Raw genomic sequence first — 59,349 nt, 5'->3', positions numbered from 1 at the left:
TGGGGGGGGGGGGGGGGGAGAGAGAGAGAGAGAAGGGGGCAGTCAGGGCCACAGCAGGGGCGCTGCCTCCTGCCGTGAGGGCTCCGCTCTGGTCGGCAGGGAGGGAAGGAAGAGGACTGCCCTGCAGGGTGCTCTAGTTCTCTGCGCCACCGCCCCTTACAGGGCGGCCAGAGCGGAACAACAAGAACGCGGCCGTGCCGCCCTAGGATTGGGCAGAATACCGCCTCGAACAATCTGCCGCCCCAAGCACCAGCTTGCTCAGCTAGTGCCTGGAGCCGGCCCTGTCTAGGAGTTGTGCTCAGAGGCAGCTTCTGGGTGAGGCCCCACCCACGATTTAGGTGTCTGAACGCCCATCTTTCTCCAGTTCATGAATTGTTCTGGGGCTTAGGTGGGAGACAGGTATCCAGGCACCTAGAGGGAAACAGAAGTGCCCAGGCCTAAAAAACTTAGGCACCTAGAGAACTTTTGCCATAAAAAGTTACATGCAAAGTGAGTTTAGCCTCCTACAGGGTTAGGTGGCAGCCAAGCAGAAGTTTCATGGATCGCAATGGAACTGCTCACAGAGACTTAAGACTAACTCTGGAGTTTAGGCACCTACGTTGCTTTGTTGATCACACCCGAAGTCCTCCTCCCTTCCACTTACCACACACACTTTGAAATGAGTCATTTCAGTGTAGAGTATGTCCCCAGTAATCACTGCACAACCCTCTGAAAAACCTTTAGGATACCTCTGGATATTTGGACTGGAGCAGGTTAGCTTGTGGGAGAGTGTTGCAAAGCAACTGTATGGCTGTGATAGCACAGCCTAGCCACCCCGTGTACACACCCAAAGAGTCTGGGCAGGTTCGTATCCGGGTGGCTTGACAGTGCCACTGCCTATGCTACTACAGCTACACTACTGTTAATAGTATGCAAGCTGAAATGAGAGTGAATGTAAGTCTACCTACTCAAGATGGGAATCACTCACCTAGCTCTAGTTGTAGACATAGCCTGAGTGTAACTGTGGAGGTGTTACCCACAGCAATAACTAGTTAGTTTCTGGACCTGGATTTTGCTACCAGAGGAAACCTTAGGGAACATCACTAATTCCTTTCTCCAGCTGTTGAGCAAAGAAGGATATTCCCTAACGCTCAGGCAACATAACAGTCTCACTTACAAGATCTGAAAGATGGAAGATGGAACAGAGGACAGCCTTCACCATTGTGCTGGGGAGAAATCCTCCCCACTTTTCTTCCAAAAGGAAACCAAACACGTCTGTAACCTTTCTGCCAATCTAAGTTGGCAGCAACAAGGGCCGGGTTCTGTATCTAGGGGTTCCGTTTCAATAACGCAATGCAAAACCGGCTCGAGCCCCAACCCAGTGACCTGGGACAATTACATACCACCCCCGGGCGCCTCGAAGAGGCAATACTTCCCCTCTCGCAAGCACGGAGTCTGAGTGTAACAGAAAATGTTTAATAACATGAGGTAAACGACATCAGCATTAAATTGGAAAAACACCACAAACAGGATTCATAACACAAACCATGAGCAAAAAACCCACCCCAGCAAACTGGGTTGTGTCCTTTCCCGTTGGTTCTTGAAACCAGCAACCCAAGGATCACCAAAGTCCCAAAAGTCCAACAACCCCCCAAAGTCTCTGTCCCTGGTCCGTGCAGCCCCAGAGTTCAAGGGGGGGAGGCCACACAGGGTGTTAAGGGGCACCTTACGTGATCCGAGGCCGACCGGCTGCCTCTCCGTGGGGTTCCACCGCAGCCTTCACCACGAGCCGCTCCACTCCACCAGCTGTCCCGTGAGCCGCTCCCACCGTCCCACGAACTGCTCTGGCAGCTGCTCCGCTCTGTTCTGCTCACCGACCTGTGAGCCGCTCAGCTCCGCTCCAACCATCCCCGCGAGGCTCCACTCTGCTAGCTGCTCTGCCAGCTGCTTAGCAATATAGCTTCAGGCTCCCCCACTAGTTAAACACAGCCTCAGTGATCTCAGCTCTTAATAACTTTAGCTCTTTTGTGATTTCAGCTCTTAACAATTTCAGCTCATAGTAGGAGAACCCCAGTTCACCATTGGCACAAAGTGAATTCAGCTCAGCAGCCTGTAACTAGATTCCTAATGGAATCAAAGTTAGCTCTGACATTCAACAGTGGAGAGAGGAGGTAGTGCAATTGGTGTTTCAAACCCTCAGAGAGGGCCCATACCATCAGGTACAAATTCCTGTCCCCATCCTCTCTCTATTCACTGGGTTTTGTAACCCATGCCCCTTGTTAAGCAAGTGCTACTTAGGTAATGGTGAAGGACTCACTCAGTCCTTCTGTCATACAACAGTTCCACTGACCTTGATTCACAGAATCAGGGTAACAAAACTTTATTCTTCCTGCCCCAATAACAGAGAAAACTGGGGATCCCAGACCAGCCAAAGTAACCACTTTGAGTTGCTGTTGTTTCATGCCAGGTGAGTGGGTGTGCCTATGCAAACAAGATCAGCCCCTGAAGTTCTTTTCCACACTCGCCATAATTCACCACCAAATGTCAGGGTAAAGCTCATCCTGACTCTGCTTACACGTCCAAAAAGAAACCATATACATATTTGCTTAACAGCAACATTTCTATTATTACATTTAATTACTACACTGAAGAGTTCCAAATTCAACAAGCTTTTATGAAATTTACTCTGCAAATCCCCCCCCAAGGAGAGCTGCCTTGATCTGTTGCTGCTGTTCTGCCAGTAGACAAAAAATAAATTTCCTCCATCTTTTTCCTTCATAATAATAAATAATAATAATAAAAAACAAACAAACAAACAAAAACAGTGGGATCAGTGGTGGGGCACTACACAAACCCCCACCAGCTATCACATATGCCACTGTCTTTTCTGTAGCTGCTTCAATATTCCCCTAGTTCCAGGGTCCAATTACCTGCCTACATTCTCCACCACATACAGTTTGCTGGTCTGTTTGTTTCTCCAGCCCAGGAAAGATTAAAGGCCACACCCTGATTTCTCAGTCTCTTCCTTCAGGGAACTGTTTATTCTTCAGAACAAAAAACCTCACTAAATTACACCCAAACAAAGCTACTCCCCTGACCAAGGTAGAGTGCAGGGAGCTCAAAGGCATCTCCCAAACCCTAGTACCCCTCCCTTCAACTAATCCCTTTCAGCCCTTTATTATAATCACCTGGCCCCTTCTCAGATGCGTCTGATAATCTCCTCTACCAGGCCCAAACACTTGTTCTTAAAGGGGTCTTCCTTTGAATAGGGTTGGTTGCTCCTGACACGAAGGGCCAGATCACCCTATTACAGTGAGTAACTAAAGAAAACTCAAAACATTAAAAAGCTGCCATACGAAGGACAGTAAGTCAACTTTAGCCTCAACTAAATGGCTTCTTTCTTAAATTTGCAGACCTAATTTCAATTTTTTGATATAACTTTTAACTCTAGAATATTTCAAAGTTTTCTCCTTTTGGATGTTTGGCCAAGCAATTCCAGAACACATCTAATACATTTGACACCTGGTGGGCTATTATTTTAAACACAGTTTCAATAAACCTCAAAAGTTGATAGTGTAAAGACTTAAAAATATGTGATTTCATTAAAAACTGCTAGAACTTAGAAAGATTACTAGTGGCCGCTCACAACTAGGGGTTGATGTAACTTATAACTTGGGTCCACACAACTAAGCCATTCAATCTAATAATAAACATCATAGATTTATATTGATTGCAACATTTTGCAGTCTAAGTGGAAAACATTGTTCTTGAGAACAAATTAGGCATCCCAAAGTAACTCTTGCAAGTACATATTAACTGTAATATTCAGTGTTAGAATTCAATTGGATCAGTTTTATTTTTATATAAAGTGCTATTGAAGCTAGAAAAAATTGTAATTACAAAAAAATTCACAGAAAAATTCATGCAGCGTAATGGCATCTGGTCACTATGAGATCTGCTTCTCTAGCAGCTTAATGACAATATGTACTTTCATTTGTGTCTCCTATAGTTGTTGTCAGAAAGTTAGTGTCCAAATATCCTTTGTGTTGGTCCATAACTCACCATTAAAATGATGCAAGATCCTATTATGTTGACATGCAGACTCTCTCATTGGGACTAATCCACATTCTGCTACTCAACAATGGGAAAAACGTAGTGGTCAGACATAATACACTGCTGGAAAGGCTAATTGCCAGAAATAATGCCATTAAATCGGATGGACCCCATTAATATGGAATGATGCCCACTCTACTATTAATATAGATACTCTTAATAGCTTGCTGGGTTTGGAAAAAGTAACTGGAATAATGATTTTCCCCTTCTGTAAATCAAGTATCATCAGTATTCAATTTCAGATTTTGCACTCAATGGAAAAAAGGTATTATTTCAAAGTACATTTTCTTGTGGTTTTCTTGAAACTATTTTTTTCCCCAAGGTACAAAAGTATATGGTATAAGATGAGTTATTTTAGAGTATTTATAAAAACAAATTTAAAAAAACCAAAACACAAACACACTATTTAAAGTCCTACAATTTAACATCCACAAGGATGGAACAGTGGTTCAGCAACGGAAGAAATGAATGAGCAGATTCAGCAATTTGTTGGGCACATTTGCCCTGGAAACCTACAAAAACAGGTTACATTTCTGCTGTAGTGGTGTGTGAGGGAAGATGACATTTATGATTCACTACCCAGCAATGCGTGTGTTAGAGATTAATGGCTCTTTCCAGGGGGTCTTTGTTTTTACTGACCACTTCTCTTAAAAAGGAAAAAAAATGGGGTCTGAAACATTTGTCTTCAGGCAAGTTCCAAGACAGGACCCAAGTGAGACACTGACTTATGCCAGATTTTACTAACTAGCAGTCACATGAGAGTTTGAGAACTTTGATCAAGAGGCAGATTATGCAACCATGTTCTTCCATCAGGTTTCGGAGTGGAGTTCTAGGTCTGTTCCTGAATCAACTAAAGTCAATGGGAGTCTTTCAGTGGACTTCAATGGGCTTTGTATCAGGTATTTAGAGCTCACTCTGGACAGACTTTTGGATACTGAATGAGGTATGGAAGAGGCAGAGTGGCCCTCCACATTGAAAACAATGTTGGCATCCCTGTAGTTCCAGCAAGCTATGTATGAAGTAGTAAGATTGGGTTTCAAAGTACTAACAGAAAGAATGTTGGGTCATAACCCCCAACTCAGGACAAGAAAAAAAATTCAGATAGACAATAATTGAACCACTATCAAAAATAAAGAATATTTTTATTAGCCATAAGTGGTAGGGATCAAGCCAATAGAAATGCATTGCTAAGGATTTGGGGAATGTGTTCTGAAGTCAAATTACAGTCCACCAGCATATATTGATTTTCTTTAATTACCTCTACAGGGCATACTTTACTCTAAAGAGAATATCTTATATGAAAAATGTATTACCTTTGAGTCAGGCATGTAAAATTTATGAAGGCACTTTCATTCAGACCTTATAGCCTTGAAACTCTATGCACTCATTTTGGTTACTGATGATAAATATCTTAGCTGATCTACTCAAGGTGAAACTAAAAAATTTTCCCAGTAAACTGCCAATTTCGTAGGTAAGGCAGTTTTAATATAGATTCACTCAACTTTGTAAATGTTGCATTACTTTAAATCCAAACAATTGCTATCTTGGGATGGAAAAACACAAATAGTTAGCTCATATTAAAGCAATGGATAAAAGCTTTAAAGCTTCTTTTGCCACTGGAAAGAAAGCACATTCTTTGCTAGACAAGACATCAAGTCAATTTGGTTAATTTTGAGTCCATTTAGTAACTTTATTAGGCATTAGTCAGGTGATGAATTTCAAAAGGATATTCACTGTAGCAACATTATTTGCTTCCAAAAATACTAATTAAGTTAACATCATGAATAAATTCTTCATTATCTTCAGCCCAAATAAGGTGACAGTGGGAAAAAATAGGAGAAAATAGGGCCATTAGACAAAACTCTCTCACACAAAAAGTAAATAATAATTTGCACATATATAGCACCCTTCATCTGAGAACCTCAAAGCAACTTACAAACATGAGCACTATGTATGGTACTCTATATTCTCATAATTATCAGTATCCCCATTTTGAAGATGAGTAAATTGAAGCAAGAAGTAGTTAAGGCTAACATTTCTTTACACTGTTCACTAATTTTGGTTGCCCAATTTGAGATACCTAGCACTGATTTTTCAGGGGTGCTTTTGAGCACCTATAACTCCCAAGCATATCAACTACAATAGTAGGTGCTCAGCATCTCAATAAATCAAGCCCCAGATGTCTCAAGATGGGCATACAAAACCTGAGGAACTTGCAATTAAATGGCCATTTTGGAAAACTTTGGTTTAAGTGACTTGTCCAAGGTGACACAGTGATTCATCAGCAGTGTCAAGAATAGAACCTACCAGTAGGACCCCTGCTTCTCAACCCATTGCACTAAACAGTAAGCCATATCAATTTCCATAAATCTGTATATTAAGTTTATGGAATAACTTCCTAGGAGAGATGCCTGGGCTGCAGAAGGAAGAGATGAGGAGAATGGAGAGAAGAAAAATAGAAAGGTGGAAACAATTACATTAATGCAGTTTGTCTTAGAGGGGATCAAGTTAAGAAAACACTTATTTCTGATCTGTCAGCTCCTGTTTTTCTCATGTTTGTTGATATCTTTCCACCACTGTGACCTCCTCGTGCCACTGCTGGTTCTCACCACCACATTAGAAATGTCTTATGGCATCCAGCAGCCTCTTGGTCCTTGGCATCACCATTCATTTCCACGTGCTCCTGTGTGCAGTCAAGCTCAAATGTCTGTGATACATTAATACAGAGGCCCACAGTCTAGCACAGTCAGCTGAACGCTTCCACGCACTTTTAATGGAGCCCTACTTGGGGTGGGAGGAGAGAAGATACAGAAGATTAGGAGGAAAAGGAAGGCTAGCATATGGGCAGACAGCCAAAAGGAGGTGGGTGGAAAATGGATTGGAGTCTACAGGTTAAATGAGCATCCAGAGATGAGTGGGAAGGGAGAGGTGTAGTCCCATTTTTGGCAAAATTTTCATCACTTTCCTAATGGCTGGAGCCAACTTGAGTTGAGCATGCATCACTAAGTTCAGGAACAACTAACTTCAAAAGTGTCACCACCCAAAACTTGGAGCAGAAAATAAAGAAAAAGGCAGACAAACCAAACCAACAAAGCAAAGACCAGGCACAAATTAAAACTCTTAAAATCCTAAGGAAATTCCCAGACTAAATACTTTGTTAAGGTAAGGTTAAGGTTGAGAGTATCTCTCAGTATTCTACCAGTAAAATTCCTTACATGAATGCTGTGATAGGGAAAAACACAATTACTAAAAAGCCATGACATTCAGAAGTAAGGAATTAAACTTGCAAGAATTAAACATTTGAAAGTAGCAAATTCACAGCTTTGATACCCTGAGTACCCTACCTCTGTCCTTGGAAACTCAGATTCCTTTATTCATCCGTTCACCCTATAAGTTATCACAAAAACTAGAATGCATCTGAGAGGTACAGAAGTAGCACTTCACATGGGTAACTGAATTGATCAATACATGAGGCTTATTTGGGGACTTTACAGCCATAAGAGGCTTGTTCATCCTATAGCTCCAGCTGACTTACTGTCACACAAGATATACAGGGGGTAGGGGAGGGAGAAGCTACTTTTCAAATCCTTAATGGACAAATAGCACAATAAAATGAATTATTCTCTTTCACTCATTAAGGAGGTCCAAGGGTGAAATCTTTACCTCATTGAAGTCACTGGGACTTTTGCCATTAGATTCAATGGGGCCAAGATTTCATCCAAGTCCTTAGATGGGACTAAGGGTGTTCAGTACCTTGAAGGAGGTACTCAGTTTCTATGGTGCTATGTGTCAACAGAAGACTCACTCAGAACCAACTTGCTCTCCAGTGGAGACATGAAACCAGTTACAAACTAGTGCTCAGTTATTGACATTTTCCATGCTTTGCTTGCAAAGTATATTGGTTAATCAAAATGTAATTGGTAAGATGTGGATTTCTTTAAAACTATAAAGAAAAGGATTGTACACTTTGTAGCTTGTATAAGAGGAGCTTATTGTACCTTCCATTTCCCCAGCACACACTCCCTATGTAACGCACCCCTATCCTATTCACCTGCATTTCAGAGACTCCCTGCAACTCCTCTGAATCTTTCCATTGATGGGGGTTCTTTGTGCCTCATTCCTCTAATGCCAGGGGCTCTGTGCCCCCACCCCCATTACCAGGGTCTCCTACCCCAGTCTCCCCCTTCTGCCAGGAGTTCTATGCAGCCCATTCTGTCTGGGTGAAAAGTCATTCATGGTATTGTTGCCGGCACAGAGTGCCCGAGGACAGCAACAGCGGGGTTCATTGCCCGGTGTGCTTCGCGCCAATAAACACACCAGGGGTGGAGAAACAAAAAGTTTATTTGGGATCCCAAAGCGGTGCAAGGAGACTGGCAAGTCTCAAATCAAGCACACTAACAGGAACAGACAAACACAGAAATGTGGTTGAGTTGAATACAAGGCCTTCGCACGTTGGCCAAAAAGCCCTTGAAACAAAAGCATATGTTACAAAATAGGGAAGTTGGAATTACTAAGAGGGTAGAGTTAGGAGAGAGAAGATTCCTTAATTATGAATCCTGAACACTCAAATGTTTGGGTTTCTTGAAAGTTTAACCTTAACTTCAAATATCCTGGTTTTTAATAGTTGTGGGGTTTGTTGTTGGTGGTGTTTTGTTTGCCAACTATAATATTCTTGGAATATTTACCCATACGTTACTAATATGGTGTCTCAATCTTAACTACTTTAAATGAAGGTTTTTGCCTGACAATTAGCTTTATGATGAGCTAGCCTATTTATGATATGCTATAACACTTGAAATCCTTTGACAACTTTAGGATATATGGCTCACAGACAAGAAAAGATCACCTCTATTGTTCATTTTGAATACTGTGAACTCCCTTAAAAATACATTTACAGTGGGTGGGAGGAAAGCAGTTAACTTTTGACCACATTTTCAAGAGGGTTCTTTCAATGAAAGAGTATATATCCATACTAACAATGAGATTTTTTTTTCTGTAGTCACCTTTAAAATAATGTGACTAACACACTGACCTATGTCAGAACTTATTGGCATAAAAATAAATCAAAGTATAAACTTTGTATTTAAATTAAGCTCTACAATCCTAGGTCTTTTCTTCATATTTCACTCTGCCTCTCAAATATATCATTTCTGACAGGTTTCACAGATCATGACATCAAAATCTATTCTTGCTTATAAAGACTGGAAATATGCTCTTTTTCAGCCCTCCTTTACTGATAATATAAATTTCTATTGGCGCTACACTGAAAGTGAAAATTTACAGTTAATCTCAAACTAAAGGGCAAAAACACTGTTCAGTTTAAGTAGCAGAAAGTTTAATAAATTATAGCCTTGATAAACTCTAAATTTAAAGACAACTTTGAAAAGACCTTTCACATCTTCTGTATTTCTCTGTTAATGCATCTATGCCCATAGGATGGATTCATCTAAATTTACATTATTGTGGAAGACTATACTGTCTCTTCACAGCTGTAAAGAAATAGGTGACATCTTTATGCAATATACTCTAACAAACGGTACCCACAGCACTTATGTACACCAGTTCGTTTGAATGAACACATGTTCAATATTTGATTAGTAATACTCTCATCAGTTCATATAGTGACATTTCTGCTTACCCCAAAAATAAACAACTCAGGGGTTTTCAGATAAACAAGAATCCCTTACCAAACTGATAATTTCATTTAGGAAAAGGTGTGGGAAGATTGTAGAGGCTAATCTGATAAATTATAAGTGCCCTCAACAGCCACTGACTTCCAGTCCTGCCCACTGACTTCACCGGTGTGGGCCCTTAATTGTTATATTGTCATCATTCAACAATTTGGACTCAGTTCTACTAGCAGCAGAAAGAAGTTAAGAAACACAGCCAGGTAGTCAATGCCTCCTGATGTATACAAAGTACAGTGTTATTGCTAGCCTACACCCCTACTCTTACATATGATCCAGTAAGGAGAAGTAATTAAGCTCCATGCTCAGCTGCCCTGCTGATGGCTAAATGTTAGTCTCACTAATGTTGTCTGCAGGATCAAATCTTTTAAGTGAAAGTAAAGACTTCCGCTATGAAGCAACACTATTAACAAAACTGACAGTGAAACAGAAAGCCATAGGAAACACTGCTATTCATGCTAAAAGAGATCAAACCATTCTCAGGAGTTTTGGTATCATATTCATTGTCCCTTAGCTGGGTTATTTTAGTGAAGTAGAATAAGACTGTAAATAGTAAACGAGAAGTTAGAAAATATTTTATATGCAACATGATTAATAGCAAGTATTGTATTTTACATACATCTTCATGCTTTATTGAAGCAAGTCAGATGGCTCCAGAAACAATTACAGCTAACAGTCAGGCCTGTGTCCTGGGCCTGGAAATTAGTCAGAACAGATTTAAATTTTCACATCACTAAAATACTAATTGACTAAACAAGCTCAGAAGCAGCTAGAAGAAGTTTGGTTGGTTTATTGTCCCTCCCTTATTTTCTTTGCATCAGAAGAATTAAAAACCAACAGCTATTGAATATTATTGGTGCTAATACTGAAACTTCAGGACCCCACTTCTGATAACATGTAAAAAAATTACACTGTTTAAGTCTTCATCCATTGCAGCAACTGCAGCTTTAGAAAATGTAACTATTGTTGTAGATTCCAGTATGAATTCTGTCATTAATGCAGAAAAACTATTTTCTGTGTATTAATGGGCCATCAGTGACATCCAGTGGCTGGTCAGTCATAGAACAGATAGGTATACAATAGAATAACCTGCCCCTCTGAGATCTTCTGTTATAATTAAATCTGCTAGTCTCGAAACAGATTCTGTCTCAACTGCCTTATGAAATGGGCAAACTCCATCTGTTATATCATATGTTTAATTACTGGTCTGTTTGTATTTTATGTTAGGGATAGTAGCAAGGGAATTCTTGTATCATTCAAAATTATGTCTCAGTGGATGGAATATTGGAAGTGATCAGAGGAAAGTGTTGGTCTGAAAAAATGAAAGTTGAGGATGCAAACGCATTTTGTCACTTAGATTAAAGACAAGTAAATTGATTTCCAATACCCTCTTCATTATGCTGCCATCTCCTTATTATGGTATTTAAGTGGAACAAAGTAACAATGCCAGTCTTAAAGCAAATATTGGAACATCTTTATTGGCAAGTTATTATTTTGGTATATAAAAATTATCAACCAAAGACACATTTATATTATTACATATGGTTGTACCTATTAGGCACTAACTACTTTCTAGCCATTCAAGAGAGAACAGTCCCTACCTTGAGGATTTACAGTCTAAGGACAGTCAAACAGGGAGAGAGAAGTTAGGGGAAAGAGGAGCAACAAAGAGGGACTTATTATTTAAGTCAGCTACATTTGCTGTAGGCAGATGGCAGAAGTGATTCATTAAGAGGGATTTGAATATATTCAGGTAGGGGCTTTGCAGATGAGCTCACGGAGGTCAATATGATGCATAGAGTAGCGCTCAGAGGAGACTGGGTGAGAAGCTGACAAATAGGCAAAAGAGGGCACGAATAGAACATTAGCAGAATGGAAGGCATACAGGGGCAACGTGAAGCTCACTAAGGAAGTAGAAGTAGGAAGGGGAAGAGTTGTATAGAATTTTGTAGGTGGTGACAAGAAACTTAAATTTGATACTATAGCAGATGAGGATCTAGTAGAGGGCTTCAAAGAGGGGAGCAGCATGAGCACATGAATGGGAAAGGAAGATGCCTTGGTGGCTATAATCTGAACAGAGTGGAAGGGGACAATGTTTGTCTGGGACATCAGGGAGGAGGATTATTATTGTTTGTATGGTGGTAGCACTTATCAGTCCAGTCCTGGAGAGGGACTCCATTGTGCTAGTAGCTGTACAAACACAAAACTAAAATGTTGCCATTGTGACAATAGCAGCTTACACGGTTTTGATAATGGCTATGCCCCAAAATGATTGTGTTCATTGTGTAGACGCAGAGCTTAGACAACAGAATAAGTAGGATTTTTAATGACAGAGCAAAATCTAAGAAGCAACAAACTTTTCTGATTAAGGTTCCTACTCAACATTTGATAAACGGATTGTATGGCTCAGCTAGCAATGACAAGAAAATGGATCTGAAGCTGTTTTGCCAATATGTCTGAAAATCCATACGCACTGAAATCATATAAAATGGTTACACAAAACTTTCAAGTGAATATGCTAAATTTAGCATAGCTCAAATACAAATACTTGCAGAGTTTAAATGTGTCCCTTTGCTGAGCCCTGTAGAGTGCCAGGCCCTCTATGCAACATTCAGCCCCCCAAAGCCAACACCCCAGACTTACAGAATTAGTGTATATCACATATAGTGTCCATTGTGCACATTAGCAACAAGCCATACCATTCATGCATTGAAACACCACTACCACTGCAAGGAAAAGGATAATTTTGGCCTTGCGGATTAGTACTGGAAACTGAATGAGCTTTAGCCTAAACTTTTGAGGAGCTAAAAGGTAATATGTCGTTTCTATCATCTCTCTGCATTGGCTCAATTTCAAATAATGAGGATTGTAAGCATGTCTCCTGGATCATTGGAATTTTTGCTATTTTATGATATTCCACTGCTAATGCTAAATTGGGTATAAAACAAAAGTTTTCCTAATTTTCCTAATTAATCTTGAATATTTTCAAAGATTGACTAAGAGGAAACAGGAAAATAGGAATAAGTCTCTTTCCTTCCTTTTGGTATAAGAACAATTCTATCCTAACATGTTTCTGAACCATGATGAAACCCTATCCGTCCCTGAGCTCTTTGGACCTATTTCTTCATCAGTAACCACTTCCACCTGTGGCTATCAAATCAGCTTTGTTTTCTTTCTATGTCAAGCTGTTATGATTAGGCTGAAAATTTGCCTCCTATTTAAAATAAACTACTTATAATACAAAACCAAACAAATCAGAAATTGCAAGCAGCACTCTATGCAAAAAATCTATGCTTCCCCTGTAACAGTTCCATTGTAATGTATTGCAGCAGGGCACCATCACCAGATATCACCACCACCTGGGTGCACTCCAGTCCCAAGTATACCTTCAGCATAGTTAGCTGCATAAAGAATTCCCATCTCTACAGAAAGAAAAGGACTCCTCTTGCCCTCAGAAGAGTTTTGTGACTAGCACTGTAGCTGACTATACTAAATGGACTCTAAGAAGCAGAGGTGCTTGTAAGTAAATCCTCAACTCATGCACAAGGTCAAAGCTGAAGACCCTTTCTTCAGTGTTTGCTTGTTGTTTCAATGTCTAGATTTGTTGCAAGTTTTATTTAATTGTCTTGACCTAGTAGTGTCTGCATGTGTCTTGCAAGCTTATTTTGCAGCAGTTGCTGCTTACTTTGAATCCAACTAATAAAGAGAATATGTAGCATTTCCATAGCGTCTTACGTCTTCTGGGAACTTTACAAACAGTAATTAAGACTCTGAAGCCGTTCTGATATGGCGAGAGGCAAGGGTAGCAATTGTGACTATGTGCACTTGTTTCTATTTCTGGCAGGGGAAGGACATGGTTTTAAAGCAGCAGCAAAGCAGTAAGTGGTGACTGAGGCTGCATCCCGCCATGAATATGCTGAACAAAACAGTGAATGATACATCGGAAGCAGACATATGCCCCCTAGAAGAGAGCTATAAGCACATCTTACTCCCCCTTGCATACAGCATTGTGTTTGTGCTGGGGCTGCTCCTAAACGGTGCCATGCTGTGGCTGTGCTGCTGCCACACCAAGGAATGGACATGCACCACTATCTACCTGGTGAACCTGGCTGTGGCGGATCTGCTCTACATCTTCTCTCTGCCCTTGCTCATCATTAATTATGCCATGCAGGACATCTGGCTCTTTGGAGAGCTGCTCTGCAAAATGGTACGTTTCTTATTTTACAACAATCTGTATGGCAGCATCTTGCTGCTGACTTGCATAAGTGTCCATCGCTTTCTGGGGATTTGCTACCCCATCTGGTCACTGGCTTATAAAACCAGAAGACTAGCTGTCATTGGCACTGCTGTGTCCTGGATACTGGTATTCATTCAAGTCTTGCCCAGCTTGATCTATGCTCACACTGGCTTCATCAATAACCGTACAGTCTGCTATGACCTGACTAGCCCTGATAACTTCAGCAACTATTACCTTTATGGTATGGTTCTAACCGTGTCTGGTTTCCTCTGTCCTTTTCTTATCATTTTAATCTGCTACTGTTTGATGATCAGAAGCTTGATTCAAACCACTGGCAAGACCAACCGCACGAGCAGCGCTGCCCGGGCTAAATCAATCCGGACCATCCTGCTAGTGTGTGGGCTTTTTGCAGTTTGCTTAGCTCCTTTCCATGTCACTCGTGCCATCTACCTTTACGTCAGAGTCCATCAGAAAGATGACTGCCATCTCTTACAAGGAGCTACCTTATTTTATAAGATTTGGAGGCCGCTGGTGGGCCTTAACAGTTGCTTTTCCCCACTCTTGTATTTTCTTTCTGGCCAAACCAACACAGTCAGACTCATTCTGGAACTGAGGCTGCATAAAGTGGATCCCCTTCCTAAGCCTACAGTGAAGGGTAAAGTATCAGAGGGGTAGCTGTGTTAGTCTGGATCTGTAAAAGCAGCAAAGAGTCCTGGGGCACCTTAGAGGCTAACAGACATATTGGAGCATGAGCTTTCGTGGGTGAATACCCACTTTGTCGGATGCATGGTTATTTACCCACAAAAGCTCATGCTCCAATACGTCTGTTAGTCTATAAGGTGCCACAGGACTCCTTGCTGCTTTTACAGTGAAGGGTAAGGAGACTGTGGCACCCAGGAGGGCTCCTACCCTTGCTGTAGAATGAAGCCTGAGGAAAGTGATCTCTGAGACTTTCCCTTCATGGCAGATTTACTGCAAAGAGACTGTAGCAGCTTAAATTATTGCATACACGCCTTTGAGAGGAGCTGTAAAACACTCACCTGCACCGATAAAATAGATCCTGTATAATGGCAATTCCCCTAATGCGGAGACAAGCTTTGGTAAAGAGTGGCTAGGAGTGAAGACTAAATATTTTACAAAGGGCTAGAAGGCAAGTTGTTAGCATTTCATGTCAAGCAACAGCAGCAGCAGCAGAGAAATAAAACTCAACTGCACCACCTCCAAAAACAAACAAACCCCAAATCCCCACTACTCACTATTCTTTTCCCAATGGAAAGGGAAGCCATATACACATATGGAGAGGAATAAGTATAGCCGAGAGACTCACATTGAAATAGAGAGGAGGTAGAGCTTCCAGTCATTTGTCATGTACCAGTTCATACAATTTTACACACTACATTTCCGAAGCCATTTTCAGGAATCCCTGTTTCTGTTTCAGTGACTGGACCTACTACTACAGAGTGAGAATGGCCATCTTTTCAGAGACGATTCTGGCTAATCTAGTAGATTTTCATTATTTAACATTTTAATTTTTTCAATGTTCTTTCATTAGAATCTTGATACACAAGTGTTTTGAGATGAAAAGCACTATAGGATAGTTAAGCACCAGAACAGGTTATGTAGGGAGGCTTTGAAATCTCTGTCACGGGAATTTTTAAGGACAGCTCAAACAAACACCGGTCAGGGATGATCTAGTTATACTTGGATCCTGCTTCAGAACATGGGGTAGGGGAAGAAGAGTAGGTGACCCCTTGAGGTCCCTTCCAGCCCTACATTACTATAGTTCTGTAAGAACTATTGTTAGCCTTTAAAAAAAATTCCAGCTACCACTGGAATGCTACTGACTTAAAAAAGGTCACATAGTTGGATGAAAAGGCAGAAAGCACAAGAGCTCTACAGCAGTGGTTCTCAACAAAGGTATGTGTGCCCCCTGGAGGTTTTCCAAGGGGTACATCAAGTCATTTAGACATTTGCCTAGTTTTACAACAGGCTACATAAAAAGCCTAGCGCAGTCAGTACAAACTAAACTTTAACGGACAAAATGAGAAAGCAAGCAATTTTTCAGTAATAGCGAGCGTACTGTGATACTTTTGAATTTTTATGTCTGATTTTGTTAACAAGTAGTTTAAGTGAGGTGAAACTTGGTGTACACAGGACAAATCAAATCAAACTCCTGAAAGGGCTACAGTAGTCTGGAAATGTTGACTCACTGCTATATAGAGCACCATGGGGCTGATTATATTAGACCAAAAATCTGGCCAATCTCTTGGCCAGAGATTGTTGATCTATTTCCAGTTGAATGTTGTCTCTGAAAAGCAGTTGCCCTAAAAAGAGGAAATGAACACATTTTATATATTGAAGTTTCATATAATTGCAAGTTAGTGATATACACTGTAAAGCACATGCAGTAATTAAAGTCTTGTTTCCAAACTCTTCAATGCCCCATTGCAAAGACAGCTCTTTGCAATAACCAAGTCACCAAAAAAAGCTTGAAGCGTGGCTAAAAGTTAGATTGTGAGCTCTCTGGGATCGTACAAATGAATAAAACAAAGTTTGTCCCTGTGCATGGTATGAGACTACTCTTATAGGGATCCTTAGTGGGAAATAAAACAGTGATAAGCTTGTCCAGTGCCCTCAGCCCAACATCCTGTTTGTCCATCACAGATGGAAGAGAAACTGTATAGGCATATTGCAGAAAGAATTCATTAGCCAGTAGCACCCATATCATATGACATTCCATATCTCATAACAGACTTTTCATCCCACAACAGACAATTGGGAGTTGTATGTTTGACTCTAAACAGCACATCCGTTATGGAACTGAAAGGGTCCCACCAAACAGAGAACAACAGTTACGCAGGGCTATCAGTTTGAATTTTAACATTATTAGTAGTTTCCCCTCTTGTTTAGATTTAAGTAATTTTAAAAAAATAAGACACCTATTCACCTGACAATGTTAAAACAGAATAATACGGCCAGAATTGAAACAAACATTTAATTTGAGCAAGTTACTCAACCGGTGAGCGAGTCAGCTACTAAAAAAGCACCTTTCCATATCCCCATCCTCTATCAACACACCCCCAACATTTACCAAAACACTTACCTAATAAACAGCTTTTGAAATGTGCCTACTTGGAAAAGAACTCTCTGGGGGAATTGCATGTATTCTTACATTACTCATGGAATTGGAAATGAAGATCAAGGGGTTTCCCGTAATTAGGAGACCAACTAGGTTAGACTGTTAGTGTCTGGATTGAGCTATTGAATAAGGAAACACTTAATTTCTTTTTCTCCAGTGTTTAGAAATTGAATGACTCAGGATAAGTAACGGGATATGGAGCCTTTAAACTCCAATATGCTTGTTCAAATTGAGCCCAGGTTGGAAGCAACCTGGAGTTACCACTAGCTGACAGCCATTTAGTGATTTAAGTGAGTTGGTCTCAGTCCAGCTCCTGGTAGATGGTGTCTCTATCAAACAAAACCACCACTCTTGGCATTTTCCATAGAGGCCAAAGATTGAAGGGGCCTGGCGGTTGAAATAGCTTCTTACTGCTAGAGGCACACTTCAAGGCTAAAGTACAAGGTTAAGTGTAAAGAAGTCTTCACTGTTATTCCTATTGTGAATAAAGGCTTCTAATTCTCAGCCGATGGCAAGCATTTTCACTAGCACTCTCTTTCCAGCAAAACCCCTCACACAGCATTATGCGTACTGACCAATGCTTCTAGATAACTGCTGGCAGACTCTTCTACTTGGAGAGCAACACAAAGTCTGAAACACTCGAGAAAAATACAAGATACGGGCAGATTAGCCTGCCAGGCTGAAGTTTGATTTCCCAACAAACCAACGACTCAATATTATTTGAATGTTTGAAATAGTATACTTCTAAAATATGAAAATGTGTTTAAATATTGACAGAATGTTTGTCTAATCGTGTCAAACATTGATTTTTAAAATGTTTACATGGTACACTATATAAAATATTCAGTAAAGTCTGGGATTGGCCTTTGTCATGCATTGACACTGTTATACTACCCAATGGAGTGCAGCTTATAGTCTAAATGGGATTTTGGTTAGTAATATTACCAATTAGGGAGAAGTTTAGAGATGAGCACACACAGAACTGGAACTCAGCAAATCTGAAAATTCCTCCCAACTTGGCACATAAATTTGCTTTCAAATTTGTAAAATAAGGGGTAGTATTTTAGACACTTAATTTGTAAATATTTGTAAACTACTTAGAAATCAGATAAGAGGCTATGGCAATATTCTAACCCGTATCTAATGATAAAAGCAACTGAAGAAGAAAGGACAACAGAACATCCCCCACTGGAAAGTAGGGCCCTTTTTATCAAAAAGGAAGGAAGAGTTGCACCTAGAAAAACCAGGTTGGACAGCAGGAGTAAGATCTGTACACTCTTACCTGTCCTAAGAAAAAAAGTAGGAGTGGAGACTTATAACATTTCTATTAGAAATTGTAGCTCACCAATTTTTTTGTTTGAATTAAACTTGCATTATGCAATAGCAACAAAGACTGTTTGGGGAAATAGTAAAGAACATTGTGAAACACGCATTTAGTAAGTTATTTCTTTACCATGTTAGCTCTTCTATACAGCCTTGCACAGGCATTGTAAACAAGTGTGCTTCTTCACTGATAACTGTTCAGAGTGCAGCACTGCAGCTATGAGGGAAGTCCATGTACTAAAAAGGCCTTAGTACACTAAAAGAATTTCTATGAACAGTTACATGCCACCAGCATAGCCTTTGCTCTTAAGAGAAAAAAAAAATCTAAAGCAAATATGTATGCAGAGGTACAACTGTTTTAATTTATACAGAACCTTTAAGCTCTATAGCTCAAACAGGAAGTAATTCCAGAAAGTCCTATGGCCAGTTTATACAGGAGGTTAGATTAGATGATCACAACAGTCCTCCCCACTCCCACCCAAAAAAACCCCAAACCAAACCCCAAATCATTCCAAGGAATTTTAAACTATATAGATACAAATACTGCCAAAGTACACCCCAACAGCACTTGCTGACTGTAATGACTCTTCTCAGTGGCAAAGGGCTGAAGCCCATTCATTTGTTGCAGCTGCTGGACTATGCCCACCTTGAGAGAGGGAAGATGAAAGCCCCTTGCCTTTGCTGACAAAGGCATCAAATTGTAGCTGGAACAAGCACATACGAACAGTTGAAGCACTCATGCTTCAGCCAGCATGTGAGGTATGTTGTGATAATTGAGCCTACAAAGTTAGCCTAATTGTGAACGCAGCTGTAAAAAGTGAGTGAATGTGAATGAGAAGTCACAATAACCTATAACATGTTCATGGGACAAGATGCAAAAAAGATGGAAAGACTGAATTAGTCCAAATGAAAAGGTCTACTGATATAATTTCTACTGTGTTAAGATCATGCCTGGTAAACAAGGAAGGCCTAATTGTTGGACAAAAAATGCAAGTAGTTAGTGATGTCCTGCATAGCTTGTCTTTTTGCAGTCCTCAAAGAGACTTTGGAGGGAGAAAGCAGGGTACTGCTACACTGGCTAACTGGAAAAAAAAAAAAAGGGGGGGGGGGGGAGAAGGAGTAAGCTTTGCCATCATGGCTGTCACCCCTACCCCTAAGTCTCCAGGACCTTTCTCCATCCTGATCCTGAGAGAGATCCTGCCCAGACCAGAGGGACCCAGGTGACATCACCACCTCCGCCAGCTCAATCCTGAACACCAATGGGGAGGTCAGACTGGCACACACCACCCATTGTCCTCTTCCTTCACTAGTTTATTTCTTCTTTCCAATCCCTCTTATGAGTTTGGGTTAGCCATCCTAGTCTGCTCTCCACAAAAAGGATAGTTACTACCATTTAAGAGACTGTCAAACAAGGAGTTTTTTTTTGTTTTGTTTTTTAAAGAAAAAACCCACACCTTTCCAGCTGAAGGGAACAAGAGATGTTAAAATGAAACACTTAAATGGCTTTTCCTTTTTCTCCCTGTAGCTTAATAAAAGGTTAAAAGAATGTTTAATGCTGTGCTTGACATGGTACTAAGCAGGCGGAGATCTCTATACTAAGCCCCGAACAGTGTTTACCACTGTTGAATGAGGGGGATACAGAAGCCATATGCACTAATGCTCCATAATAAAGTGATATAGGAAAGCCATTGAACTAAGAACAGAAATAGGAAAGCTGGAGTTTTGAGTTGAGGCAACATTACATAGTGCATGAGAGCACTCTATTGGCATGTCCACACTGCAGTTGAAGGCGTGACTGCATCTAAAGCTAGCACAGGTATGCTGACCTAAATCTAGCTAGCATAACAGTTAAGACCCTGGGCTTTAAGCCTGGGCTTCAGCACAAGTTAGCAATGTGATGAAGTGTCCAGGGGGCTGGTGCAGCCCCGTCTGAAGCCTGCCATTTCTTCACTATTTGTAGTCTAGATAATAGCTAGCATGGGTGTGCTTACCCTAGCTGCAATCACACTTGACTGCACTGTAGACATACCCCATGAGGATTAAGGCCTCTGCATACTGATCAGTTCACCCACCGTTTAAATACAGCAAATGTTTAAGACCAGAGGGAATTTGGACAGGATGCCAATATTAACATACACATTTGTACTGATTACCATGTCATTTGTGAAATTATTTCTTGGCCCATGCTCCACCAGTACAGTACTGCCATGGATAGAGAGCCATGAGATCTGGGGGTTGGGGGAGGAGGGGAGAAGAAGAGGGCAAAAACAAGAATATCTTGTTTCTTTCTTTAGAGGAAGAACACATCTCTACCCTCCTCGACTAGCAACTGCATAAGTTTCCTCAAGTTAGTTATCCTTCCCTGAAGCCCTCCCTCCACAGTCATGTGCACTGACCACTGTACAACACTGCTTAAAAAGCAATTAAGCATTAAACACAGAGAGCCAAGTGGCCCTATCCATTTAGTTTTATTTACTAAATAAAGATCAGCATCTATAAGTATAAGCGCAAATCAACTGTACATAATCCATCCATGGATAGTTCATGCTGCTTTCTTCCTGAAGATAGCATAGTAAAAAACCAAACAAAAAGGTTTAGCACCACCATGTGTAAATGCAGTCTTCAACAGCAACATATAAAAGCACCAAGTTTTATACTATCTTCCTGGATAGAGTTCATGAGGCCAGACTATGGCAGTTCTACACAATTCATAATATTATCTTTGATAAAGTTTGTAGAATACTGAAGAAATCATAGAAAAGTAACTCACTTCAAAAAAAAGAGTATATTTGCATATACAAAATTCTTAATAGAACTACAAGTTCCAGATATAAATGTCAACATTCCTCAAGTTACTTCTGATTTATTAAATTAATACAATTGTTAGGGTAACAAGCTATTAGAAAAAAATACTGGCTTCCCTGTGCAGTTAAGACAAATTTTAAGCAATAAAGGTCAGAGTATAATAATTTAGTTCAGATTAAGACCACACTTTAAAAGACTGAAAATTCAGTCAAGTTAGTCTACTTTTTTAGTTTTCTACTATCCACTTAGCAAGAAATATACATGTTGTATGAGATTTTAGGGTCCAGTTCTGCTTACATTGCAAGCATGGGAGCCCACACATCTTTGGGATAAAATTGGTCCTAAAGCCATTTTTCTCATTGCAGATAATATTAAAACTAGTAGATACTCCACACTACATTTGTATAAATATGAGGCTGATTGAAAGTTACACATTACAGTTAACAGTTTGATAGTTATAAAAACTGTATCAAGTGTCATTTCCACAGGAAATTAGCTCAGCTTTCATTAACACCATTACCATGTACTAGTGCAACTTCCAAGTCTGGCTTTAATGAATATACTGTGTTTTGGTTTTTTTTTGTAAAAAAAAGTTTTTGTAAAAATCTCAATTTGACAGAACTTAAAAAGGCAGTCCTATTTCTACTGTTTTTTTCCACTATGGAAAATGTAAGTAAAAACTGAATTATTGCAGGAAGTTAACAAGGATGTTCAGCATAAAATGTAGTATGACCGGACTAATACCTACATCAAGAATATGTAGAATGGCTAACAGGCTATTGTTTCCCAAGGCTTTAAAGTTTCAGATTTGGTTTTGTATGGCACACAGAAGTCAAACCTCCCCTAATACTTCAAACCATTTTTTAAGGTAAGGTGGTTGCTGATGACAGCATGTGGATTCAAATATAGAACATGGTGCATTATTCTGCTTTTGTTCTATGTGTAGTTCTTGACTAGTAAGAGCAAGTTTGTCTGCATAAACTTCAGAGCACTTCCATCTCTTGACAAACTTGTGCAGAGTGATGCTATTTCAGCACACTTCTGTGTGCCAATGCAGGTAAGTCGGAAGCGTAATTATCGGGCAGCTGCAAAAAAAGTTTGAAAGAATGATGAATCTTATTGATAACTATTCTTCAGCTTATCTGTCTTTCAAATTAAAACTATTGATTTATTCTACCCCTTCAGTTTGGTTTTTATTTTTTTAAATTGTAAGCAAGATTCTAATAGCAATGGGATAAATTTAGCTCTTTCATAAAAACCAATATACTGCTTATGTGAAAAACTGCTTTGCTACTAATACCTGAGCTCCTAGTTTGGAGAGATACCTATTCCTTAAACTAAAGTCATTCTTTGGCTGTAATTTGGCCAAGTTATCTTCGTTTTCACATCTGAGTTTCTCTCGTTTTTCTGCTCTGTAAAACAAAATGGATTAAATTAAGTGATGAGCAAACCAGAATCTCTGTTAATTTTACTTCTAGTAACTATCAGATTAACAAACAGTTTATAACATTTACAGGTGTAAAACTGCAAGTTAACAAAAAGCTAAGAGAAACATTTGGCAAGCCACACTAATTAGATATTCAAGAAAAACAGACTATTTTCTGCAATTTTTTTATTTAGCATTTAGAACTTTATTGGAAAGTTACAACATGCTGACTCATTTTTTAAACAAAATTCAGACTATGCCTTTATCAGTTAAACAAGATTTGATCCCTTAAAATATATTAAGATTATAGCACAAAAAAAAAAAAGAGAAGTGACAAACAACCTTACTAAAGAGACTGCTCAGCAGTCTTACAGAGTTAATAGCAATCAGGATTTGGTTTTATCACAGATTAAAGAACCAGTATTTGACCATACAGTACTTGTTAGAGACAGCTCCCCACTCCCACTTATTTTCAACTTCAGCCCTTTCCGTAAAGAGTAAAAAAGTCTTGGAAGACTGAACTGTGTTTTACTGCTACATGTGATAGTGTTTTGCATGAAGAATGTGACAAAAGCCACATTAACAGAGACCTGTTAACAAGTTTTGGAAGGCAATGATCTTTTCAGTACACAAAATACAAAAGTCAAATAATTGCTTAAAACCATTATTAGGCAAAAACTCTTGACACCAACCAAAGAGACACTATTTAAGTGCTGCTCCTGTAAGTGAGATATTTGATCTAGTTTATATTGCAAGAATGTTTGCTTCAGGTTGAAAAGGAAACATTTTGCAATTACATGAAACTTCAGTTCAGTTTAAAATGCTATGACCCAACACAGTGTAACTGCTCTGAGAAAGATGAATGTTTGGTAGCTATTAAAAATTGTTACAAAGCATAAGTGTCATCATAAAATAGTTTACTGTAAAATCCTCGGCATGTTAGTATGTTTTCCAATCAACTGTATTGTCCAGTGCTAAGCATCGAGCTCTAAATACACTATAAATTCTTCAAGCTGATAAATTGCTGATCAAATGCTCCCCACTTCTGGATGATATTTGCTATTCAAATTTCTTTTCTGCAAAAAACATTGTAGTGAGAATTATTGAAAACATGCTACAAGGAACCCTGACATTCAGGGCGTTTTATCAAACACAAAATGTTATCTTTTGAATTATATATTGGAAACACTGCACACATCTTGATTGACAAGAAAAATTGGCAAGTCAAGTAAAAATATATATCTGCTTCTGGTGACTGAATGTGCTCCACGTACTGACAAGAGCCTTATGTAGACCCTTCTTCTGCTCCTTTACCACCCAAAGCAGCTTCACATCTTGGTCACCATCTGTTAGCTCATGTACTATATCTTTTGGAACCAAATTTTCATCAGGTTTCAACACGTTACGTTGCTGAAGTGGGATCTTAGATGCCCTCTTCCCATCTCTGTAGTGCCACCCCACAGGCTGGGAACAGAAACCCAAGCCAAATTTGCCACATGCCAGTATGAAACCACTACCACCAGCTACTGTGGGAGAGATGGTTTTGGTTGAGAGATTTCATTCTGAAGTCACGGGTGTGTAAGATGTTGTAAAATTGTTTTTATATACAGACAATACATACAGAAATCTTCTATCTTTCACTTTACAGAAAAAGTGAATTTAGTTCTGTAGCCACTGCAGTAAGTGTCTATTTGCAATTCACTACAGACAGGTTACATATGCAAGTTTACTGCCTCACATTTTAGCACTGACAAATTGTCTTCTGCCTAAACTACAATGCTTTTGTTCGTGTAAATTAATTCTGTAACATACAACTATACACCTAAGCAGCAGCACTGAGAGGGTAAAGGTGTTTCACTGTTCACAACAAGAAGTGTATCAAAAAAATATTCATCTGGTTCACTTGTAAGTTATCTGAATGAAATATTCATAATACCTAGCTAGAACACATAATTAAACATTGTGAAATATATTTAAAGATAAATCATCTTTGTGTAAAAAAAAAAAAAAAAAACACACCACACACACACACAAATGGAAAGAATGGACCTTATAGCTTTATAACTGTACCATCCTTTAAAGTGTCTGCTTCAAAAATGTGCCTGACCCTAAAGCCAGCTATATCTACTTCTATAGTCATCTCCATATTATCGGATTACTAGATTTTATCCTCGCAACACCCCTGAGACAAGGAAGTATTAACCACCCCATTTTATAGCTGAGGAATTGAGTAACTTGTTCAAGATTACATAGGAAATCTGTGGTTGAGCCAGAAATTGAACTCAAGGAGATTTTAGTCTTATGTCATTCTAAACAGGATACTAGATTAAGTTTTTAGGAAAAACCTATCTAAAAGCAGGCAGCTTTTTGTTGGGTTTTTTTGGAGTTTACAAGTGGGTTGTATTTTCCAGCCATGCTGGATTTCTACATTTGTAGAATTAAACCCTAAACAAGTTTGTTATATATCAAAGTTCAACTTCACCTTCACTGTAGCGTTGTTAATGCCCTTTTGGTCACACACTACTAAGGGCTTGGCTACACTGGCGTTTTACAGCGCTGCAACTTTCTCACTCAGGGGTGTTAAAAAAAAAAAAAAACAAAAAAAACACACACACATCCCCCTGAGCACAGCAGTTACAGCGCTGTAAAGCGCCAGTGTAAACAGTGCCCCAGCGCTGGTAGCCAGCACTGTAAGCTAATCCCCTCATGCAGCGCTTTGAAGTTTCGAGTGTAGCCACGGTCTAAGTCCTAGTCTACACCAGGATATTAGGTCAGTATAACTACATTGCTCAAGCGTGTGAAAAATCTACACCCGAGAGACACAGTTAAGCCTGTGGTGTAGACAGTGCTAGGTCGATGGGAGACTTCTCTCGTCGACCTAGCTACTGCTTTTTGGGGAGCTGAAGTACCTACATAGACAGGAGAGACTCTCCCATCGGCATCAATAGTGTCTCCACGGCACTGCTGCTGCGGTACAGCCGTAGCTGTGTGTGTGTTGACATACCTTCAGTCGAAATCCTTAAGTTAGGGAAGTTCCCTTCCATGAAACTCAGATGTCAGTGACAGTAAAAATAAACTTGAAATAAATCCGGTGTCTTGACAGGAAGCAATTTTTCTTTTAATAACTAGGAGACTTTTCAATGTCCATTGCACTAGATAAGAATGGATACGAATTACAGTAGCGTTTTGATAGCTTCCCATTCACAACTAAAAGCCAAGATTTTCAGAAATAGGACCCTTAAATTCAACTCTTCAGTAACCTGAAGCGCTGTGCAAGCTGTGAGCGCTCAGCACTCTTAAAATTATTAGGCTTCTAAAGCCATATTTATGCACCTGTTTCTATATATGGCTTTAGAAGCCTAACTTTAGGATCCTATTTTGAAAAAATAAAAAAAAAAATCAGTCTTCATTTGTCTTGCTTCTGATATTAAACCCAGATAATCTGACTTGACTCATAATTGGCCCCAGATATACTCTGCTCTATATTTTACTTTTGCAGTGGCAATTAAAAAGTATGCCATTACCCAAAAGCAAAAGACTATGACAACACGCTACTTGTCTTTTCTTAACTAGTCACACCTACATAAAAAGGTCACCAATAAGCAGTTTTAGTTCAGAAGTGTGAAGTGCTAGTAGTATTTTTTTTTTTTTTTTTTAAATATACTTGTGCTTGTCTACACTCATTTCAGTGGAAACACGACCTATGACAATGGTAAGGAGTCTCCTGTTAGCATAGGTGCTCTAGCTCCCCAATAGGCAGTAGCTAGGTTGACAGGAGTATTCTCTGGGGGTTAAGCGTCACACAGGGGGTGTTTTCTCTCTCCTCCCTGAATGATGTACTTATACAAAAGATAATTTCCTAGTGCAGGCCAGGCCAGGCCTTAGAACTTTCATTCAGCTGGAAGGAACTCTATTTTCTTCTTTAAATATAAAGGTATGTTTTCAAGAGTTAGGACCAGCAAGATATGATGCCTGGGCAGTAGACATAAGCCAGCTTTTGCTTTACTCAATAACAGGAGGCAGGAGCATATAATTCAGAGACGGAGAAAGCCACGAGCCACACAGCAGACTAAATTTTGACAGGAGTTGGTCCAATAAAAGGTATCCCCACCCAGTCTCTCCAATAGACAATTGCAAATAGTTGTGTATTTTAAAAAGGATAACGCCAACACTCACTACAGTGCAAATTTTGGGCACCCAACTTCAGATACTGAGATGGCCTCTTTTTCATAGGTGCTGAGCATCTTCAACTCCAGTTGGCTTCAACTTTTCGCAGAATGAGGTTGTGAAGAGTATTTCTACTGTAGTAAAGTTATTCTTGCCTCATTCATTCCTGATAATGTATTTTGCAAAATACATTGACTACAAAGGTGTGGTTAAGGGGAGACTGTGCCAAAAGTCTAGAATCAGATATGACATTGAACTATGTGTATGTTTAAAAAAAAAAAAAAAAAAAAAAAAAAAAGATTTCTAAGTTAATAAAGCTTTTAAAAAGGACACCAATTCTCAGCTTTATATACTTACTCAGCTGCAGCTAGCTTTTGCAGTTTTTCCCTTTTCTTTGCAGACCAGTTAAGATCACCTCCTAAAACAGAAGTTATGGTGATTTAGGAACTTCTGAAATATTTGTCTTTGTATGGTATACTCCACTAGAAACACCTCTATAACTTGAGAAAATGAAAGTCAACATACATATGGAAAATCAGTAATATTGAGAGACCTTGGGATAAGACAAGACTACAATTCGATATGGCAGCTAAAAGTCAATGCACTTCTAGGCTGCATAAACAAATAGACATGTCATAGAGCAAAGACATAATAGCTATGGGTCTAGAATCTATTAGAGTGAATTCAGTCCTAAGTAACAAGTTGAGTTCAGAGAAGTAGTAATTTCTTCTAGCACTTAAAGATTTTTAGAAAGTTAACTATTTAGCTATCCCCTCACCTAAGCTATAATGTGGTAGGAACAAAAATGTGAAGGGATAATCACCCAAAAAGGAGAGGAATTTAGGATGATAGGGCTCGGATTAACAGCATGTAGTAAAGAAAAAAGTTTCAGGCTGAACATCAGGAACAGCTTTCTTGAGTGAAAAATGTTTTAAACCAAGGAAAGTGGTGGAAGCCCCACACAGCTTGGGGCATTTACACGTATACAGGATAAAATGCTAGCATGCCTTGATAGAAACAACCCAATATTAGCAGCAAAATGGACTGAATGTAGCAGCTTTTCTCCAGCTCTATTATTATCCAACCCCAATGTTGGAAATACAATTAGATGTGCAACAACAGTCAAGGGGGAACGAAGATAATTTGCTTTCTGAAGAGTCAATGCAACTTTTACATATGCAAACACATAGCCCTTCAACAGTTACTATGAGGTCTACAAAAGCAATCTGAAATTTTTCCAAAGAGGGATAGGGAAATGGTCAGTGTCTTACTCAAAGCCCAGTATAAATGACCAAATCAGATATCCATGTGCAGCTGTACTGTACCCCTTTAATATTAGTTAGTTCAACCTTATTAAGTACCAGGTATGTTAAAACTAGTGCTCAAGTTAGTTCAAAGGATAGGTTCGGAATCCCCTGCTTACCCTACCTATTGGGAGCATTCATATTGATAAGGTTGAGGGAATTTTGATGGTAATCGGCAAAGGAAACTTATATTGAGGTGATTTAAAAATGTCTCCATTATCCTCCATTAAGAGGGTAAAATTTTTAATCGACAAAGAGTCGAGCCAGAACAGCTTCTGTTACCCTGTGTAATACTAGTTACAGAGGAAAAGTTTAGATCATTGTTGTAACTAAAATTACTGACTCAAACAGAACAGAGAAAATATGTAAAGAGACAATATAAACATGCACCTACCAGTGAGGTGATTCACAAAATACAGCATGACTACAGCTATTAGTGACACTAGAAAAACAGAAGAGAGTTATAGTCAGCAAGGTTACTGTGAGGGGAGGAAAACCAAACTCTTACCCTAAAGTGCAATTAAGTAACAGTCAAATCTTTTAGGTAGCAGTATTGACAGACGTTGAGATTTAAAAATGAGCTAAGTTAGTTAGGAGCATGTCCTAGTGACTTATGCTCCTAACTCACTTAGCCACTTTGAAAATACCACCTAGAGCGTTTAAAGCAAGATCAGAAAAATGGTCACTTAACATGGGGGGGAAGGGGGAGGAAATCTCTTTACCTGAAGATCCCCTTTTAGCATAAGTAGTGTGTTTCAGTGTTACCTAAAAAAGTTCTGACTATACTTAATATCCATCTGACCTCATTTTCCCCTTCAAAAATTTCTTCAGTACCCAGTATAAAGTCCATTGAGGGTAAATGATCAATACTCCAGTAAGAATTAATTACTTTCAACATCAGTTTATAAAACAAGCACCCAACTATCAATCTACACAACAGAAAGTATTCATTGACGTGGCTACAAACACACTGAGCATTAAGGAAAAAGTGTCATGTGAGCTCCCCAATATTCAGGGGCCATCAGTTCCCACAGTAATGTACTTACAGCAAATACAAGCACTGAAGAAGACTTCTAGAAACAGATATCCTCGAGAATCCAGTATCGTACCAGCTGCTATGGCAATAATTGCCAGACCCAGATTTTGGATAGACTGCATACTAAACACAGGGTAAACAATCTTGTTATCCACATTACATGGGGAATTTTTTTTTATTATTATTTTTAAAGAAGCCAACATGCTTAAGGTATGAAGAGAACCTAGAATTTCCTTATTTGCATTTTATAAATACAACTACAAGAAAGACACTGTACACTGGCACAAGTTGCATCATGGCATACAGAGGCAGATATGCAACAAGTACATTCTCTAATTGTACAAACTGCATCCACAAATCTGAGGGCAGAATCAAGTTCTACATCTGTGACCTGTTAATTTTCCCAGTAATCCTTTAAATGTGAAAAGCAAAAGCTATTTTGGAGACAGTAATTTCAGAAGCATGAAAACGTATTAGACTTGTTTGATATCAAAACAAGCATATCTTGAAGAATTTGAGGACTGTTCCTAGCTTGAGTAATTTTATAAGATATGTTCATTGCAATGAAACTATTAGCAGCCACTCTGGAATAAGCTACTCAAAATTTAAATAGTGGTTCTGTATTTGGAAGTACCAGCTGTAGACCTCCCCGGGAGACAAATATATGAATACTTACAAGCCATAAGCAGTTCCCAGCTGATGTTCCGGAACAACAAATGCTACCATTGGCCACAAAGCACAGGCAAGCAGTGAATAGGCTACTCCTAACATACACTGTTGAAAACAAGATTAGAATATACATGTTACATTATATATATGCTGGTGTTAAAGTACTAAAATGTAGTACTTGGTATAGAATTTTAATAAAAAGGATGACATTTCTGTCAACCGTTTCCTATGAGCACAAGCCAAGAAGAAGTGTTTTGACAACAAGTTTCTGGGTGAGCTTTGCAGAAGCAGAACCAGCCAGTTAGGGGGAAAAAAAAATTATGTATATATACACACACAGAAAAGCCAATTTATTAAAAAACCCACCCAGACGCACAGTGGTTAAATTGTACCAGGTATGATTAGGGATAACCTGGTACCAATGTAGGGATCTTCAACAACTCATGGTGGAAGCTCTGAATTGGAGAATTAATATTAAAAAAAAAACCCATGGGTTTCTGAACAGTACAATCAAGCACCAACGAAACCTTTACACCAATCACCACATATGCCATGTTTTACAGGAAGCTTTTAGACTATCTTCATACCAATAAGAAAAGAATTACCAACTCTTCTCTCCTACCACCTGGAAAGCCAGGTGCCTTAGTAAAAGTCCACTGTACAGGCCTTCAGAGGAGTGAACATGTTTTAATGATATCCAAGTTGGATGAAATAGCTTTTTAGCACATTGCATTACTATTTTAAGGCCTGACAGGTATCAAAACAAGTACTGTGTCACACTGGAAAGCAGGAAAACACGCTGCTAGCCCTGATGGGTTGTTAGGTATTGATCTTCAGTCCGTCACTGCTTTAGGATGGAATTTTTTGAGCCTCAAGCAGTAAGTCTTGGGAAGGTGGTATGGACAGAAGCTGGGGCTTTTCTGGTTGTCTCTTCACCCACACAGGCCCAAGTCAATAAAACGGGTGCGTGAAGCTATTTAGGGGTTTCAGGTATTTGTACACAACTGCCGGAACAGAAAACAGCCGATCATAGAATTGCAGAACTAGAAGGGACCTCAAGAGGTCATCTAGTCCAGTCCCCTGCACTTGTGGCAGGACTAATATCTAGACCATTCCTGACAGGTGTTTCTCTAACCTGCTCTTAAGTCTCCAATGATGGAGATTCCACAACCTCCCTATGCAATTTATTCCAGTGCTTAACAACCCTGACAGTTAGAAAGATTTTCCTAATGTCTAACCTAAATCTCCCTTGCTGCAATTTAAGCCCATTGCTTCTTGTCCTATCCTCAGAGGTTAAGAAAAACAATTTTTCTTCCTTCTTGTAACAACTTGTTACATACTTGAAAACTTTTGTCCCCTCTCAGTCTTCTCTTTTCCAGACTAAAAAAAACCCAATTTTTTTTCCCCCAATCTTCCCTCACAGGTCATGTTCTCTAGACCTTTAATCATTTTTGTTGCTCTTCTCTGGACTCTCTCCAATTTGTCCACATCCTTCCTGAAATGTGGCACCCAGAACTGGACACAATACTCCAGTTGAGGCCTAATCAGCACGGAGTAGAGTGGAAGAATTACTTCTCGTGTCTTGCCTTCAACACTCCTGCCAATACATCCCAGAACGATGTTCACTTTTTTTGCAATAGCATTACATCTAGCCTAGTATCTCATTTACCAATAGCCAATACCAGAGGAAAATGCAAGTATATTCCCGGGGCAGACTGGGGAAAGCCTCAAACCCTGGGAGCTTTTTCCTATAGCCACCAGCTCAATGCAAGTAGTAGGAGGCTGCTGCAGAACTGCAGTCTTACAACCCACCCTCTGCCCCCTACCAGATTCCAAAGGAGCATAGGAATTACCCTAATGGATCAGACCTGAGATAACAGTTCTAGAATGACCTACCTATAGGGGAAGTGTCCTGCTAACCTCCCACACCCCCAGTGGTTGGCTTGTATCCTGAAGCATAAAGGCTTATAATCTTTATAAAAGTTTGCTTAGCTAATGTAACTGGAGTGCTCATTAGCCAGAAGTGTCTAATCTGGTGTCTAATCCTACTAAGCTGTCTAGGTCTACACTACCGCAGGATCAACGCTATTACGATTGATGCACCGGGGGTCAATTTAGTGGGTCTAGTTAAGACCCGCTAAATCGACAGCAGATCGCTCTCCAGTCAACTCCAGTTCTCCACCGGAATGAGATGAGTAAGGTAAGTCAACGGAAGAGCGTCTCCTGTCAACCCAGTGTGATGTAGACACTGCAATAAGTGGACCTAAACTATGTCAACTCCAGCTACGTTATTCATGTAGCTAAAGTAGCATAACTTTGGTCGACTTACCGTGGTAGTGTAGACATAGCCATAACTTCAAGCAGATAATCACATTGTGCAAAATATTCCCAACTTCACTTTTAATTTCTGTTTCATGTAGCGTTCCCTTGTTCTTGTATTCAAAGAGAGTAAACAGGAGTGCCTGATTAACTTTCTCTATACCATTCATTATTCTCTCTCTCCATGGTGGTGGACTAGTGGGCACAGTGCCAGCAATATGGTCAAAAGAGCATGATAAATACAATTTATCACATGGCTATCAGATAAGATCACATATGTACACAATTAAAGTCATTACTACTAGTAAGAATTACCATAGCAATCCAAGGGTTCCAGAAAGTAAAGGCCAACATAATGTGAGAAGCAAGGGTTGCCACTACAGCAAACATAACCCAGATAATATTTCTTCCAAGTTTATCCACCAGGAATCCAAAGACAGGGGACATGGGTGCTGATATGATATATACAATGCTACAAAGAAGTGATAAAGAATATTTGAAAACACATTTATTCTACATTTTAAACCACAAGGCAACTTCTGTCTTTCCATCATGAAGCATCACTATCTATACCACACCAAATTCCCTCTTCACTGTGGAGCCCCCATGCTTGAATTGTTCTGGGACGCTTGAGTGCATAACAAATACATTCCCTCTCCAAAAATAAATATCAAAGCAGCATAATTAGTGTCTGGTAGTTGAGGGACAGGGGCAAATTTAGTGTTCACCACCTTGATAATTCAGGGATCAGCCTCAAGAGAAGAAATCTAGCCCACTTGTATTGCAGAAAGGTGATTAGCCATTTGTAGAAGTCAGAAGGGCATCATCCCAGAGACCAAGATGTCTAGGTAGCCAACAGTGTGGTCTACTGGTTAGAACACAGGAATGATTTGGGAGCAATGGATTCTGTTTTTGGCACTAACAGTCACTTGTATGATGTTGAGCAACTCATTCACCCTACCTCACAGATTTGTTATACTTTAGTTCGTTGATTGCCAAGTACTATATAGCTACAAAGCATAATTAGCCTGCTTTAATAAGCTCTGCTTGGGAAAGGAGTGCTTCTCAGTCCATGACTCCTTTAACAGTTGTCACAAGGCAGATCTTTCCTTGTCTAAACAAAGCCCCAGGATTCATTTTTATAGTCTGGACTTTCCACAAAGGAAGGACTGATGCTCCTTGATAAAATAGTCTACCCATGCCCCCGGGAATGCATTAGTCATACAGCACAACACAAATATGTCTGAAGACAAGATTTTTGGGAAAGACTCTCTACTGTCTCCCTAGACTAACATGTGACTGACATGCTCTTACATAAAAGCCTTTAATCAAATAAATTGGCAAGAATACCTGTTAATTGCACTTGCTTCTTGAGAAGAAAATTTGAATTTCTCAATGAAGAAAACCCTAAAGTAAAATCCACAGAGGAGTTTTAGAATTTTTTTACCCATTTAAAATGTTACCATTTTAGCTTAAATTTGAAAGTGAAAATAGGAAAAAAATTCAAATTTACTAAGTTTTTTTTAAAAACAAACAGTTTGACGTAAACAAAGAATGCATGTTACAGAAAATGAAATCTTCCAGAGAACATAGATACTGCATATAGAATTTCACAAGGTATTTAGGAGATAGATTTCTATAGTAGAAGGTTCTAAAAATGTTTTTTTCTACATCAGAAGAAGTCATCAAAAGCACAACTCACTGGTGGCTAACCTAGTGATGGCACAGCAAGGACCAAGCCTCTGTATTAGACTGACCAAAGCAGGACCTTTTGGAGATGATGCATAAGCAAAATGGAAAAGCCGGACAACTATCTTAGCTTGGAGAAGTCTGATGGTTAGTGATGCTTAGTCAAATCTCCACTTAACCCAATTCCAAGTTTTGGGTAACAAATGTAACATGCATTACACCAGCTCAACCAATGCTAAAACCTAAAGTGTATTTTTAAGAAAGTGCAACAGATAAGAAAATCCATCACAACTCTCAAATGGTAAGAGATGGCACAAGCAATGTCACTGAAGAAACATCAAAAGCAGACTAATGGCAGAACTGCTACAAAAACATTTCCTAATGATTTCTTGAAAAATAAAACAGCAATAATTTTTTTTATTTTAAATACATCTTTAAAAATGTACATTGTCTCTACAAAGAGTTCTGTCCATTAACTTTGTGCCAAACTGGTATGGTATGTTAGGAAGCGATGTTTCTGATGCAGCTATTTATATTTCATTTAAAAAGGAGGGGTGGGGGAAAAAAGAGAGAGACACTTACTTCCCAAGTCCAATGAAAGGAAACACAGCCGCATAATAACAAACACAGATTATAAATATGAGCCACAAGGACAACGAGAAGTCTTTCACATCAGTTAATTTAATCACTTCACCTTCAGAAAGAAAGACAGATATTGGGATCAATGCAAGTTATCTATAGATCTTTAAAAAAAATTAAACTTAATAAAACTAAATGCATTGTAGAACTGAGCACTCATGTAGTTAGATTTTGTATGATAAATATAATCTCACTATATAATAAATTATGCAAGAGGGAGCTAATGACAAGTTTCAACTAGCATTTTCATTGATCCTGTTTTAACGCTATAGAACTGCCAAAACTGAAGACCAAAGTCCAATGTATTCCATGGCAAGCTGGACTTAAATTCTGCAGCACGGTCCCCAGAGTCAGAGACAGTCTGGTTTAGCAGAGTGGAGCATCTGCAACGACTTCTATTTAGATAAAGAAGTTGTCAATTGAAAAGTGAAATTTTGCTGCAACCCCTAACTATGGAGAAGTGATTAAATGTGGGGAGAGAGCAAAACAAATTATTTCCAGTATGCCTCAGATTTTTGTATAAACAACACATCACTACAGATTGTTGGGGGAAGATTTATACTCAGGGCGGCCCTGTGTATACTGGGTGTAACCTGTGTAAAAGAAAGTTGGACTCTTTACACCTAGAGAGCACAGGAGGTTTTTGAGGTTGCAGGACACATATTAGCTGGATATTTCTATTAATAATAAGCAGTTATTAAATAGCTACGGCTTACATTTATATGTTCTTCATTTCAGCATTAGCCCTGACAGAGTAAAACATAGGACAGTTCATGCCCCTTTTGTAGGCTCTAGAAGAGGACATTGCATCCAGTTTTCACTCATGTTTTCGATCATGACAGCTAGAAGCAGGGTTTATTGTGCAGCAAGGAGAGGATGAGAGGTGGTAAAAATCAAAGCACCGGGAGCCTGATATGACTAATGGACAGATAACTGGAATTTAAGTGTAAAGGGTATTTTGTTCTAGAGTGAAAGATATGAATCCAGGTTACATACACACTTCTAAGTAACTGATCTAGTACTATAGATGAACATACTATGCAAATTGAGCATTTTAACGATTTTTATCACTCACCCGTTTTTCCTTGCTCTTTACAAAGGATTTTTTCTGCTCTCTTGTCCAGATAAGCAAGAATTAGTGCACAGATTAGTGAAAAGATACATGTTACACCACCTGGAAGAAGAGAAGGAGTTCACTGTATAGTAGTAACTCCAGAAAGGACTTAGTTCATGTATGTTTTATCATACACCTCTAAACAGAACAGACCAGTCTAACAATTGCAGTGTTTACTATGACCAAACACCAGTTGCTAGCATTATAAAACTAAGTGGACTAATTCAAAGTCTGAAGAATGTAAAGATATTTTGGCTTACTAAACACTACCTTATACAGACACCACCTCAAAATCTTTTACCTTTTATTTTCAAAAACAAGTGTCGCAAGTACAATTGTGCCTGTATTTGATTACAGATAACTGCACTTTATCTAGAAATATAGTTACGTGACTACACACACAAAACAGCAGTTACAGGATAATGAGTGCAATGCATGAGCAATTCTGCACCAAAAGCTAGTTGTACTTGAAATATCAGAAGCAAAGCTCAAGCCCAAATGTAAGCAGGAGCAATGTCTTAATGCCCATGGTTTGGTTTTGTGGGGGGGAAGGGGACAAAAACCTCACCCAAGTGGAAATTTTCTCTCTTCAGAGTACAGCTGAATAAACATGTACAAGAACTTTGACATGCTGCCTTTCTGAGGGACAAGGGATGCACATAGTTCAATGGAAGATTAAAAAAAAAAAAAAAATCCACCCATGATTTCCAAGCATATGCAAGACATGAAAGCCACAATGCATCCCCATAATGAAGACTAACTTTGGTTTCAGTTGCTGGCTATACACACCATAATACACCACTAACTGTCAATCAAATGTGGTAACTACCCAGATGTTGACTTTGCTTAAAGTCTTACCTTGCCAGTTATACTGCTACTCTCAGACTGATCTATAGTTTATTTTCAACACTATCAAGCAAATTTTCAGCTGAAGAAAATATAACAACTCGCTCATTTAGCTTTTTCTAGTTCATGCATATTCTTTAAAATGTTCAGTGTACGTTGCTTATGTCATGTAGCATTCAGGATTTTTAGACATGTGTTACTGATGACTTTTTAAAAAAAAAAAATATTTACTAACCTATCAGGAGTGTAAATCCAAGTGTACTGTGACCTGTAGAGCCCAGCAGATCTTGAACTCTGGAGTATATCCATCCCATGATATTCATATTCACAGTGCTCCCCTAGACAGAAAGGACAGTCATGAAGAATATTGCAGTTTACAATTCTATTATAGTTTTAAAAGGATCAGCTCAGGTGAACAGTTTAAGTCTCACCAATTTCCCAATAAATATAAAAGCCATCTAAAAAAGAATAGATCTACAAAATAAGCTTAATTTATGTATCCCAAGGTTATAAAATTAAAATTGCAACTAGTACAAGAATTGAATAGGTTCAAGATTACAAAGATAAGAACCCAGTCACATACAAAGTTTCAGAAGAAACCCATATTTGATGTTTCTGCACTAGCAGCAATACCACCATGAAGTCTGTATTATACACTGTAACGACTTATGTGTTCTACGTATGATTTGTTTAACCCATATTTTAAGTAGACTTCAGGAGGACATGTCTAACCAGAGCAGAAGATAGTCCTCCCAGAACAAGGGATATTCCAATGCACTGTTAAGGGAAGGCTGGAAAAGGAAAAAGAAAAAAGGAATTTTTTTGCCAGAAGCTGGGAATGGGCAACAGGGGATTGATCACTTGAGGATTACCTGTTCTGTTCATTCCCTCTGGGGCACCTGGCATTGGCCACTATCGGAAGACAAGATACTGGGCTAGATGGACCTTTGGTCCGACCCAGTATGGCTGTTCTCAATCCTTATTTCCTAGCCCAAACAGGATGAACAGCAGGCCCATCGTTGGATGGCAGGTCAGATATATTTATATAAAGTCCATAAAACACTATTTTAATATTTCTATACTGAACAGTTATGTTGTAGAGTAAGCACAATTAGAAGCTTAGGTCCCAAATCAATTGATGTATACTGCAAATTAAAATTAAAAAAAAGCGCAAGCAAAACTCAGCCAAGTTGGAGTACGCTGCATGAGTAAAGTCTGTTGTACATTTTAAAAATTCACCCTTGAAGGCGGCAGACATTACTGCCATTCCTGTCCTGCCTTTGTAGGCAGTATTAGTTTTCACCAGGGCCTCTTCAGAAGTTTGACAGTTAACACCTCAAGGAACTGCTGTGTCCTGGTGGTTACATCATGCAAACTGTAATGCACAACATCCACGTTGGAGTTTAAAATGCTCTCTTATCAGATTCTTCGTAAATGGAGTTTTGGCAATTTTCCACCAGTGCATCCTGACTTCACCACACAGTTCCCACTTCCACGGAGTACAAAGTCAAATTTTAAACATATGATTATTAAAAAATAAATAAATAAATAAAAATTTTTAAAAATCGCGTTTATAGGTCTTCATACTTACAATTCTGGCCATGCTAAGTTGTAATCCAAACACAAGATTTAATTCCTTGCCTTTAAACCAACTGACAGCATAGGCATTTTGTGCTACTGCTAAGGATTCCCCACCAATTCTAAATGAGGGAAAGAGAAATATATATAAAAATGTAATCTGAACACCTGTTGTGATATAACAATTCAGTACACTGGATTGACTTCAGTTTGTGTAGTGCTGTGTAGGTTCACTTGAATTTTACATGCACACATCTAAAATAACATGAATCATAACTAACAAATGTGTAGGAAAGGCAATGGTTTTGCATTTTGAAGACTATAGCAAAAAGTGGAAAAGAATAAGCTAAAGTCTATGAAAATGGATTTGGTTGTGCAAAGAGAGCAATGTGAAGACAGCAGAGGCAAAAGTGAAATAAGTGAGATTGCAGCACCTTCTTAGCTGAGATGGAATAGTGTAAGAGCCAAGGGGTGATGACTAAAGTTAACAGAGCCAGGATTTCACAAAACTAAAGTATGTGTTTATTGTTGCTCATCTACAGTATGTCATGGATTGTCAAATTTTCATACTGTCGATCACACCTTAATAAAGGTATCTTATAGCCCACCTCTTTTCATTTTTGAACCTGCAACACCCCAATTATTTACATGTTAAATTGTATTAAATGCTAAAACACATTACTTTTACAACTGGAGACAAGGAGCACCAGCACCACAGCGCTATTCAGATCTTTACAGATGACTGCTTCGCCTGCTGGTTACGTATGGTTTCGTTATTGTTTAAATTAAGTAAAGACATTAAATACAGCACTGAAACATTAGAAAGTCCTTTCTAATTCTTTAATAAATTTAGGAATGCAATTGCAACCCTTTGCAGACCTCACTGAAGATATATCGAGACCTAAGTATGTAGGCTGTGGGAGCACAAGTATGCAAGGCACTTTGCAGAATACAGAAAAAGGTGGTCATGTCTCTAAGTGCATACAATCTGATGTTGACCTTTTACCTAGACTTACCCAAATACAAATCTGCCAGCTTCCATTAGCCAAAAAGCATTAAATAGAGCTCCCATCGCAAAGATCACCTGTAAAATAGTAACATTTAAACAAAAAACAGAACAAATTTTAACAACCCAACTTTAAATTAAAATGATTCTGGAACATCAAATTACACAAATCACATACCACATGAGCTAACAAGCTGTTTTTTGCTTTGTGTTTTTTTTTTCCTGAAAGCTAGCAAACATATGGAACTTTGCAATATTTTAATGCTTGATGTGCTGCTAATGAGCATTTAAATACACACATTTGTAAGTATTGACAATACTACCTAGGAAATTTAATCAAATGCCTACTGACGAATATCCAGTTAACTGATGCAAACTGAATTTCTGTTTAAGCATTTAAGTTTAAAAAACTAAAAAGAAAGCAAGTCTCTTTGTAAAAGTATTCTTCATACTAGCTGCTGAAGGCATTCTAAAGTGTGGATGAACATTTGAACCTATGGAAAGGATTTTTTTTTTTAATAAAATTACTAATTATAGTCAGTCCCTGTCACTAATAGGTTATCATGCACAGAATATGGATCAATGCATTACTTAGTTACTATAGTTTCGATCAATTTAAACAAGCTAATAAAGTTGAAAAGTGCTACAAAATCCTTATAAAAATATTGTTTGCAAAGTCTGATTAATTGTACCCAAACCTACAGCAGTTTATGTATATGCAGCATTCCCATAACTAAAAATATAGGAAATACAGAACTGTGAAATAGTTTTTCCTAGCTTAAAAGGAGCTTAATTATTGCCCATGTTATCGGATTACCCCTCCCGGCAGGAAGATGGACACAAGTTACTGCAAGGCCACGTGGGAGGAAGGATGTTTACAGGGCACTGTACTTTACCACTACATAGAGTCAATCAGAACTACTACAGAACAGACGCACCCGATGTGCTCTAGGTTTTAAGGCCGTGCAGGTTTCAGGTAGAAGGGAAGAATCAGGACAACTGTTAACAAGGCACATGATTCACTTCAAAAAAATCAAGTACAGGTGAATGCATTAACAATAACTAGGGTTACCATTCGTCCGGATTTACCCGGACATGTCCTCCTTTTTGTGCTAAAAATAGCGTCCAGGGGGAATTAGTAAAGCACTCAAAATGTCCGGGATTTCCCCCCACCCCCAGCAGAGCAGAGCGAGCGGCTGGGAGGGCTGCAGGGATGTCCTGGGCTGGACTCCGGAGCAGCTGTAGAGGAGCTCCGCCCTGCATTCTGAGCCAGCAGCACTCCCCTGCAGCCCCGCTCCGGCAGCACTGTGCAGGGCCAGGGACCGGGTTTTGTTGTGCTGGGGAGCGCAGCCATGTGTCTGGCTCACACAGAGCCCAACACCCTGTTCTGAGCAGCAGGGTAAGGGGGCCAGGGAGGTTCTGGAGGGGGCAGTCAAGAAACGGGGGGGGGGGGGTCGGGAGTTCATGGGGGGGCTTTTTGGGGGGGGGGGAGAAAGTTTTGGGCAGTCAGGGTACAGGTAGGGGGTAGGGTCCTGGGGGGCAGTTAGGGGACAATGCACAGGGAGTCTTAGGTAGGGGGTGGGGTTCTGGAGGGCAGTTAGGAGCAGGGGTCCCAGGAGGGGGCAGTCAGGGGACAAGGAGCGGGGGGGGGGCAGGAGTGGGGAGAGGGATCGGAGCAGTCAGGGGACAGGGAGCAGAGGGGGTTAGAGGGGTTGGGAGTTCTGGGGGGGGGCCTGTCAGGGGGTGGGGAGTGGTTGGATGGGGCGTGGGAGTCCCAGGGGTCTGTCTGGGGATGGGGGTGTGGATAAGGGTTGGGGCAGTCAGGGGACAAGAGGCAGGGAGGCTTAGGTAGGGGGTGGAGTCCTGGGGGGCAGTTAGGGGCAGGGGTCCCAGGAGGGGGCAGTCAGGGGACAAGGAACGGGGGGAGGGTTGGGGGATCTGGGGGGGGCGGGAAGTGGGAGGGGCTAGGGCGGGGCTCCTCCCGTCCTCTTTTTTGCTTGCTGAAATATGGTAACCCTACAATAACCATCCTGGAAAAATGTGGGCAACAGCAAGTCTTTATGTAACTCCAGGCCAAAATGGACGCTGTATACCATAAATAACTCTGCAATAATAAAGAATCTTAATTTGAACAATATAAGCAGGTATCTTATAAAATACCTCTATGGGTTTCTTAAGGCAATTCCACAATTGTTAATCCTAGCCTGGTTTTTGCCTGAAACCCTCTATCTGAAATGCACAGTTATGGAAGGGTATGATGCATTTTAATTAGCACAGATTAATTATGCTATCTATGCCTTTTGTTCACCAAACCCTTCAACAACAACATGACACAGCCTGTTGTGCCCCCTTTTGTTTGCACTTACTTGTCCAACACAAACAAAGGAGCTGAATATTATGGTGCCCAACCTGTCAATGAAAGTTTGAGATATTTAAAACTTTAAAATAAAGCCAGAGGTATTAGAGTACATTGAAAATATTTAATGCTACTACACATTAAAAACAGAAGTGCTTCTGAAGCGTTCTTAGGTTTGGAGATTTAAATCAAACTGCCCAGAAATCTCTTTTCTACCTGTTACTAACCATGTGCCCCAGGATGAGGAAACTGCTATTGCCTATGACCAGCAGAAATGTTATTTGGAAGAGTAAGTGTGTGGCTCAGGACTTCTAGCTCTATTTAAGAGAATTTACATCAGAAAGCTCCATATTACATGGACATGCCAGAGCTCTCTCTGGCTAAATATTGCTTATCTGACCATTAGCAGTAAAAAAAAGTCTGGCACTCTTCATACAAGCTTTCTTTGTGCTAAAGTGATGTATTTGTTACATTCATTGTATTGGAAATACCATACTTCCTTCCCCGAAACTTTAAAATTTAATATGTAAACATATTAAGGGGACTGGACTAGATGATCTCTGGAGGCCCCTTCCAGTCCTATGATTCTTTTATAGTTTACAAACAATACTTGATCCTTTCTTTTGCACTGGTTTGGTGTTCATAGATACACGTCTGAGGTGATAACAGATTTGAGAAACAGGAGTGCATATGTTCTGGTTTTCAAGTACCATGATCAGTTTCCAATTCATTTTAAACCTGTAACTTTAATCTTCATTGTTAGAAGGAAGGCAGTGTAATACATAAAGTGACAACTAGAATACAGTGAAAACATTACAGCATAGGCACTGACTCCATATGTGCTCCAAGGCTAAAGCACCGACTGAAAAAAGTGAGTGGGTGCTTAGCACCCACCAGCAGCCTGCTTCCCTCCCACCCCCTCAGCATCTCCCATCCGCCGGTGGCCCTACTAATCAACTTCTCCCCTTCCCTCCCAGTGCCTCTCGCCTGCCACGATCAGGCGGGGGGAGGAGTGGGGACAGGGCACACAGAGGAGAGGCAGAACTGGGCAGGAACAGGCAGAGCGGGGGATTGGCCAGTGCCCGGGCCCGGAGGAAACCTCATAGCAAAGGACACACATGCCTCACTTTTATCGTGATTTGGTTAATACTTTTAAAAAAAACTGAAGAAAATGTATTCTTTCCACTTTCCACTATGTTCGAAATGTATTAGCTCCATTCAGCACTTTGTAGTCAAAATCTAATAGTTTGCTCTGTAGTGAGTGCATAACTTAATATTTACTCCAGAGGCTGGAGGAATCAAAGCTCCTATACAGTTTTTCCACTTCCAGACTCTCATACTATTACTACATATACAAGAGATTCATATACCCAGCAGTTCAAAAATAGTACTGTGGTGTTTTTTTAAAGTACAGCTGTTAAGACACTATTCCCCTTTAAATAAGCCTGTATTAGATACGTGAATCTATCTGCCTACCCTTGAAACAGTTTCTTAGTAAAAACTTAGTACACAAACCAGACAACTAAAGTTGTGAAATATTTCCTAACAGGATGGATTGATTTAAATCACTGAATTCAAATCATGCTTAAATCAGCAAGCAGGAAACCTTGATTTAAAAATGTTATTCTTGTTTTACATTTGTACTTAGGGTATGTCTACGTATAGAGCTGGGGTGTAATTCCCAACCTGAGGAGACATTTGTACTAGCTCTGATCTAATGTGCTGAGCATAGGTGTGGTAGCATGAGCTGTGGAAATGGCTAGCCACCCCCCATGTACATGCCTACGGTCTCTGATGGGTACATACTTGGGGCAGCTAGTCCATCCTGCCACTCGCGCCTCCCCAGCCACAATCCATTTCTAAACATGTTAGTTAAATCAGAGCTAACGCAGATGTCTCCCCTTGTGCTGGGAATCACATCCCTAGATTCAAGTGTACACCGTCTATAGTCTAAAGGAAGGTTACACCAAATAATGATAATGAAGCATTAAAACACATTCCTTAGCAACAAATATAACCTTTCCACTAAATTTAGTACTTTGTTAATCTGAAGAATACATTAAATCTATAAACGTGTATTTAAGCAGTTATATAAACTAACATACATTTGTCCAGATTCTTAATTTTTACATTTTTTTATGTTAGAAAATGGCACAACACATTTCTTATTTGCTAGATTACTGTATTTTACTTACTGTATATACCCGATCATAAGCCAGTTCGTTTATAAGCCGACCTCCACAAGATGGATAAGTAAAACTGGAAAATTTTCTGGAAAATTTTTATAACCCGTTCATAAGCTGACCCTATAGCTCAGGGGTCAGCAAACTTTGGCTTCTGAGGCATCAGGATAAGCCGCTGGTGGGCCAAGATGCTTTGTTTACCTCGAGCGTCCGCGGGCACGGAGGTAAACCTAAGTAAACCTGATGGGCCAGAACAGCAACTGGTGGGGAAATTTGGGGGGGAGGGAGGAGGAAGAGACAAGCTGGGAATCAGGGGAGTAACCCCTGTGACCACCCCCCACATGACCCCACCCCTAGCCCGGGACCCCCACACTCTCCCCACCCCATCCCTTCCCACCTTATCTGGGGAGGATGTCTCTGGCCTGGCTGCAGCTGCTTTGGAGGCTGGGGGGAGAGCAGCGCACCTCTTCCCTTCTGGCTCTGCTGCCTCTCCTTGCTCCCTCTGTTGGGGGGAGGGACTGTGTCCCACCTCTCCCTCTCTATACCCGTTCATAAGCCGACCCCCTTCTCTTGTGCTTCCCTTTTTTACTAAAAAAAATTTGGCTTATGAATGAGTATAGACGGTAGTATGTGTGTCAAGCTGCATTTGGATGGAAATTGGAATTCAGTTAAAAGTGTATTGTAAAATGCATTTTTGTACTTTATGAAGCCACTTTACATGTGCTGATATATAACAAAGTTTCCCAAAACATGTTTTGCATTTAAAACTAAATGTAATTAAGCAGAATAGAAGTATTAGCTGTAGTTCACGAATTGACTGATTGTTTCTGATCACTATGATCCAGAATTTCAAAAGTAAATGTGCTTCGGCAGCTAAGGCACTTTTGAAAAATCCCACTAAACACCTAAATCTGGCCTTACTTCTCAAAACTAAATCTCATCCTCTCCATAACTAGTTTTTAATCCTAGATTGGATTAGGAAAACAAACTTTCCTGCTTTTTCATCTTCCAGTTAGTTTCTCAACTTTGAATAAAATAGTCCACATGAAGAAAAGTCTCTCCACATTTGCGACTTAAACAGAAACCCAGAAGTAATTAAGGCAAAAGTTTTTCTACACAATAAAAACTGAAAAGTACTTACATTTGGAAAAACAAATACCAGCATTTGCTCCATTGTAATATGAATACTTCATGCAGGACCTGATTTTGGGATTCTTAGAAACCTTGAGTTGACCTCAAAATAAAGATATTTTACCCTGATTCTGTACAAAATTTTAAAAAGGTATGCCGCCTTTTAACTCATTAAAATTTGAGGATTACTCAGTGATGCAGCATATTTTTATTTACATAATTGTGCTGTATTAGAGTAAATGTAGGCCTTAACATAAGTTGTCAATTTCAAGTCTCATTTTAAACAGGGTTGTGGGGTTTTTTTTAAATACATTTAAGTAAAAAAGACCCTGATAAGTCACATTTTTTTTAAAAGAATCAAAACGTATTATTCACCTTATAGAAAAACATCTGTGAAAGAAACAGATTTTGCAGCTTGTTCAGATTCAAACACCCAAAGAAACTCAGTGAAAGCTGATAGAATGTCATCTACACTGAAAATGTAGATGAGATTTTTCTGGACGTGCATCTCCCCTTCTAATGACCTGATCCTTAGAAGTGTGACACTGTTGTCATGCTTACCTTATTCCAAATACTCTGTCTATCAGAAAGCCTCCAAAGAAACAGAGAACCACATTGGGCCAGGAATACCAGGCATATAATGCCATGAATGTAGCTGTGTTCACCTTCATATCCTAAGAATATGCAAAATTTACAAAAAGAGAGTGTCATTTAGCACTATTTTAATTACAGTGACAAGACAGCATCTAATAATTAAAACATTAAAAATGCAGCCTTCCTTTTAAGAGATAAACGGTCATCAGGTGCAGGGCTGGCTTTAGGCCAATTCAACCAATTCCCCTGAATCGGGCCCCGCGCCCAAGTCCCGGTACGGCGTACCGGCAAGAGCAGTGCACCGTACTGGGATGGCCCAGCTTCCCCAGGGGGCAATTTAAAGGGCCCAGGCCCTTTAAATTGCCACTAGAGCCCCTCTGCTGGAGCCCTGGGGGAGGGCTGCGGGGCTCTGGGGGCTATTTAAAAAGTCTGGGGCTCCCGCTGCCTCTACTGCCTCGGCCCTTTAAATAGCCGCTGGAGCCCTGCCGCTTCCCCTGGGCTCCTGCGGCTATTTAAAGGGCTGGGGCTCCAGCTGCCTCTGCTGCACCCCCTGCCCTGCTCGCACCAGCCCCGCCCCCCCTGCCCGCACCAGCCCTGCACTCCCTGTCCTGCCCGCACCAGCTCCGCGCCCCCTGCCCTGCCCACAGCCAACCCCTACATCCCCTGCCCACAGCCAACCCCTCCTGCACCCTCTGCTCTGTCTCCAGACAACCCCTGCCGCACCCCCCTGCAGCCCTGCCCAAAGCCAGCCAGCCCCATACAACCCCTGCCCACACCAGCCCTGCACCCCCTTCCCTGCCTGCAGCCAGTCCTGCCGCACCCCCTGCCCTGTCTCCAGCGAACCACTGCCGCACCCCCCTGCCTGAAGCCAGCCAGTCCCGCACTCCTCTGTCTCCAGCCCTGCCAACCCATGCCACACCCCCCGCGGCCCTGCTTGAAGCCAGCCCGCCCCACACACCCCTGTCTCCAGCCAGCCCCCCACCCCTTGCCCTGCCTGCAGCCAGACCCTACCTCCGGTCAGCCCCTGCCCTGCCTCCAGCCAGCCCCATGTCCACTGGTGCCCTGCAGTTCCCAGGGCAGTAACCCTGCACACCTGCTTCAATGAGGGGGGCAGGGAGCAGCTGGGACCCACACAGGTGCACAACAGGGTGACCAGACAGCAAGTGTGAAAAATTGGGACAGGGGGTGGGGGGGTAATAGGATCCTATATAAGAAAAAGACCCAAAAATTGGGACTGTCCTTATAAAATCGGAACATCTGGTCACCCTAGCACACCCCTAGAGAGTGGCAGGGACCCACACATGTGAAACGGACCTCATTAATAACCGATCAACAGCATATATGACGCAATGTACATAATATATAATTTTATTATTTATATAGTTATGGAAAGTAAATAATACATGGAAGAAATGAAAGGGTTTTTTTTTTTTTTTTTTTTTTTTTAAAGTCATCCCTGCCAGGGAGAGGGGTGGTAGAGAGGATCTCTTCCCGGGAGATACTGTACTCCAGGCTCAGCTAGAAATCCCCAGGTCCTTGCTTTGCCTCCAGAGATGCGCAGAATAGATTCCACCCTGAGCATGGCTCAATGGGATGCAGCAAATGCAAACCTTCTGTATGGGATCCCTGTAGAGACACACAGCTCCCGAATCGCTAGTTCACAGCTGCAGCACACTGCGCCCGTGGCTGTGAGGCCGGAGCGGCCTACACCCCCACGCCTGTGATTAAGAAACTTATTGGCTGACCTAATCATCACCCTCACTGCTCGCTTTCACGTGCACAAGATATGGGCTTGTTAAGTCATGTTGAGTATTGTATGCTCCTCTTATGCGCAAAAATTGAACCACTTACAAGTGTTGTAAACAGAAAAGTAAGATAATAAAAACCCCAGTGAAAAGTCCCTGGGAGGCTTTTCGGCTACCAAGACCTGGTGCTCTGTCTCCTTCCTTTTTCGTCGCCACAGATCCCCAAATCCTGCCGCCTCCTCATCCCCTGCAGTCTTAGGGCTAGTCTACAGTAGCACGCTATATCAGCACAGCCTGTAGTATGTCTGGTAAAGACACGCTATGCTGACAGGAGAGTGCTCTCCCATTGGCTTAATTACTCTACCTCAACAAGAGACGGAAGCTATGTCAGTGTCTCCCCCCAACTTAAGCACTGTCCACACCAGCACTAGGTCGATGTAACTTGCATCACTTGGAGAAGCGGCTTTTTCACACCCCTGAGCAACGTAAGTTACATTGACTTAAGCAGCAGTGTAGACAAGCCCTTAGATTTGCCCCTAAAACTGCTTTTACATCTACAATTTTTTGAAGATTTCAGTCATACTGCTCCTGCCCACCCCAAACCTTAAGCACAAGTGAAGCCTGGATATAGAGAAGAAGTCTTCTTACTGCTGACATGCAGAAGAATGGCATCAAGCAACACAAAAGGCAAATACCCTAGAACAGTCAGATGTGAACTGTATTCTTACAGAATGTTAAAAACAAACTAACCTCCAAGCTGATTTCTATAATCTCTTGAAAAACAACATGGTTCAGTGTTGAAATTAGGGTTAAGATAACACAAGAAATAAGCAAAATTTTGGCAGGTATATAAACAAGTTTAAATCGAGAACCTTCAACATGCAAAATACCGATGAATTTTGCATACCAATTTGTCTTTGAGTAAACTACACTAGTGTAATTATTTCCTCTTGGTTTTGGTTTACAGAGAGCCCAACTATGCAATTTTTACTTGTAATGAGTAGCATGAGTAGCATTTACCCACATGAGTAGCCCCAACTAAGTGAGTGGGATTATTTGTGCACAGATACTACTCAGTAAGGGTCATGGATGTTAATCACACTGTTTAATGCACTACCGGAAGGTGATCAGGTACTATGGTGATAAGCACAGTATAGGAACTTAGATAGAATCAATAGTTACAGAATAATGGCCCAGACTTTTTCCATGTCCTCAACTCCTTCCTTGCAACATAATCAATAAATTTTCAGATGGTCATCGCTTTTCTAGAGTTTGAGAACTTCAATTAGAGAGCAATTTGAAAGCAACATTTCAGTCATTTTCACCCTTGATTTTAAAGCAAGAGGCCGTGCTTACTGCAATCACATAAAGAGAAGAATCTGGTAGATCTTATGCAGCATTATTCCACAAGCTCATCTATAATTAAATGCAGAAAGCTACTCGAATGTTACATAGCAGTTCATTTCAAAAAGCAAGAAGTCATTGAATAAAAATATCGTTCCCAAATCAACTAACTCTGCTACATTCAATATATGCAGTATTTTTGTTTTATTCCTGCACATGACACTAGCCTTAAGCTTTGTCTACACTATCACTTTGTCCACAAAATTTTTTTTTGTTAGGGGTTGTGGGAGGAAACCACACGCCTTAGCGACATAAGTTTCACCAAGCGTTGGTGTGGATACCACTAGGTCAGCAGAAGATAGCTTCCGCCACTTGTTGGGCGAGGTTTAATTATGCTAGTAGCAGAACTCTCCCTTGCTTGCATAGAGTGACTACACAGGAGACCTTACAGCAGCACAGCTGTGCCGCTGTAAGGTCCATAGTGTGGACATCGCCTTAATGCCTTTAATACATGCAGCATGGGAAAGTTATGGTTCCTCAGGGAAAAATCAGCACCAAGTCTCAGCCATAGTTCTACCCCCCCAACTCCTTTTTTAAATAAAGAAGGAACTGGCAGGTGTAACTGACCACGGCCAAATGGACATGCAAATGTACTATTCCAGATAGGCAGGTTGCAGCTCATGTAGAGAACACTGAAGAGTCACAAGAAGGTCTCACTCATGAGTATCCGGTTATTTGCATGTACACCGAGTGAATTATTCCAGTTCATGAACTCTCATCTTGATAAGGAACGTCAAGTATTGCACATATACAGTAGTTTTAGATTTAAAACCTAAGCTACAGTACTTGACAATGCTCTTGTTATAAAGGTAAGTAGTCAACCCACTGGTTAATTAAATTACATGGCTGATTTCCCCATTCCACTAATGCATGCTTAAAGTCCTCTTTAGGTTATTCAGAAGTACGCTTATTACTAAAAACAATCCCCCCAAAAGAGTCAGTTATTATATGTAAGGAATTTTCACCACTTACCCTTTGAACCTGAGTCTGCAGAGCTGCTGGATTGTCATAGCAAAAATAGCTACCTACGGGGAGAATGAAGATACTAAATAAGCTTAGACAAACTATTTAGAAATACTGAATACAAAACTAAGATTATCTCAGTAAAGACGATCTAGTCACTTTCCATGTGGAAAGTGCAACAAATCAAGTTGGATTGCATTTTAAATGACATTTGCAAGAAATCATGCCACAGATAACAGAAGTTGCTTCCATTTCTGCCTACTAAATTCATTTCTCTCAGAACTTAATGAAGAATATTGCAAAAGTTTGTGATAAAATTACAAACAAACAAAAAATGTTGTATTTTATAATGCTATTTTAACAGCTTTAAAACTATTAATCTTTCCAGTTAAAACAAATTTCTTACTAAATGTCAAAAAAAAAAAAAAAAAAACCACAACCCACACAAATCCAATCAGTGACATTCATCTTCCGTTTGTTTAACAAACTGCTAGGAAATAAATTAAGCAGACAATATAAAGCATTCACATACTTAAATAGTAACTGGTCTTGTGAATAAAAGCAAGTTCTTGTCCATGTCAATGCAAGATATAACTTTTTGGACAGGTTTTTCGTTTAAATTAGTTTCATACCACAGCATCATTACTAGCCCTTGAACAGAGAAACACTTATCTTAACCATTACTGCCCCTCTGGAACATCTATTCTTCTGCATTTACACTAACCACACCCAAGGTTTGTTACTGCAAAAATACAAGTGGCAGTGCTCATACAGGAGCTATTTTTCTTTGATAACACAAGGCCCTTCCTGCTATCAGGAAAATGCTCATAACCGTACCGAATAAGTAATGAACCTTCAAAAACCACATAAACGGCATTTGATTAAAATGTGGTTCTTTAAACTGAAGATGTCCATGCTTCTGACAGTTTCCTTTTGTAAAAAGTCTGTAAAACCTACTGCAAACATTACTTTAAAAAGCATCAGCGAAAGGGTGTTTGGATTCAAATATTCCTGTGCAGTGTTCACAATTTAAACATTGTAGCACTGCACTAGTGCACCAGAAAGTCAGACTGAAAAATAAGAGTGACTTCTCTTTTTGTACTTTATTTTCCTTGTCCAGGTTGGATGGAGTAAAGTTAATTAAGTTTTTAGTAACTCAAAGAATTAGTAAAGTAAGATTTAACTTGAATGTGTCTCTACATACTGTTTGCATCAAGTTCAGTGCATAATGACCACTATTAACAACACATATCTAAACATGTTTTAGCCCATGATCATTTCAAATTAAACTTCTCAACCCTGAGGACTGTCATATTACAATCACAAGCTGTGAGAGTTTATGCTAGCTGAGAGGTAGACAGTGATTTTGGTGTCAAGTATCAGGGGGTAGCCGTGTTAGTCTGTATCTACAAAAACAACAAGGAGTCTGGTGGCACCTTAAAGACTAACAGATTTATTTGGGCATAAGCTTTCGTGAGTAAAAACCTCACTTCTTCGGATGCATAGAGTGAAAGTTACAGATGCAGGCATTATATACTGACACATGGAGAGCAGGGAGTTACTTCACAAGTGGAGAACCAGTGTTGACAGAGCCAATTCAATCAGGGTGGATGTAGTCCACTCCCAATAATAGATGAGGAGGTGTCAATTCCAGGAGAGGAAAAGCTGCTTCTGTAGTGAGCCAGCCACTCCCAGTCCCTATTCAAGCCCAGATTAATGGTGTTAAATTTGCAAATGAATTTTAGTTCTGCTGTTTCTCTTTGAAGTCTGTTTCTGAAGTTTTTTTGTTCAATGATAGTGACTTTTAAATCTGTGATCGAATGACCAGGGAGATTGAAGTGTTCACTTACTGGCTTATGTATGTTACCATTCCTGATGTCCGATTTGTGTCCATTTATTCTTTTGCGGAGGGACTGTCCGGTTTGGCCAATGTACATGGCAGAGGGGCATTGCTGGCACATGATGGCATATATGACATTAGTGGATGTGCAGGTGAATGAGCCCCTGATGGTGTGGCTGGGTCCTGTGATGCTGTTTCCAGAGTAGATATGGGGACAGAGTAGGCAACGAGGTTTGCTACAGGGATAGGTTCCTGGGTTGATGTTTCTGTGGTGTGGTGTGTAGTTGCTGGTGAGTATTTGCTTCAGGTTGGGGGGTTGTCTGTAAGCGAGGACTGGCCTGCCTCCCAAGGTCTGTGAGAGTGAGGGATCATTTTCTAGGATAGGTTGTAGATCGTGGATAATGCGCTGGAGAGATTTTAGCTGGGGGCTGTATGTGATGGCCAGTGGTGTTCTGTTATTGTCCTTGTTGGGCCTGTCCTGCAGTAGGTGATTTCTGGGTACCCGTCTTGCTCTGTCAATCTGTTTCCTCACTACCCCAGGTGGGTATTGTAGTTTTACGAATGCTTGATAAAGTTCTTGTAGGTGTTTGTCTCTGTCTGAGGGGTTGGAGCAAATTCGGTTGTATCTTAGGGCTTGGCTGTAGACAATGGATCGTGTGATGTGTCTTGGATGGAAGCTGGAGGCATGTAGGTACGTATAGCGGTCAGTAGGTTTCCGGTATAGGGTGGTGTTTATGTGACCATCAATTATTTGTATTGTAGTGTCCAGGAAGTGGATCTCTTGTGTTGACTGGTCCAGGAATTGACACCTCCTCATCTATTATTGGGAGTGGACTACATCCACCCTGATTGAATTGGCTCTGTCAACACTGGTTCTCCACTTGTGAAGTAACTCCCTGCTCTCCATGTGTCAGTATATAATGCCTGCAGTGATTTTGGTGTGCAGTGATAACTTCTATGCAGGCAAGCAGACCAGACCCAGCCCTGATTTTCTTGTTCAGAACTTGTGGAGGCTTCAAACTCAAGAAAAGCACATTTGCATCAATAATGGGTTTGTATGTTTTGCCACAGTGTGGTGAAATACAAAGAAGGCCAAAAGAAAATAAACTTAGCGCCTGCCTATACAGCATAATTCAAGTCAGGGAACCACATCTCAAATTTGAAAGAAAATAAAAGAAGAGGGAAGGTTTATATAGAAGAATTTTTAAAACTTAAGATGGAAGAAATAAGAACAGATACTAAACCTATCAGCCTCCCAACCTTTAACAAGCCCTGCCATAAAATGTAAATGTTCATCTCCAGGAGGACTCTTAATCCTACCTGTGGCAACAGACCTGTGCAGACGGGACACGGCTGTAGGTTTAGTGTTTACAGCCCCGGACACGGTTTGGCCCCAGGAACAAAGACAGAACAAAGCCAGGAGATAACAGGGACCCGGTCCCAGGACCTTGTTGAGGGGACAGGACGCAAGGTTGGGTGAACTGCGCGGGGGTGGGTGGGGCAGTGGGAGGCTCTGCCGCCCTCCTAACCATGGGCAGATGAGGAGCCCGGTCCCAGTCCTGCCGCTAAGGAACTGGGCATGGGGGGACAAGGGGGCTGGGGCAGAGGGGATCCGCGAGGCTCGCTGCCGCTGGAGCGGCTCCAGAGAGGCGGGACTTACCGAAGCCCAGGAAGCACATAAAGGCCAGGACCAGCAGCCGGTGGGCCAGCCGCCGCGGGTCGCACAGGGCCGGCAGCCCCTTGCGCTGGGGACAGTCATTGTGCGCCGAGTCCAGCAGCGGCCGCGCCTCCTCACCGCCCGGCTCCACCATCGCGGCGCGGCCCCGGCTTCCCGGAGTAGGATCCGAGAAGCTGTAGCAGGTCACGTGAGAACAAGTCAGCTGATCCCCGTCTACTGGCTGTCACGTGGGAAAAATAACGACCCATGGTGCCCGCCTCTTAGGCCAGCAGACGTTGCCCATAATGCAGCGCGGCCTAGCAGCACCCCGCCCTCTTCGTCGCAGGTGTTCACGTCACCTGCTGTGGCGCTGCTGAGCTCAGGAGAACACCCTGGGCTCTGCCCCTGCCCTGTGCCCCGCCCCCACTCTCCCCAGCCTCCCTTGCTCGTTTCCTGGGCTGGGGCAGGAGTCCTGACTTAAGAAAAGCTGACACTGGTGTTATTTTACCTGGTGATGTCACTCTGTGACTGCATAAGAACATGCACATAAAGTAGGTTGAACGCCCAGTAGAAGTGATCATAGAATCATAGGACTGGAACAGCAACATCTCCTTAACTTCATCTAAGACTGAGGGGCTCATTCTGATCTCATATACCCCAATTTCATACCAGTGTAATATCATGGACTTCAGTGGAGGTATTACTCCTGGTTTCCAGAGGTATGAGATCAGAATTAGGCCCTAAGTGCTATACAATCACTTGTTCTGTGCACATGCTATTATTTACATAACGTGGGCTAGATCACAGCTGTATGGCCAAAAAGGCGCAGTGGCGCATAGCAAGCTATATAATAGTTAATAAAAGGCAGCATCTGCTGAACGTGTTAGGCGTTTGATGTTCCTTTGTCCATGAGGAAGATCATTGGCCCTCTTTCTACTTAACAACACTGTTCCTCCTGTTGCGCTACTCATAGCGTTAGCGTGGCATATCTGATTCTGTACATGGCTGCACATTTTGTGATACCAGAAATCATACCTGCACCAATGTATATCAATGAATGTAAGCATCTTAAGTATTCCTACTGCTTCAGCAAGGACAAAATTGTGTCCTGTACATGCAACTGGAAACAGACTATTTTGTTATTTAGCAAATCTTGGTTTTGACTCGAAAGAATTTTCTATCAAAAGACCAAATATGATCAGAGCAACAATGAATCCTTCAGAAGACTAGCTCTTTTTGTTTCCCCTTTTTTTTTTTTACCTAGAAGGCCCAGGCAAAACTTAATTTCTCCCTCAAACAGGTTTGCCTTGTCTACATACTATCTGCCTTGATCTGAAGTTGCTAAGTACCGAACACAGCCAGCAATTCTTTGCCCCTAATCTATTCACTTCTCCTTTGCCATGGAGTTAGCCAAACTTTCCCTCCATATGGTCAGATTTGATTTTTAATTTTTAAATATTTTTCTTGAATGTTTTCTTTACCCCTCTTTCCAGTAATTACACAGTGAAAAAAAGAAATATTAAGGGCCAAACTGTGACAAGGGAGTGAAAGGACATGTAACATTTGCCCAGAGCCCTCATTTAAAAGCAATAAAAGTACCGATGTGTCATAACAGTGTATTACATTTCAGTATTATAACCATTTTACTAAGGCTGATTGCTTCCCAAAATGTACTACCCATAACAGTCCAACTTTTGGCCACATGTAACAGGGTGCCCCTCTCTTGGCTTTACTGAAGTTTCACTTTCTTCTTACACCAGCAGTAAACTGGGATCTATGTGTATAGCACTAAGTGGCAGATGTTATTCTAGAGCCATTTAATTAAAATTTTGTTTTTATATTGGCAGAAATGCTTATGCCAAAGTCTTCAACTACCTTTTCAGCGTGATGGAATTAAAGGTGCTGAATTTGCGGTGTACACAGTGAACGAAGATTACTAAAAGTTCACTTTCAGATTATTCTTCCCCACCTACCTTGTCTCTTTCATTAACTTGGTCAGCAGCCATTCAAGAAAATTGAGATAGACTTTCAAATAATTCTGGAATCAACAAAGAGGCTGAAATTTCATCCACTGAAATTCTGTAGGTTGAAATATTAGTTGATCCGCCTGTCTAGTCCTCATGACTGTTGTTTCAGCAGTCTTTGAATTAAGTAGCAGATTGTGATGGATAACCTTGTTATGTGCCTTTGCCAAGTTTAAAGGAGTGGAAACTTGCCCATTGAGGATTATTGCAGATGTCTGAAAAAAACAAGATCATATTACAGAACTGTGAATGGAGGCTGGATTTCAGTAAGATCAGTTTGAAATATTTCTACTAGACCCTCACAAATGCTTCTGTCCACAGAGAGATATTGTTATTGCAAGTCTGGTTAATTTGTTAGTTACTGGCATAGTATTTTTTTTAACATTTTTGACATAAAAACAGAAGATAGGGGAACAGGCCCGGAGTGATTAAGTGATTTATTTGAATTCACAAAGAAATCTTTGCAGAAACGGGACTGAATAGAGCTCTCCTGAGTCACAATCCAGTACCTTAACCAGAATTTGTTCCTTCCTACTGAAGGAGGAAATAATATGGTAATAATAGCTTTTGACAATACCTTCACAAATTATCTATTCGTTTATAGACAGAAAACTAAGAATAAGGGTATTTCCTACAATTTGGCACAGTTTATGTGGAGGACAAATCTGGAACTTCCTGTCTCCTAAAAACACATTTTATTTATACTTACTGTTTGTTAAATATACTCAACTGTACACTGCCTGTGCTGTATCTGTTCTGTCAATAAATATTGGACAAACATTTCCAGCTGTCAATCTGCCAAATTCTATGAGTACTAAAATTTCACTTAAAACAATCTCTATTTTTGAATTACATATGCTAAGAGAAAACTGGTTTGTCTAATACATAAGTGCAAGACACAGTAATGAAAAGAACAAAGTTTCTGAGCCAGATATTCAGCTGTTGTAAATCAGCTTAGCTCCCTCAAACTCAATGCAACTGTGTCAATTTACATGAGCAGAGGATCTGATCTTTAATGTGCACTATTTCATAGAAAAAGCAACATAAAAAGCTTTCTAGCTTAATGGTCCACTTGGGGGAGCTAGAGGGTAATTTGTGGCCAGGCAGATTAGGATACAGGATTTAGGTAACAAGATTAATTGTTACAGAGCAAAGAGCATCTGCAGGGCTCCTTGTCCATCTGACAGAATGATGGGGACAAACTCCTTGAGGGGATCCTCATTGTATTTTCCTCCCCTAACTCCTCTCCTGTAGGTTTTACTGCAGGAGGGAGGAAGCAGCCTATTGACACTCAAAAATATAATGCAGATTAATCCCTAATACCTTTTTAAATTTATTTTAATGTGAATGTAGGTTCAGGATAGACAACTGCAGAAACTAAAGCTGTCTATCTATTCACAGAGTTTCTGTTTCTTCTTTGTGTCTTTGAGGGAGCCTGAGTAAACCTGAAATGAATGTAATTTGACTAAGTCCATTTCAAAAATGTCAATGTTTTTATGCTATTGTCATGGTCACATTTTTAAGATTATTATCAATGGCATTGCAATGATACTGTTTTAAATAGAACACGGACACTTTATAATATAATTTAATATAGAAACTATGCTATCTAAATTATTTATTAAGAGAAATATAGGATATTTTTCCACCTTTAAGTGCAAAATTGTTGCCATATTACTTGTGCTTCCCTCTTCCCCCTACCCCAACCATAACTACAGTCTTCACCTTGGGGATGACCTTGATGTGTCTGAAGCGTAATATCTTTAATGTACAGTATCAGTTAAATCTAAGATGATTCTCAAATGCATTTCAGGTAAGTGTTTATGTCACAAATAAATACAGTAGATTACTCTTAAACCCATACTTTGGAATGTTTATTACAGATGCAATTGCTGTGTTAACATAAATCAAAACACTTAAAATGCCATATGATACCAAATGTTTAGTTTAACAGAATAAAATTGAGCAAAAACTGTATACAGAACTTTATAGATGCTATAAAATTCTAGTGCTTGTGGACTCACTGTTTTGCGTTACCCTGATCAATCAAGTCCACTGAACATTCTGGATAGTAAATACTCAAGTGAATCAATGATTAGCTTTCACATTTTAGGTTTTTTTTTTTAAATTACTACTGTCTCTAGTGAAAATGTTTCAAAATATGACAACATACCACTGAGGCAGGGGCTGTATTTAACGTTATTGAATACACATCTCCTTTATTAGGCTTTCTGTTGTTATTCTTTCTCTGGTAAAAGGCTCTTGTACTTTGGATCCTATCTGCATTCACACCCCATTATGAAAACTCTTTTTATACAATGAAACAAACACTTTATTAGCCATCCCATTAGAATAAGGAATGCTTTATTATATAGCTCTCTGATTGCGGTGTGTCCTCCTTCTTCTGTCTGAAATGTAGTGGTTTTATATACCAGCTCTGGAGAATATATCAATTTTTTTTTCTTATACAGCAGGGGTGACCGAAATACAGCCCATGAGGTACTAGAATGCAGCACAGTCTGTCTCAACTTTACTATAGTGTGCAGCCCACAGAGACTTCAAATTACTGTATGCAGAACGCTAACATGATCCAAGAAAGAAGGCAGCCCAAGTCATGGTGAAAGACTGCACACTGGCCCTTCAGTCTCTATAGACTGCATTTCCATATTGAAGATCAAAGTGGCTGCATTCTGCTCCATTTCATGCACACTGAATGAAATGCTCCCCTAGGCAGAGGGCTAGCGCAAGGTATATGCCCCACTTAAGTCCCATTTAAACCCTGTTATTATTTTATGAGTGTCTTAGCTAAGGCACAGAAAGGTTAAGTCACCTGTCTCGAGCCACTGTAATAACTCCAGTGTCAGAGCTGGAGATAGAATCCAGATGTTCTGGCTCCAGGTACTGTGCTCGTATCACTTGGCCATACTTCTATTGCTTAACATACCTCTTTTCTTACCTAGTATCTACAGAAGTTTTCCCCAAAATATGCATGTTTCTGTAGAATAGTACTTAACATATTTATTTATTATTATTTGTATTACCATAGTGCCTTGGAGCTGTAGGCACAGATCTTATTGTGCTTGGTACTGTACAACCACAGAACAATAAGACAACAATGATCAATTTTTAAAAATGTTTTGCGGGCACCTGGTGAATCAAAAATGTTAATAGGGATATAATTGAAATATTGGAGGACTGTGGATCACTGAGTAGCATTATGTTAATGTGTACACTGAATCTAAACATTTATATGGCAATTAGTCTGTGAAAAGAAGCATTTTGGTAACATTTAAAATTGTTTTTAAAGGTTTACTGTCTTTTTAATGAAATCTAGTGACTGCAGAAGGAAATTTTGATTTTGAATAAGCATGCTCAAAGGTTAGTTCCTCATCACACTGCTATGCTTTGGACTAAATGCTTTGGGAATGAGGGAAATTCTCATCCCTGTCAATGCCATTGTTTTATTCAGTCTGGCTGAAGACCAACTGAAAACAGTCTAAAAGCTGTCTTTGTAACCAGGCCTAGACGGTTCATTCATTTTAAATGAAAGCATATGGAAACATAGAAACGGATGGATGAAAGAAACTGTGAGCCCAGTGACACTATTACTTGCCTTACAGTGCAGCCCTTGACATCACTGTAAAGGTATAATGTATACAGCTCTTCATACAGATAGCCATTCTGTTCTTAAATTAATTTCTATTAATACCATTCAGTAACTGCAATAGTAGATTATCATGCATTAGGAGTTCAAAAGGAATTGCCCCATCTTCATGGTTTCCCTCTCTAAAGCTTTATTTACCCCCCTTCGTTACTTGTATACCAAAAGAATTCTCTTTCAATCTTCTTTTTTTTCCTTCGTGGCTGAGCATTTTATGCACATTTAGCAGTTTCACATAACACATTCCTTCCACTCACAAGTTATTGTTGTTGCTCTTTTCTGGAGTGTTTCCAAGACGCTGATGCAAGTTTTTTTTTTCTAGAATTGAGCCCAGGACTGAAAAGAGTTTTCCATGTGAGTCCTGACAAGAGCCTTATTCAGTGGCAGCAGTATTTCCTGAGCTTTGTGACTAATTCCTTTGTCTATACATCTGAGCATTTTATTTGCTTTCCTTGCAGCTACTATGCATTGTCCCTTTGCACCTTTATGCTATTGCTCACCACCACCATTAGGCATGGGCATAGTTTGGGGGGGCAAACTGCAAGCCACGGGCAGCTGCAGAATTTGCCCCCCTCCCCACATGCAGCCCTGTTAGCCTAATTGCAGCTCCCTGCCCCACAAATATAGAAGTCAAACTACGTCTGTGCCCTTAGGACCCATCCTTCAGTAAGTTTTTCAGTTCTTTACCTTAATTATACTTGCTCTCCTGAATCTT

The 59,349-nt window shown here is 40.3% G+C and overlaps 1 protein-coding gene and 1 pseudogene across 2 annotated transcripts; one reads left to right on the top strand and one right to left on the bottom strand.

Moving 5' to 3' along the window:
• Window positions 1–13,661: 13,661 nt before the first annotated feature.
• LOC117882370 lies at window positions 13,662–14,691 on the top strand (annotated as a pseudogene).
• Window positions 14,692–20,927: 6,236 nt separating this feature from the next.
• On the bottom strand, window positions 20,928–53,209 carry MFSD1 (major facilitator superfamily domain containing 1). 2 transcript variants are annotated; one of them, XM_034781446.1, is made up of 17 exons: window positions 52,953–53,209; window positions 49,462–49,514; window positions 45,308–45,420; window positions 41,443–41,485; window positions 39,087–39,154; window positions 38,084–38,192; window positions 36,728–36,830; window positions 35,608–35,706; window positions 34,476–34,587; window positions 33,555–33,611; window positions 32,520–32,676; window positions 29,893–29,990; window positions 29,227–29,339; window positions 28,575–28,622; window positions 27,234–27,294; window positions 22,584–22,695; window positions 20,928–22,368 (listed from the first exon to the last, which is right to left on the bottom strand). In XM_034781446.1, the coding sequence occupies exons 1-17, from the start codon at window positions 53,101–53,103 to the stop codon at window positions 22,309–22,311; spliced, it is 1,557 nt and encodes a 518-aa protein (XP_034637337.1). In that variant the 5' UTR covers window positions 53,104–53,209; the 3' UTR covers window positions 20,928–22,308. The 2 variants fall into 2 exon arrangements, with proteins under 2 accessions (XP_034637337.1, XP_034637339.1); XM_034781448.1 differs by lacking the exons at window positions 20,928–22,368; window positions 22,584–22,695 and adding an exon at window positions 22,886–23,785 and having other exon boundaries at window positions 52,953–53,206.
• Between the last annotated feature and the right edge of the window lie 6,140 nt (window positions 53,210–59,349).

The sequence above is a fragment of the Trachemys scripta genome, chromosome 9 (genome assembly GCF_013100865.1).
Source record: "Trachemys scripta elegans isolate TJP31775 chromosome 9, CAS_Tse_1.0, whole genome shotgun sequence".
Classification (NCBI taxonomy): Eukaryota; Metazoa; Chordata; order Testudines; family Emydidae; genus Trachemys; species Trachemys scripta.
This window is presented reverse-complemented; position numbering and strand designations above follow the sequence as displayed.

Coding starts and splice junctions, on each gene's coding strand:
- MFSD1 (XM_034781446.1), bottom strand. CDS start 53,103: ATGGTGGAGCCGGGCGGTGAGGAGGCGCGGCCGCTGCTGGACTCGGCG. Junction 29,991..32,519: donor GGAACCCTTGGATTGCTATG/GTAATTCTTACT, acceptor TGTTTTCAACAG/TGTATGTTAGGAGTAGCCTA. Junction 28,623..29,226: donor CTTCAGTGCTTGTATTTGCT/GTAAGTACATTA, acceptor CTGTTTTTCTAG/TGTCACTAATAGCTGTAGTC.